The sequence below is a fragment of the Xyrauchen texanus genome, chromosome 6 (assembly GCF_025860055.1).
Source record: "Xyrauchen texanus isolate HMW12.3.18 chromosome 6, RBS_HiC_50CHRs, whole genome shotgun sequence".
Classification (NCBI taxonomy): Eukaryota; Metazoa; Chordata; class Actinopteri; order Cypriniformes; family Catostomidae; genus Xyrauchen; species Xyrauchen texanus.
The window spans coordinates 46,177,083-46,249,171 of record NC_068281.1 but is presented as its reverse complement, the minus strand read 5'-3'; the positions used below and the strand labels follow the sequence as shown (position 1 = coordinate 46,249,171).

Below are 72,089 nucleotides of genomic sequence, written 5' to 3'. Positions count from 1 at the left end.
TGCGCTGGTGAATTTGGAGATTGCCTGCCTGTGTAAAACTCTTTCCACACTGAAAACACATGAAAGGCTTCTCTCCAGTGTGAATCCTCATGTGATTCTTAAGGTGGTGTTCTTGAGCAAAACTATTCCCACACAGATGACATGTGAATGGCTTCTCTCCAGTGTGAATTCTTGCGTGCCTCTGAAGGTGCGCATTACGTGTAAAACTCTTACCACACTGAAGACATGTGAAAGGACACTCTCTACTTTGAATCGTCATGCGATTATTAAGGTGTTCTTCATTAGTACAACTCTCTCCAAACTGATGGCATGTCAAGGTCTCCATAGTGTGAGTTTTCATGTGAACGTTTAGGCCTTCTCTATAAGTAAAACTCTTCTCACATTGAAGGCATGTAAAAGGCTTCTCACCAGTGTGAATTCTCATATGAATTTTTAGGCAATTATTTTGTGTGAAACTTTTTCCACACTGAAGACATGTGAATGGCCTCTCTCCAGAGTGAGTTATTAAGTGATTGTTAAGATGTCCTTGTTGTTTGAAACTCTTTCTACACTGAAGACATGTGAATGGCCTCTCTCCAGAGTGAGTTCTTAAGTGATTGTTAAGATTTCCTTGTTGTTTGAAACTCTTTCCACACTGAGGGCAGGTTAAAGATGTCTTGGTTCTTGTTTTTTGTGTTGTTCTTTGTAATAAATGCATTTCAATCTTTGGACATTCTTTTTTTTCCGCAGTTATGAATTTTTCTGGTTTCTGATACTGATGCTTCTGCCCCATGTCATTCAGTTCTTCTTCCACTTCCATCAGGTCTAAAATGAATGTATAGAAATGTATCAAAGAGTGACATTTTTGAACAAGAAATTTAAGTGAACCACAATTTAATGAAAATGAACAACAAAGGCGAAGTACATGGACATGCAAATTAATGGTTTAACAATCAACCACAAGACAAGTAGTCTGGATTGATGCATTGATCAAAAACCCAACAATGCAATGTCATTGATGCCTCACAAAAACTTCCTTGTCTGCCTTTAAATCTCATCTAAAAAAAAACTAACTTTTTTTTGCTTTGTGGTGATGATAACCTGGGTTATTAATTGATTGTTTTTTTGTTGTTGATTGGTTATATGACTTTTTTTTTTCTAACCCTAGGCCTGCATCACATCGTCTAATGATGGACAACATAGACTATCAATAAATTGCAAACAAAAGCCTTCATCAGCAAACTAACAAATGCATCTGTATGAACTTCTGCAGTTAATCCAGGACGAACTTAATACATTAGTCATTATTAATATTAGTTCTTTTTTTCTCTCCCCAATTTGGAATTCCCAATGCACTCTTAAGTCCTCATGGTGTTGTAGGGACTCGCCTCAATCCGGGTGGCAGAGGACGAATCTCAGTTACCTCCACGTCTGAGACATTTTATCACATGGTTTTAGCACGTTACCGTGGAGACCTAGCACGTGTGGAGGCCACGAGGAGGTTAACCCAATTTGACTCTACCCACCCTAGCAACCGGGCCAATTGGTTGCTTAGGAAGCCTGACTGGAGTCACTCAGCATGCCCTGGATTTAAAAAAATCAAACTTACTTAGATTAATAATTTTAAACCAGGAGTAATATTGGCATTATATTCATGTTGTTAGTCAGCGGGGAACTGGCCCTCACAGTGAATCTGGTTTCTCCCAAGGTTATTTTTCTCCATCAACCAACATCCTATGGAGTTTTTTAGTTCCTTGCCACAGTCACCTTGCTCACTTGGTTTCTAGATACAATTATTTAATTACTTATTTTTTTTATGCACAATTCATAATCATATTTAGTCAAACTACACAATGATGACACTAAGACTTTATAGATATTACGGTTTAATTTTCTGTTAATGCATGATTTTCTGTATAGCTGCTTTGCGTGTTGTAAAAGGCGCTATACAAATAAAAATTATTAGGGATCAAGACCCAAAGGGGCGAATGACCCCTATTGTTTTCATTAGTTTTTGTATTAGGGATCAAGCCCTGAAGGAGATGCACGAAAATTGACCTGTATCATCTAGAGGCAAGCACGACAAAAAGATATTCACAGAATTTTGATAAACCATACCGCTTTCGAATGGCGCTTCAACGAATTTGACGAAGAACATGCCAAATTTAACTTGAGGCTGTATCTCTGCAACGCTTTGAGGGATTGGAATGGAACTTGGTACATATCATCATCATTAGAACCTGAGTTTACCTACAGCCTCTTGGCACACTGCCCCCTACTGGTCAGAATATAGCTAAAAAAAAAAATTGGCTTATGACATTAACACTTTTGCTGAAAAATAATGAAAATTGTCTCTTTAGATCAAGTGCTACATACAGAGTCGAACTATACCACATTTTCCTATGTCGAGCATTTTGAATTTAATCATACATTTCTGTACTTATCAACGACTTGGCATATCGTTACGAAACTTGTGTCTTTGGCACTATGCTCTGAAGGGACTGAAAAAGTTGAGACAAAAAGTATAATGCCATTTCTAAAAATGCTAATAGCTATTGACTCATTTTGCTTAATGTCATGAGACTGGTCTTTATAGATTCTGTGGTTCATGCCGAGAACAATGACACCAATTATGTCATGATCAAGTAAACTTCCTGGCCACCATTTTGAAACATTTTGAAAAATGACATTTTCAAACTCCTACTAGACTGTTTGTCTGATTTGTAAAAAAAAAATTGGCCAGAGTCATCTAGAGGCACTAACCACAATTTTTTATTTTTTTTAATAAACCATACCATTTTCGAAAGGCGCTTCAACCTATTTGACAAAGAACGGGCATAATTGAACTTGAGGCTGTATCTCTGCAAAGATCTGAGGGACTGGGACGAAACTTGGTACGTGTCATCACCATTAAGTCCTGAGGTTACCTGCAGCATTTTGGCACACAGTCCCCTACTGGTCAGGAGATAGAAAAATTGCTATTTTGGCTTATAACTCTTGAACCCTTTCTTGCATGATAACCATAATGCCCAGATAGTACCTCAGCAGTTTCAGAACAGCGCCACATACTTGACTAAAGTGAAATAGCTATTTTTTGTTATATTTAAAATAAAGGTTTTGTTTTTTTTATGATTTACTTTTTCTTACTCCTCATACACTGTTCATCGGACTCTAACCAAAAACATGTCACAAATCTTCTTTTGATGCTCATGGTGTCGATACTGGGGTCAAGTCAATTATCGCTGCTTGCAACTTCAACTCAAGTCCGAAGAGACAGTATTTAAGCGATTTAATGTTGTTGTTTTCGCTGTTGTAAATACAATACAGTTGTAGACACTTGTGACTAACAAGTGGATGCTTCCCCAGTCATCGTACTCAATCCACAAGGATATAACTTCAAGTCAACAATGATTAAACCAGTTATTTTCTGTAATCTGACTGTGATAGAAAGGTTTCTTTATGTGAACATTTTTCAAATGGATCTCATGTCATACATGGAGATTATAATAAGTACATGAAAGCCATGTGATCCTTATCACAAACGGTATAAACTTTACTCGGAATATACGTTTTTTTGTGTGAGTTATTGCATACCCCTGTCTTGCTTTAATGCCCTTTAATGTGTAAAGGTTGTAGGGGAATCTCAGATCTATATAACTCAAAGGTGATTGAATTACAGTGTATTAGAACCTAATTAATAGGTAAATGATTCAGAATGAACATTTATCACTTTAGCAACTATTCGTCCACAATAAATTGAGATTAGAATATTTGACCAATTATGGACAGAATATTATCCCATGGCCGTCAATAAAAATAAATGTTTTTAATACTCTGCGAGACACATTGTACATGAAATAGACCATAATAATTCCGAACTGTGGGCACTGTTGTTGAAACAGACGGCACCTGAAGTTAGTTTTATGCTACTAAGGAAATGCGGAAGTGTGATGAAGGCCTATAGTTTTCAGTTACTGATGTCATTGTAGAAAATCACAGTCAGACAAGATTAATTTAATCCATGAATGAAAGTGTTCAATAACAGGGCAGTTACTGAGACTACGCGAGTAATAGTAGACTGGTCATGTAATTCTAGCATGGCAGCCCCCATTAGGGGACCCTCTGTTGAATAAAAAAAGCTTTTATAAGGTTTCTGATTTGACCAAAGTCTTTTATACATACAGTTGAAGTCAGAAGTTTCCATACACTTACTGTAGGTTCAAGTCATTAAAAAAAAAAAAATTGTAACCACTCCACAGATTTAATATGAGCAAACTATAGTTTTGGCAAGTCGTTTAGGACATGTACATTGTGCATGACAAGTCATTTTTCCAACAATTGTTTACAGACAGATTGTCTGATTGGCATAAGTACAACAAAGTCAAGGTTTTGGAGTGGCCACCACAAAACCCTAACCTCAATCCGATAGAAAAGTTGTGGGCACAACTGAAAAGGAGCATGCGAGCAAGGAGGCCTTCAAACCTGACTCAGTTACACCAGGGGCACATTCCGTTTATTTAAATGGAAACGGTGGTGCGTTGAACACCCTGTTGTGTTACACAAGCATTGAAATGGCAGCTGAGAAGGCCATTCTTTGCGTTCTTTTCAAAGAATTTTCTGAGCCTGGTGAAATTGGTGTAAATAGTGTTTAATACTACAAAATAGGTTACAGTCACTGTCCTTGCCATCCAAAATGGCAGGGAACATCCCAATCGAGTGAAGGGATATTTATTTTTATTTTATTTTACCTTTATTTAACCAGGTGAGCACGTAGAGAACACATTCTCGATTGAAACTGGCCAAGATAAAGCGAAGGTGCAAGACATACAAATAGTTACATATGAAATTATACAAATTACACATTAAATACACAAGGAATAACATTTTAAGTAAAATACAAGTTTTCTGGACAATAAAATAGATAGTGTCGGTATATAAACAATTAGTGCAATATAATCTATAGCAAAGGCATCAAGATGGTCAACATGTGCAACGGACCGGCAGAAACTCTGATAGTTGTTTTTTAAAGGAAGTGAGAGAGATGGTATTCTCAAGTTTCAGAGTCTTTTGTAACTCATTCCAGTCGGATGCAGCAGCAAACTGGAAGGAGTTACAGCCGAAAGAGGTATTTGCTTTTGGGGTTACTAGGTAAATGTACCTGCTAGAGCGCAGGTTACGGATAGGTAGGGCAACAACAAGGAGAGTTCAAGTACAGAGGGGTTTTGCGTAAGATTGATTTATATATAAAGTGGTACCAGTGGGTCAGGCGTCGAGTATGTAAAGAGGGCCAGCCCACTAATGCATATAGGTCGCAATGGTGAGTATTGAAAGGGGCATTGGTGACAAAACGGATGGCAATGTTGTAGACCACATCTAACCTTTTCAAAAGGGAGGTAGAGGCAGATCTATAAATGACATCGCCAAAATCCAATATTGGTAGTAAAGTCATTTTTACCAGTGTATGTTTGGCAGCATAAGTGAAGGAGGCTTTGTTTCTGAATAAAAAGCCAATTCTAGATTTAATTCTGGCTTGAAGCTCGTTAATGTGAAACTGAAAAGAAAGTGAATTATCCAACCAGGTGCCCAAGTATTTATAGTTGTTCAAGTAATCTAGTCTAGATCCGTCCAAAGTCAAGATACTAGTCAGGTTGGCGGATACAGACAGTGTGCGGTTAAACAGCATGCATTTAGTTTTGTTTGAATTTAGAAGCAACTTAAGTCCCCAGAATGCATTTTGAGTGGCATCGAAGCTCTCTTGGAGACTGGTTAGCACAGTGTCCAATGCAGGACCCGATGTGAATAGGATGGTGTCATCTGCGTAAAGGTGGATCTGAGAGTTACCAATAGCAAGAGCAACATCATTGATATAAACAGAGAATAGTATTGGTCCTAGAATCGAACCTTGTGGCACCCCCATCGAAACATCAATAGGTCCAGACATCAGACCCTCAGATTTAACATGTTGAACCCTGCCAGAAAAGTAGTTGGTGAACCAATCGAGGCAGTTTTTCGAGAAACCAAGGCTACCAAGTCTGCCAATGAGGATGCGATGATCGACCGAATCGAAAGCCTAGGCCAGGTCAATAAATACGGCTGCACAGTAATGCCTTTTATCAATGGCGGTTGATATGTGGAAACTGTGGTACCTATAACTATGGTGATCCAACATTTGCCTCACATTTCAGGATGACAAGGCAAATATTTCTTCTAATGTCTTCAATTGTTGCATACACCAAGCTGCAGTGAACACATTGGTAAAGGACTTTATTTGGATCCATTGTGCGCACTGCCTTTTTAATATGGCAGGGTTTATATGGGTGATTATATAATTAGGGGTACATTTCAGATCAACAAAAAAGTGAAACAATCATTGTGATTTTCTGCAAAATAATCTAGTTGTTTCCATAATATACCCACATATTGTTCTAAATTCATTAGTTGGCAAGTTTAAGCTCGAATTACTTTTTAAATATTTAAATGAAAATAAATATTCGATTCATTGTTTTGTCAACTGTGTTACAGACAAAAGTGATGTCATAGAAGACATAAATTAAGTACTACACATATGATAAAACCTTTGTTTGAACGTTCTTGAGTCTATTCACCAGGGGTTTTGAGGATGTCTGTCTAACTGATTTAAAAAATATGAATTTTAAACTGAATAACGGATATTATTTGGTATTCTATCATCAAGGATGGATATTTTTTCAACATAATTCTCCATTACACTGAATTTAGAGTTATTAAACATATTTATGTAATACTGTTCACTCTAGAGATGTCCTTTTTATAATTTTTATTACATTTTAGCCTACATTTAAAGATGTATGACACAAAAATCACACGTAACACAGTTGACAGGAGTAACACGGTTGACAGGAGTAACAGTTGACCAGATGCATTAGGAGAAAAAGAGAAAACTTTCTTTAAAATAAAACCTTTTTATTTTGACAAGTGTCAGCAACAAGTAATTAAATATAGCTGCAAGCAGCAATGCGATTCCTCCTCAAAATGGCAAATCATTTAAAATTGATCAGTAGAGGGCTGTGGTTAAACCATTCCAATGGAGGAATCCAAAAAACATGTATTTCTGTCTGAATCCTAAGCGAAACATTTTCAGTGTACAGGAAAATCCATCATACCGGACCTTATGGATCCTTGAGAATTTTTTTTTTCCAATGAGAAATGAGGAATGTACATTAAGTTTCAGACAAATTTGACAAATTGGGTGAAAATGCCATCAGTTTGAAAATTGGACATTTGGGTGTGGTCTGTAGCGCCCCCTAAAGGTGAATGTGGGCCATTCTTGGTTTGTGGGTTCCTTTTGGCCTGTAGTATCAATGTACCAAATTAGAACATTTTTTAACAGAAAATGGGAATTTTGGGCAATGCCTGTAGCGCCCCCTAAGGGTGAATGTGGGCCATTCTTGGTTTGTGGGTTCCTGTTGGCATGCAGTATCAATGTACCAATTTAGAAATTTTTGACCAGTGACTTTGAGCTATTGGGGCTCAAGGAGAATAATAATAATAAAAAAAACCTGTCAATTACAATAGATTCCCTCCTATCGGAGGAATCTAATTAACTCTCTTGAAACAATGGAGAAAACAAACATCAACTTTACAAAATGCTCTTAATACTATATTAGTCTCAATCACAAAACAGACTATAAGTATGAATCTCCCTGCACAATTTTGACTCCCTTCTCTGGACTTTCTTCCTTCCAGCAATTCTCTGTCTGATATGATACACAAAGCATTACTTCATTGATCATGTGTTTTCATTTATGCTCACTGGACAGAATTAGGATGACCAGCAATTACTCTAGTCTTTTCACCATAATTTCATAATCAAATCTATTGTTAAAACTATTTTCTGCATGTTGTTCACAAAATCTCTACCTTGACATCTGAGGCTGTGGATCAACTTCAGGACTCAGAGTAACCTGGTTATCTATCACTTGCTTTCTCTCTCTGGACTGGTGTTGGACTTTTCTCCAATATGCTTGTTTCCTTCTCTTCTCCCTCTCACTGTCTTCACCTTTCCTAGCTTTTTGTCAGCATCACGCCGAGCCCTGTACTGGCACTGCTTCTCAGCTGTGTAATAACAATAGTTAATGAATTTTTTTAACAACAATACTCAATATAGGCATAATCTATGACAAGAAACCCAGCTAACATTGTCAACCGTATTAATCCCTGTCAACTGTGTTACACTTGATGGGTAACACAGTTGACATTTCTTCCATTTTAGGATCTTGTGCTAAATGTAGACCTTGATCATGTCCCCACATTACCTTGATCAACTCGTGTTTTTATACATTTTCTCTACATTTTTTTAAATATAATATCTAAAGTAAGTACACAAGACCATGTTGATAACACGGTTGATGAGCAATTCATCTACTCTATGTGTAGACAATAATAATGATTACAAATTTAAGAAGGAGTAGAAACTTAACACACTGTATTTAACATTCCTGCCACTGAAGGATGTGACATCACATGATGTTGGACATGTGACTTTGGAACAAACCACTGCTGATTTATAGGGGGTTTGTCAATGGGTAACACAGTTGACAAAGATTTCTTGGACACACACAAAGTTAATAATTTAATAGATATAAACGAGTGAATTAGTTTTTAATATACATTTGCCTTGTTTTAATGATTATTTTTAACAAATAATGATGAAAATAATACATAAAAACATGTATTGTAGTGTTAATTTGAAAGGCAAAACTTGACTTTTAGCAAATCGGACAGCACAAAATGGCAATTTCCAGTACAGTATGCATTTTCTCCTAATTAACTTATGGAACTGGTTTACTTTTCTGCATGAAATAAAGAGAAATGTGCCCAAATATAAGTGATCATTGCTTGAAGTGAATATTCAGGAAAAATTATAAATACAACCCATGGACTTGAAATGTACCCCTAATTATATAATCACGTACACGTCGCTGCTGATTGGGTAACACCTCTGACACACTCAGCAAACCAGAGAAAACGTACATCAAATCCCGTTTCGAGGAAAAACGTGGTTCAACCCGGAAAACATAGCACACCGTTTTGAGATTGAACGTGCCCCAGCTCTGTCTGGAGAAATGGGCCAAAATTCCAGCAACTTATTGGGAGAATCTTGTGGAAAGCTCCCGAAAATGTTTGACCCAATTGAAACAATTTAAAAGGCAATGCTACAAAATACTAACAAAGAGTATGTAAACTTCTGACCCACTGGGAATGTGATTGTTAGAAATAAGAAGTCTTCTAAACCACTGTGCCTGTTTCTCTCCGTCTTTTATTGAGTCGTGAATAAATCAAAGCATTTCACCAACGTTGGGGAGCGAATAAAGAAGTAGCTCCTCGTCTCCTCGATATCATACAAAATATATACAGAAATACTCAGGTGCAATTCTACGGTCAGAGCTTTAGGGGTGCTGAGCACCCAATGAGCCCCACTGCCACCACCCACCCTCTTTTCACACAAAAACAAAAAATATGTCTATTGAAAAATAACTTTATCATTTTAACATTGGTTCAACTAACTCCAAAATCCAGATTTTTTTTTTGTAGACCTTTTCAGAGCACCAGCTTAATTGTGAGAGTTCACACAGACAGCCCCCTGTAACAAACACAAAACCTTCTTCACTCAGCTGGTTTTCCTGACCGTTAACTCCATGTGCCTCCTTTTGTATCAACAGTCATCAGATTGGTTAGATTAGATTCAACTTTATTGTCATTGAACAAAGTAACAGGTACTTGGACAACAAAATGTAATTCCCTCTCATCCCTTATCCCTGTTGTTTTCCTCCTTTATTATGAAAAAATGTGGTGTAAAATAATGTTACAAAAAGTAAATGTAATATAGGCTACTTAATGCCAATAAGTTAGTATAGGACTATGAGTAGTTACTGTTTTGCTTGCCACTATTCACTATATGTCAATTTATTGTTGTTTCCTCACCTGGTTCTTCCTGCATGCTCTCCCTTTCCCTTTCTCCTTCTCCATCTCCCTCTCTTTCCCTTGGCACTGACAATCATACACAAATATATTGTAGTCAGGAGAGTTGAGGTCAGTTTGTCATGTCACAAAAATGTTATGGAGACCATTTACAGATTCTAAGGATATGATCAAAAGGCACACAGAGGCATGTCATTTTAAATGTCTTTATTATTATTATTATTATTGGGCTTAGAAACTTTTTTAAATCACAAATTCCTTTCACAAGAGAAGCTGTATTCTCCATTGTGGGTTTGAAATAAATAAAATAAATAAAAGCAGGGGACCATTGCCTAGATAAGTAATTTGATACAACAACAGATAGCTGGTTTGCATTATCTTTTACTTTAGCTTAACACTTGTCAGAAGAACAAAAAAACAAGCAGAGGTCATTATGGACTGTCTCTAGTCTCTCACCTGAATCTGCCTTTTTTGTTTTAAAGAACTGTCGTATGTCCATTGTTCACTGGCAGGCCACACACACACACAGAGAGAGAGAGAGGGTAATGCTAGGAGTTCAGGAGTTAAGCCTGGTTCAGGTTAAATCCTCTGTGTGTGAGGTATGAATAAATACAGCAAAAGAAAAACATTAAACTTTCTTGTATTGTCTAGTTTGATAGTCAGCCACAACTGAAAAATAACAGATATAAATCTAGGAATGAATAACAATTCATTTAAAAAGCCACAGTGAGTGTTTTCACACATACTGGTGGTATACAGTGATATGTTTGTTTTACTCTGGTCTAAACGCCAGGGCTTCATGTTTCCATGACGACTGACCAGAAAAGACGCACGTGATGTCATGTTTACATGACTCCCGATTGTTAAAATGAGTATCAAATTAACGATAAACTTTACCAACAGAGACACACGTACGCACTACACAGGTACTCAGTTTATTTGTCACGCTGCTGTTTTTGTTTCACGCTCTAGCAGTTAATAAACAGAACTGCACGCGTCTTGCGGAAGAACATTGTAACCGGTGCTACTTCTCTCCGTTTATGACTATCACTGATCTATATATAGATCAGTGATGACTATGGACGAGTCACCCAGGTCCTGTGCTACTCCACAGCTAAAATAGTCCGAAAATAAACACTTGTTATAGGTGTACCATGGTGATTCAGGATACTGACTCCAGTACTCACCGATATGGTTTCGGAATCGGAACAACTTTAGGTAAAAGGAAAGAAGTGTGAGACACAGCTTTGGAGCAACTTGGTTGATTCACAACACTACATAGTGGGACCGGGTTCTCCCTCTGCGTGTGTTTCGCGCTGGATGACGGTCGTGCTGAGCGGTGCAGGTACAGAGGAGTAGAAGAAGAGAAGAGGATGATACCATTTGCTAAGCGGGGTGTTTTCATTTTCATCCTTAACACATACATTTTAAACCACAAACTACGGAGTATGTTTTGGACATTATTTAACCTTGTCCAAGATGAACAAAATTTTTAGAATAACAACATTTCTTACTCCATGTTTTAGGGGTGCTGAGCTCCTTAGACTCGCCCTTGGAAATACTGAAGGGAGTTCACATCTCTAAACCAATAGAAACAGACATTACCTCATAGATCTCACAGATGACGATTCCATATGGCGAAGGCTCTCAAGAAATAAAGGAGCATAGAACATATGGAAAAGGCTGCTCTACCCATGGTATCCTAGCGGACCAATCTAGCACACACTAATGCAAGATACACGCAGAGAAAGAAAGAAATGAGGAGAGGAGGGGGCTCTCTTACAACTCCAAGTTAATATGAAACAGATGTTTGAGAATGCACACACAGCATTTTCTCTCTTGGACAGAGCTGAGCTATACCTATTTCTAACAGTGATGAAATAAAAAAAATGAAATAATTATTTTTTAAAGAATTTAAAACATCAGGCTAAGGTGTATGTAAACGTCTGACTTCAACTGTATGTTTCAAAATTACATTTAACTTCTTTAGAAGTTAACATTTTTAAATAAGGGAAAATTACGGAGTCCACCTTTACATAAATGCACAATGAACGACGGCAAACACTTTCTCTGTTGAACCGGTGAATAAACAAGTTAATAAACCTGCATCGCTTTTATATGACCTATAATTTATTAGTGCATGGTATCTAAAATGCAGAGTAATATCTGAATAATATCTCGTGCTTTAATTGATGCGCGTGCAGATGCAACATTATCTCGATTATAAAATCGTGTTCATGAATACGCTGAAGTTTGATACTCACTGTTCAACAGTCATTAATGACGAATCAGGAATGGATACGAACCTCTTTGTTCCTCGGTGTCTTCAGTTCTCTTCACTTTAGCAAACGCCATCTTGACAATAGCGTACAGTTGTTACGCCTGAATTGATTCCTCTCTCTCTTAACTTGTAGGTTAATTCTTCTTCTGATGTTCACAGAGTCTGCAGCTTCGTAATATTGGTTCAGCCCGAGACACACCACTGGTATTAAAATGAATCGGAGAAGTCCCGCCTTACAGGTAAAACAGCCAATCACCTTATAGATACAGACTTCGTCTTTCAGTCAACTCGAGAACGCACATGCGCATTAGCTGAACCAGCCTGAAAATTAGATATATTTTAGTGTTTTGAGCTGAAAAGCACAAGACAACTTTTTGGAACTATTTGGAACGCGGAAGTAAACTTCGACAGCTGTGAATGGGACATCACAGCAATATTTTCACTTACCCATTTGCTCCAAGAATGAAAGAAAAAATCCACTATTACGTTTGAATGACTTTACAGAAGAGGAAATAAATAGAGAGCGGTGGATCAGTCAGGTGGGAGAAGATGGCACATTTACTGTCACTCTCTCAGCAGCTGTAATCGAAAGCCCCTCACAGCTGTAGTAATTCGTTTTTTAAAAACGGATTCCAGAGTAATACAACACAAAGCATAATGCTATAAGCTAACACTCATATATATATATATATATATATATATATATATATATATATATATATAAATTGCACGATTTACACTGCTAAATATGGTGGAAGTGCTTCATCACAGTCTGTGAAAAAGATGATACAATTGTCATCAGATTAAAAGCATATTTTACTTTTTTTTTATTTTTTATCCCCTTTTCACCCAATTTGGAATGCCCAATTCCCACTACTTAGTAGGTCCTCGTGGTGGCGCCGTTTTTGATTTTTTGATGGAGATACATTTGTGGAGGATTTGTTGTGGCTTATTCCGCATAACAATCGCACGACAGGTGAGGATTTGTTTAATTCTGTTAAGACTTTTTTGTCTAATGAAGGTTTTGACATGAATCAGATTGTGTCAATTACAACAGGTGGCGCTCCTGCCATGATCGGTACTCACTGAGGGCTTGTGAAACGTCTGCAAGACCTGAACACCAATTTGATTTCCTATCACTGTGCAATCCACCAAACTGCACTTTGTGCAAAGCTCAGCGATGAGTATTCTAATGTAATGTCAATGGTGATAAAACATGTCAACTTCCTTCGGTCAAAGTCAGCACTGCAACACAGGTAGTTCAAAAGCTTTCTTTCAGAAGTGTCTGCCAATTACGATGACCTCTTGGTCCATAATGATATCCGATGGCTGAGCAGAGGGCAAGTACTAAAGAGGCTGTGGGAAATTCAAGTTTATGTGGAAGAATATCTGCATACAATTCCAGGGAAAAGGGCAGAAGGACTATACACAATTTTGAGAGATGCCGTGAGCATGAGCATCCTGGCATTCCTTGTTGATTTGACTGGCCACTTAAATTATTTAGACTTAAAGCTACTCGGGTGAAATCGCAATGTAGTAGATCTCCATGCAGTGTTGCTTCATTTAAAAACAAACTGAATCTATTCAAAAGTGATTTGGAAAATGGGGAGATGCTGCATTTCCCAATGCTGATAAGCTGCCGGGACACTGCAGACTTAAATAAGATGATGACTTCTCTGGACAGGCTCCTTCAAAACTTCCAGCACAGGTTCCAAGAATTTGAAAGTGTTAAAGACGTCTTCCTGTTTGTAAAGAACCCATTCATGGTGCAAGGAAACGGCACTTGGTGCAATCAAGCAAAAGCATCCTTTCCGGATGTTGAGAAGGCAAAACTACAGCTTGAGCTTATCGATTTACAATCTGATGAAGTGCTTAAGATGCGGCACAATGAAACTACATGTGAAACTTTCTGGACAACCCTTGTGCTGGACTCCAAGTATCCACACTTGAGGAAGGTGGCATTTAACATCTTGACTATGTTTGGCTCGACATACGTGTGTGAGTCTGCGTTCTCAACAATGAACAACATTAAATCGCATAATCGCTCGGTTTTATCTGAAAATCATCTGTGCAGCTGCCTCCGTCTTGCCTTGACTGAACTCACTCCAAACTTCAAGGTCCTTGTCCAATAGAGGACCTGTAATTTTCAAACAGCTTGTTCTGAGATAGTGTTTATGATTAATGGGGATTAAAAAAAAGGAGTGGTGGATTTTTATCATTATAGGGTTGTGTACACACACTGCAACACACATTTATGTTCAAACACCATGTAAAAGTGCATTTTGCATAAAAGGTCCCCTTTAAAATATGAATAGCCTACCACTTAAATTTCCCAACAAGACTAAAAACATTTGTACAAAGTGTACATTATTGTATTTATATTTATTATTGTTCTACCATCTTGACACTCACGAGAAGACATCTGCGCATAGTGCCCACATGTGACTGTAATACAGTACTAAAGTTATTAATAATAACATCCATTTGTTATAAGACGGGTCCCAAAGAAACCCAAAATCACAGGACTTAATGACTACAAACCCCTCGCCCTGATGTCTGTGGTCATGAAGTCATTTGAGAGACTGATGTTGGCCCACCTGAAGGACATAACTAGAGCCTTTCTGGATCCCCTTCAATTTGATTATCGAGCAAACAGTTCTGTGGATGATGCAATCAACATGCAACCCACTGTGGGCCCCGCTACCGGCGTGAAATGTGGGGTACGTGTAGGTCCCACACTATGGGGCCCAGGTGGGGCCCCAGTGGGACAGCCCTAAAGTGTGGGATGAGTGTGGGCTCCCCACACTAAGCAGAGTGGGCCCCCATTGCCCACAGTATGCCCACACTTTAGGCTGGGTCTGGGTTGTCCCACCAAGGGCGATTCTAGCTTAAATGGAGCTCAGCACCCCTAAAACTTGGAGTAAGAAATATTGTTATTCTAAAAAAAAAAATCGTCTTTGACAAGGTTAAATAATGTCAAAAACATACTCCGTAGTTTGTGGTTTAAAATGAATGTGTTAAGAATGAAAATGAAAACACCCCCGCTTAGCAAATGGTATCATCCTCTTCTCTTCTTCTACTCCTCTGTACCTGCACCGCTCAGCACGACCGTCATCCAGCGCGAAACACACGCAGAGGGAGAACCCGTTATGTAGTGTTGTGAATCAACTAAATTGCTCCAAAGCTGTGCCTCACACTTCTTTCCTTTTACCTAGAGTTGTTCCGATTCCAAAACCATATCAGTGAGTACTGGAGTCAGTATCCTGAATCACCATGGTACACCTATAGTAAGTGTTTATTTTCTGACTATTTTAGTCCAGCGGGTCGCCGCCGCTGTGGAGTAGCACAGGACCTGGGTGACTCGTCCATAGTCATAAACGGAGAGAAGTAGCGCCGGTTACAATGTTCTTCCGCAAGACGCGTGCAGTTCTGTTTATTAACTGCTAGAGCGTGAAACAAAAACAGCAGCGCGACAACTAAACTGAGTACCTGTGTAGTGCGTACGTGTGTCTCTGTTGGTAAAGTTTATCGTTAATTTGATACTCATTTTAACAATCAGGAGTCATGTAAACATGACATCACATGCGTCTTTTCTGCTCTTTTTTTTTCGGCATTTGGACCAGAGTAAAACAAACATATCACTGTATACCACCAGTATGTGTGAAAACACTCACTGTGGCTTTTTAAATGAATTGTTATTCATTCATAGATTTATATCTGTTATTTTTCAGTTGTGGCTGACTATCAAACTAGACAATAAAATAAAGTTTAATGTTTTTCTTTTGCTGTATTTATTCATACCTGTGACGCAGACTCAGGCTGGTTGGGATCCATATGCGTTTATTAGGCAGATCAAACAACACAAGAAGGACAGGCAGATTCGTAACTGGAACAGGCGGAGGGTCAGGGCAGGCGGCGAAATATCGAGGTAAGTAAACAGGCAGAGATAAACTAGGCTGGCGGCAAACTACGAAGGTAGGGGTAAACAGGCTAGGTAGGTACACTGAATAAACAAGACTAGAAGTAAACACGCTCAGAAATGTGGCCGGGGCTAACAAGACTTCGCGAGGAAGGAATTCACAGGCACGGTTAAAATAGACAGAGGTAATGAGAAACAGCTGGGAACAATCAGGGCATTTAGTATTCGGGCGAGTGAGATCCCCGGAGACCAGGGAGAGAGACGCCCTCGTCGGTGTTCGTGACAGAGCCCCCCCCCTGCGAGCGGCTCCTGACGTGAGGACGCGACCTGCGCCGAGGTATTCCCTGGGGTCGGGGGGCCGGTCTTCCCGGGTTGACTCGGTGGAACTCGGTGACGAGGTTGGGGTCGAGGATGTCCTCCGCGTCCACCCAAGATCTTTCCTCCGGGCCGTACCCCTCCCAGTCTACCAGGTACTGGATTCGCCCTTGGCGCCGCCTGGAGTTAAGCAGCTCTCGCACCTGGAAGGCCTCCTCGCCGCCTACGATCAAGGGAGGGGGACCGTGGGGTTCCTCCTCGTCGGCCCTCGGGGGGTTGGCCGGTTTGAGTAGGGAGACATGGAAGGTAGGAGAGATACGGTAATCAATGGGGAGTTGTAAACGAACGGTGACTGGATTTATCTTTCTGAGGATTTTAAAAGGTCCTACGTACCTTGGGCTTAGTTTTTTGCAGGGTAGGCGGAGGCGGAGGTCCCGGGTGGATAGCCAAACCCACTGGCCCGGAGCGTAGTCGGGGCCGGGTCGACGGTGACAGTCTGCCTGGACCTTGGAGCGGTTCATGGCCCGTTGTAGGTGAACGTGGGCCTGGTCCCATACTGCCTCACTGCGTTGGGCCCAGTCGTTGACCGCGGGGACCTCCGTGGGCTCGCCGGACCAGGGGAAGAGTGGGGGCTGATACCCCAGGACGCATTGGAAGGGGGTTAGGTTGGTGGAGGGCTTGAGCAGGGAATTCTGGGCATACTCCGCCCATGGGAGGAACCGGCTCCAGTCCGATTGGTTTTGATGACAGTAGGTGCGCAGAAACCTGGTGATTTCCTGGTTAAGGTGCTCGGCCTGGCCATTGGATTGGGGATGGTACCCTGACGAAAGACTGAGGTTCACGTTTAGGAGGCGGAAGAAGGCCTTCCAAACCCTGGAGGTGAACTGGGGCCCCCGATCCGAGACGATGTCTTCCGGTAGTCCGAAGAGACGGAACACATACTGAAAGAGGTGCTCGGCGGTTTCCAGGGCGGTGGGCAGCTTGGACAGAGGGATGAGGCGACATGCCTTAGAGAAATGGTCCACGACCGTGAGTATGGTTGTGTTACCTCGGAGTTGGGTAAGTCGGTAACGAAGTCCACCGCTATGTGTGACCAGGGGCGCCGGGGTGTCAGTAGGGGTAGAAGGAGCCGGCCAGTGGCTGTTTCGGGACTTTTGCCAAGTTGCACGGGCGACACCTCTTGATGAAGTCAGCGGTGTCCGTGGGAAGTGTCCCCCACCAAAAGTGGTTACTCAGAAGGCGCGTGGTGGCCGTGATGCCAGGGTGACCGGAGTGCGGAGCGTCATGTACCCAGTGGAGTATTCTTTCACGGAGGCTAAGGGGCACGAATGTCCGGTCCGGTGGGCACTCGGGAGGTGGCGGAGCGGTGGCATTGGCCTGGGCGATGTCGGCCTTGATGTCCCACTGGACGGGGGCTAGGATGAGCGTGGGGGGCACGATGGGCTCGGCCATGGGTTTCAGGGGTTTGACTTCGTACTGTCGGGAGAGCAAGTCGGCCTTGGTGTTCTTGGACCCGGGGAGGTAGGTAATGGTGAACTCGAACCGGGTGAAGAATAGGGCCCATCTGGCTTGCCTGGGGTTCAGGCGCTTGGCTGAGCGGAGGTACTCGAGGTTGCGGTGGTCAGTAAGAACCTGGAACGGGTGCCTGGCCCCCTCCAGCCAGTGTCGCCACTCCTCCAGAGCGGCCTTGATGGCCAAGAGCTCGCGGTTGCCGACATCATAATTCTGTTCGGCGGCGGTGAGTTTACGGGAGTAGTAGGCACAGGGAAACAGTTTAGGGGGGTCGCCCTGGCGCTGGGAGAGCACGGCTCCTATGCCGGTGTTGGAGGCATCCACTTCAACTACGAAGGGGAGGTTCGGGTTGGGGTGATGCAGGATGGGTGCGGTGGTGAATCGTTCCTTGAGGTGGGCTAGGGCCTGGAGGGCTTCGGCGGTCCAGTGGAGTTTAATTCTCCCTCCTTTTATCATGGCGGTGAGCGGAGAGGCGACAACGCTGAAGTTCCTAATGAACTTACGATAAAAGTTGGCAAGCGTTGGAGCTCCTTTACCGTGGCGGGTTGAGGCCACTCCCGGACGGCCCGTACCTTCTCATCGTCCATGGCCACCCCCTCGGGGCTAATCACATACCCCAGGAAGGCTACCGACCTCAGGTGAAACTCGCACTTCTCAGCCTTGGCGTAGAGCTGGTGCTGGATTAGGCGCTTGAGTACTCGCACTGAATGATGAGTTTCTGAGCTTAACGGGCACTTCAAGACAGTCCCTGGACAGAGTAGAAGAGAGCAGTAAACTCACCCCGGGAGCCTGAGGTTCGGGTGGTCGTGTTGGGCACGTGGCGCGAATGTGTCCGGCTAGACCGCAATACAGGCAGAGCCAGTTGGAAAGGCGGCGCGCTCTTTCCTCCTGAGTCAGGTGGGCTCGGTCGACTTGCATGGGTTCTGAGGTTAAGGGCTGCTGGGGCGCCGAGGCGGGCTGCAAGGTGAACCTGCCCGGTCGTCTGGAGCGGATGAGGTTATCCACACGGATGGCCAGAGAGACAAACTGATCGAGGGAAACCCCCTCATCGCGGCAGGCCAGCTCCGACTGGAGATCCGTATTTAGCCCCTGCCGGAAGAGGAGTTTCAGGGGGGATTCGGGCCAGCCAGTTTGAGTGGCGAGAGTACGGAAAGCAAGGGCGTAATCCGCGTCCGTGCGTGTTCCCTGACGAAGCGCCAACAGCTGCTCTCCGGCGCTCTTACCGCTCTCGGGGTGGTCGAACACATCAATCAGGCTCTGCATGAATGAGTCAAACGTAAACTGTGCGTACCCCTGGTTGGTCCAGACCGCTGTTGCCCAGTCGAGCGCTCGGCCAGTAAGCACTGAGTTGACAAACAAGATCTTACTTTCATCGGTTGGGTACAGCGCCGGTTGTTGCGTAAGGAAAATCGAGCACTGCATAATGAAGCCCCTGCATTTTGAGGGCGTGCCGTCGAATTTCTCTGGGAGCGCCAGGCGCGGGCTGGCGGACGCTGGGCTGGGCGGAGGTGCGTCGACTGCGGGCGGTGCAGCGGCTGCGGGCGCGGGAGCAGGTACCGGTGGGGGTGCGCGCGCCGCCTGGAAGGTGCGCACGATCTCCTCTACAGCCGCTGTGAGCCGCCCGAGCTGGTGTTGTTGGGCGGCCAATTGGTTAGCTTGGGTTGAGAGTTCCTCCGACATGCGGGTAATTATCGCTGGATCGATAAGCGTTGAAGTCTTCTGTGATGCAGACTCAGGCTGGTTGGGATCCATATGCGTTTATTAGGCAGATCAAACAACACAAGAAGGACAGGCAGACTCGTAACTGGAACAGGCGGAGAGTCAGGGCAGGCGGCGAAATATCGAGGTAAGTAAACAGGCAGAGATAAACTAGGCTGGCGGCAAACTACGAAGGTAGGGGTAAACAGGCTAGGTAGGTACACTGAATAAACAAGACTAGAAGTAAACACGCTCAGAAATGTGGCCGGGGCTAACAAGACTTCGCGAGGAAGGAATTCACAGGCACGGTTAAAATAGACAGAGATAATGAGAAACAGCTGGGAACAATCAGGGCATCTAGTATTCGGGCGAGTGCGTTCTCCGGAGACCAGGGAGAGAGACGCCCTCGTCGGTGTTCGTGACAATACCTCACACACAGAGGATTTAACCTGAACCAGGCTTAACTCCTGAACTCCTAGCATTACACACTCTCTCTCTCTCTCTCTCTCTCTCTCTCTGTGCATGTGTGTGTGTGTGTGTGTGTGTGTGTGTGTGTGTGTGTGTGTGGCCTGCCAGTGAGCAATGGACATACGACAGAAAAAAGACAGATTCAGATGAGAGACTAGGGACAGTCCATAATGACCTCTGTCTTGTTTTTTGTTTTTTTTTGTTCTTCTGAAAAGTGTTAAGCTAAAGTAACAGATAATGCAAACCAGCTATCTGTTGTTGTATCAAATTACTTATCTATGCAATGGTCCCCTGCTTTTATTTATTTTATTTATTTCAAACCCACAATGGAGAATACAGCTTCTCTTGTGAAAGGAATTTGTGATTTAAAAAAGTTTCTAAGCCCAATAATAATAATAATAATAAAGACATTTAAAATTACACGCCTCTGTGTGCCTTTTGATCATATCATTCGAATCTGTAAATGGTCTCCATAACATTTTTGTGACATGACAAACTGACCTCAACTCTCCTGACTACAATATATTTGTGTATGATTGTCAGTGCCAAGAGAAAGAGAGGGAGATGGAGAAGGAGAAAGGGAAAGGGAGAGCATGCAGGAAGAACCAGGTGAGGAAACAACAACAATAAATTGACATGTAGTGAATAGTGGCAAGCAAAACAGTAACTACTCATACTCCTATACTAACTTATTGGCATTAAGTAGCCTATATTACATTTACTTTTTGTTACATTATTTTACACCACATTTTTTCATAATAAAGGAGGAGGAAAACAACAGGGAGAGTCCATAAGGGATGAGAGGGAATTGACTAGTGAAAGAAATGAAGAGACAGAGGGAGTGCAACATAGAGACCACCAAGCCAAAGCAGCAGAGACAGAAGAGAGCTGTTCAGACTTAACAGTTAAAGCTGTCTCAATACCCTGAAAAGTGTTAAAAAATCTGGATTTTGGAGTGTGGCAGTAGGCGGACCGCCCACTGCTCGGGAGGCCACCTCCATACCTCCGCCGTTTTCTCGAACAGGTCGAGGAAGGCTTCCGGATCATCGCTTGGCCCCATTTTCGCGAGGGCAAGCGGTGGGGTGGGCACCGAGGAGGACGCAGCACCAGCCCCCTCTCCGGTGATCAGGCTCCGCAGCGCTTGCCGGTCTTCGGCTTGTGCCTGGAGCAAGACTTGGAAGCGTTGCTCTTGCTCCTGGTGAACTTCCAAGAGGGCATGGTGTTGTGTCTGCTGGATGCTGGTGAGGGCGTTGATGACTTCGGCCAGTGGTGAAGGCTCCATAGCGGCGCTCTCCTCCAAACCCGGGTTCTCGGCACCACTGTAAACTCGTTTGGTTGAGTGATGGAGGAGACAGGAGACAGTGAGGCAGGTTCAAGGTTAGTTTTCTTTAATTTCTCTACAGATACGACGGTAACCGTCGTTGTGATTGCACACAAACAGGGGAAGCGTTCTCCACTCTCGGGCTGTCGTGTCTCATGTATCCACTCTCTCCCTCTCTCGACATTTTGGCGTTCCTTAAATGTCTCTCTCCGCATCACTATAACAAGACACAGGTGTTAGAGGTAATTAAAACCCAGGTGACAAGCCTTACCGCTCTCTCTCTCGCCCGCAGACCGACACATGACCACGCCCCCCCATGCCACATGGAGTTAGTTGAACCAATGTTAAAATGATAAAGTTATTTTTCAATAGACATATTTTTTGTTTTTGTGTGAAAAGAGGGTGGGTGGTGGCAGTGGGGCTCATTGGGTGCTCAGCACCCCTAAAGCTCTGACCCTAGAATCGCACCTGTTGAGAGGTAAGCATTTATTTTATTATTACAGTTTAGTGTTTATTGTATTATTAGATGGATGATAGTTATGTAACCCTATATCGTGACTGGTGGGTGTAGGTGTTGAGGTTCAACTAAAAATGATAAACGGTGTATAAATGCTGCATGACTCTCGGACACTTAAGACGGTTACCTTACGATGAGAACCGAAGTGTTGAGTGAAACTAGTGATGGTCAGTTTTATTTCATCAACCATTTAGAGTATGACTTGTATAATACAAACATTAGACATACGTAGCCTACCTTGAATTTTTCCACAGGTAATGGTCAATGACCGATGGTCAGTTTATATTTTCCTAATTTACAAAACTTATATAGGCCTACAAATACAACCCTAACACTTAACAATTAACTAACACATTAACGTTAATTACTCAACTACTAAAGCGAACTACACACTAATAATTAAAAACGTATAACTAAAAACTAACAAATTATTATCGGACAGCACAATGGATTTCCAGTCAGCTGTTTAACGGAATTAACAGTAGGTCGCGAGACAATCACTTTGAAATTCGCGCCACAAGCTCATTGAGTGACAGTTTGACTCGTGGCCAGTTCTGTTTATTTTGTAATGGACCTTTTTCACTGGCTGTGACGCATTTAAGCAATTAACATAAATCTGGCAAAGTTGTATATTTTTATTGTTAAAGAAAATGTACATTTATAATTGTACAAAACACTGCTGTTGCTGAGGGATTTACTTTAAATTTGACATCTTTCTCTTCTGACTGCCTTAATCCATCTCTTTATATGTTGAGATTATTATTTCTGTTTTATTCTGAAATCAGTAGATTAATCACTATTAATTTATTGTATTGTATGGACATCCATAGTAAGAAATAAAAACAGAAAAATAAATATATTGCCATACAATTTAATACATTTGGAGTAAATTGTAGCACAAAATTAATATTTGCTGTGGTCTTATGTACCTCTATGGAATAATTTTCTATACTTGTGTGTTCCAAACCCGGACATTTTAAAAGGGTCTGTGGTCTCCAACAGCAAAAAACCTAATCCACTATTGTGTTTCCATGACTTTCCAAAAGAGGGAAAAAATATAGAGAGATTGATTACATCAATCAGAAGAGAGAAAGATGTCAAATTTACAATCACTCCCTCTGCAGCTCTATTAGAAACCTCTTTGCAGCAGTGTTGACTTATATATATTTATATACACAAGTGTGTGTGTGTGTTGACTAGAATAGTAATATAACTTTACATTCATTAAAACATTACTAAATCAAGTATAAAATCAAATGAAAAAAATAGTAAAATATAAATTAAGTATAAAAAACTTTTACAAACTTTACTAGATTTGTTAATTGTTTACAATCTCTGGACTGCCCGATTATGGTAATATTTTTTCAGGCTTGTGGAACTAACTGATCACAATTTGTGTATTGTGTGTTCCACTATAATTCTAAAATTAATACATTTTAAAATGAAATTAAAAATTATATGTTTGCAAATATTCTGCAAAATCAGAAAAAATGGCAGAGAAACATAAAAGCAGTAATATTGCACTTTAAACTAAATGAAAAAAGCAAATAAAATAACGTAGTGATTAAAAAATCTTAAATATAACCACCTCCCCAAATCCAATGGCTCCATTTGCCATCACGCAAGTAGGCTATCCGTCAAGGACAACAGGTAGAAAAATTACCAACACAAACTAAGAACTAGACGATTATAAATGTAAAAATTATTATAATAATCATCATAATAAATAAGCCTAATAAATTCCCTTGTGTTCCCAAATTCCCCAAATAATGCTGCCAAATGTTCTTATCGAATTTGTTTATGTATTGCATTTTGGTAATAGTTTATCCTGCCAAAAAAAAGAAAATGGAACAAGATTTTTGGTTCAAGGTGAATATGTCTTGTATTACTTTATGATTTAATCACTTTGGTTTTTCATATTTTCAAAATGTTTTTTCCTTCAGTCTATCCATCTCATTAACAGATAAAACTGCCCCATTGAGCAATAATTATGTGCAATTCTCAGTTTAGTCTTTTTATATATGTGTATATCTATCTATCTATATCTATCTATCTATCTATCTATCTATCTATCTATCTATCTATCTATCTATCTATCTATCTATCTATCTATCTATCTTCAAATTCCTTGTATGTGTAAGCATACCTGGCAATAAAGCTGATTCTGAAGTTTGCAGATGACACTACTGTCATCGGCCTCATCCAAGATGACAACGAGTCTTCATACAGAATGGAGGTTGAAAGGCTGGCTGTGATGTAGTCAAAACAACCTGTAGCTGAACACACTCTGGTGGACATGATTGTGGACTTTAGGAGGAACACCCCAACACTGACCCCCTCACCATTCCAGCACCGTGGCAGCTGTGGAGTCATTCAGGTTCCTGGGCACTACCATCTCACAGGACCTGAAGTGTGAGACCCACATTGACTCCACTGTGAAAAAGGCCCAGAAGAGGTTGTACTCTTTGCCACAAGTTCAACCTGCCACAAGCGCTGTTGATACAGCTCGACTCAACAGTCATTGAGTCTGTCCTCTGAACTTCAGTAAATGTCTGGTTTGGTTCAGCAGTGAAATCGAACATGAAGAGGATTATTGGTTGAAACTTGCCTCCCTTCAAGAACTATACACTTCCAGAGTGAGGAAAAGGGCTGTTCAAATCAATCTGGACCCCACTTAACTTTTGCATTCTGGTCATCGTTACAGAGCACTGAGCACCAGACCATCAGGCACAGGAACAGTTTTTCCCTCAGACTATCCATCTCATGAACAGTTAAAACTGACCCATTAAGCAATAATTATGTGCAACACACAGCTTAATCTATTTCTATTTATCTATTTATATATATCATACCAATGCATTCTGCCATGCATTTCTCTCCAGATTGTATGTATACACACACACACACACACACACATACACACACATTGTCTTATTGTGTATTTCTTTATATACTTTATACTACTTGTATTTATATAATTTTTGTTCTAGTTTTTATATTATCTCTGTCTTGTTGTTGTATTTTTTGTGTGCACTGGAAGCTTCTGTCACAAACACAAATTCCTTGTGTGTATAAGCATACTTGGCAATAAAGCTCATTCTGATTCTGATGAATAATTATAATTAAATAAATGATCATTTGTATAATTTCTGTGTGCTGTCTCCTGATTTAACAACAATATCACCTCACCTGAATTATTTAAAAAAAGAAATCACTTAGCGTTTCAATGGTAAAAAATAAATACATATCAAATATTTAATCAATACAAATAAATAATAAATTCGGACACTACTACAAAATGTCCGACACCCATAGGAGGCGATTTCGCGCACACCCTTTCTGTGACGTCATAAGGCTGCGCCGCGACTCATCATTCTTCTGTTTGCAGGTTTGTGTTTGAGCGCTTCCGCATTTTAGGCGAATAAAATGATTCAAACCTGATTTAAAACTTTACATATAAATCCTGACCAAACGGTTATGTTTTTCAAATAATTGTTTAGTAGTTTATGAGGTACTGGCAGTTGGTTTTTCATAAAAGTTTTGTGTTTGTGTGAAGCGCAGATTTACAGAGTTAGCATTTCTTTTATATTCCGTTCAATTGTGTTGAGATTACTTAAATTAATTTGTTCAGAGATCTGGTCACACAGACAGAGTTTCATATTGGTAATTTATTTAATTTGTAATTTATTAAACACAGACATATTGGTAATTTATTTAATTTAAATTTATTTATTTTATTTACATTTTTACATTTATCTTTTTGCAGTTTGTAAGTTATTCAACATAGAATAATAAGCAGCTGTCAAAATATGTTCTTAAATTTAAAGAAATTTATACAAATTAAATTCTGACATTTATTTTTAATTTTGGCAGGTCTGGTCATCACTACCACACAGTTATTGTGAATCCACTCCTAAATTAATTCAGCAATAAATGCTCTGAATATTCCTGTCATCTTTGAATTGAAGAAGAGTTTCCAGAAGAGCAGGACAAACTTCAAGTGTGTCAACAATTTCTGACATATTACTGCAAAGATGGATTTTATTAAAGAGGAGAGAGAGGACATGGGTTATCCAGAAACACACAGAATGAAAAATGAAGAAACTGAGGAGCAAATAGGTTTGTGTTCATTCTTGATTCTTCATTAATGACTGCTGATGTGTGATTTGAGGATCTCAGGAAAATCTGGGATTTTCACTCATAAGAATTAAGCAGCATCTTAAATTAACAGTCCTTCTATTGTAGAGGTCTGCACAGGCCTTAAAATGAAACCCATACCTGAGACTGTGTGGCCCGACCATACCCGGCCTGAAACAATACCGTCAGATTTGAAGGCAGAACCCGAAAATATAATTTCTTCGCCAAGCAAGTACTGTTGCAATAGGCTATATTCATAACACTACTGAAACTGTAAACATACACAGTTTTAACAAGGCACGACAGACCCTCAATACACTAGAGCATAAGGAGAAAAAGCATTAACTGGCCATTTATTTGCTGAAAATTCTTTGTGCAGAACAGTCTGGAATAATATGAAACACTGAAACAGTCCCCTCTATGGTAGCCTGGGTAGCGAGTATTGACGTCGTCTAACACCCCTGGATTCTTCTCTAGCTAGGTCTCCTAAGCAACCAAATTTCTTTGGAGATCTAGCAAACCGGTTGCTAGGGAGGGTAAAGTCACATGCGGTAACCTCTGTGTGGGTGAATTAGGGGTTCTCGCTCTCAATGGGGTGTGTGGTAAGTTGTGCGTGGATTGCGGAGAGTAGCATGAGCCTCCACATGCTGTGAGTCTCCGCAGTGTCATGCACAACAAGCCACGTGATAAGATGCACGGATTGACTGTCTCAGAAGCGGAGACAACTGAGACTTGTCCTCCGCCACCCGGATTTAGGTGAGTAACTGCGCCACCACGAGGACCTACTAAGTAGTGGGAATTGGGCATTCCAAATTTCCACTGCTCCAAAACTGCCATAAAAAAGCCAGACTACAGTTTGCAAGTGCACATGATGATGATCTTACTTTTTGGGAAAACCTCTGGTCTGATAAAACAAAAATGTGAACTTTTTGGCAATAATGGCCATCGTTATGTTTGGAGGATAAAGGGTGAGGCTTGCAAGCCGAAGAACACCATCCCAACCATGAAGCAGGAGGGACTGGTGCATTTCACAAAATAGATGGCATCATGAGAAAGGAAAATTATGTGGATATATTGAAGCAACATCTCAAGACATCAACCATGAAATTAAAGCTTGGTCACATATTGGTCAAATGGCAACAATGACCCCAAACATACCTCCAAAGTTGTGGCAAAATGGCTTAAGGACATCAAATGGGGCTTTTCCACTGCAAGGTACGACTCGACTCTGCACACTTTTTTAGGTTTTTCCTCTGTGGATGGTACTTGGTACCTGATACTGTTTTTAGTACCACCTCGGTCAAGGTTCCAGCCGAGCCGATACTAAATGTGACGTCAAAATCCTGCAGATCACTGATTGTCAGGGAGAATTGTCACTACCAGTGTCTCTGGATTTCCGACACGCTATGAACTATGACGATCAGCCTATAATCCCACCCATGTTGAGGTGGCACCAAACTGTAGTGGAAACGCAAGCTCAGAAAAGTTAAATGAGCAGAGTTGAGTCGAGTCGAGTCGAACCGTAACGTGCAGTGGAAAAGTACCAAAAGTCAAGGTATTGGAGTGACCATCACAAAGCCCTGAACTGACAATTTGTGGGTCGAACAGAAAAAGCGCGTGCGAGCAAGGATGCCTACAAACATGACACCATAACCAGTTACACCAGTTCTGTCTGGAGGAATGGGCCAAAATTCCAGAAACTTATTGTGAGAAGCTTGTGGAAGACTACCCAAAACCAAGTGTAACCCAAGTTAAACAATTTAAAGGCAATGCTACCAAATACTTACAAAGTGTATGTAAACTTCTGACACACTGGGAATGTGAAGGAAATAAAAGCTGAAATAATTCATACTCTAATATTATTCTGACATTTCTCATTCTTAAAATCAAGTAGTGATCCTAACTGACTTAAGACAGGGAATGTTTTCTACAATTAAAGGTCAGGAATTGTGGAAAAACTGAGTTTAAATGTATTTGCTAAGTTGTATGTAAACTACAGACTTCAACTGTATTACATGCAGTATTATCTCCAAAACAGCTCCATGTGAGTCATAAAAGGCATATAGATCCATGTTTTATATAAATAATAATAAAAACAACATCCCCAAAGCTACACCTCGGCCTACCCCAGGTTGCTGTTGCAAGGATCATTTTGATTTAGCCATTGTTCAATAATGCAGATTAATTTACAAAACATAATTGACTGAAAAAATAAATAAATAGAAATCTCTCACTTTCTGAATGTTTGGCAAGTTCAATTAGTGATAGCTAAATGATTAGTAGTTAAATACTAATTGTTAAATCATTAGTTCAATTAAAGAAAAAATGGTTCGATGCCTCTAAAGAATTGCCGAAGCTCTTTACGCCAATTCACTTGCCCATGTAAATTAGACGTCTTTCATAATAAATGACATCACGTGATTTAGCTCTTTTAGTGACATTTCAGCGAGCCTTTGGTGACTTCCCATGTGAAGTAGTTGGTAACACCTGCCGAATGAGAGATGAAGATATAACATGGCGTCTGTACTTCTAAAGCAAAGTCAAGTTGGATTACAAGGCAATTTCTGCTCTCTTTGTATTCAGTTCTTATTTATGGATCCGCTTTTATGGTGGAAAAAATACTCTAAAGGCTTAACAGACAGGTATGCTTGAAATCTCTTAACACAGAATAAAAACATGTGAAATGAGAGTCTTTATGTAGACTCAAGTGTTTATATATGTGCATTACCCACTTGCCATCAGTATTGGTTTCTATGTAAGCTCCGGGTGAGAGCTAATGTTTTTTTTTACTGTACATTTAAAAAAAAATAAAAATTTTAACGTACTCTTTAACACACACACACGCAAAAAAAAGAGTACCCGATTACTCCTAAATTAGAGTACTCGACTACAAAATTACTCAAATGCCTGCCCCTAATCATTTTCTGTTCATTTCACATTTGTTGCTATTTAATTGATTTTTGACTATTTATTGTGTTTGTTTTAGACCTGATGGAAGTGAAAAAGGAAAAAGAAGAACTGAATGAAGTGGAGGAGAAGCATCAGCATCAGAAATCTCCTAATGTCACACCTGGAGAGAAATCATTTAGTTGCTCACAGACTGAACAGAATTCCTCACAACAAACAAAGGCTCATATAAGAATTAACAACGCTAAGAACGTTTACACATGCCCTCAGTGTGGAGAGAACTTCACTCGTAAAGATCATCTTAAGAATCACGCAACAATTCACGCTAAAGATAAGCCTCTCGCATGCCTCCAGTGTGGAATGAGATTCAAATATCAAGTAAACCTTGATAGGCACGTGACTGTTCACACTGGAGAGAGGCCCTTTGTGTGCCCTCACTGCAGAAAGGGTTTCTCGTATTTAAAATGTCTTGAAAATCATCTATACTATCAGCACCCTGAAGCAAACTGTGATGAATGTGATAAAAGTGTTATTGCGGTTTCAAATGAAAAGTCCTATTTGTGTTCTGTTTGCGGAAAAAGCTTTTCATGCTTGCACCGTTTTAAAGAGCACCAGGAAATTCATAGTGGGAAAGCTTTTGTGTGCCCTGAGTGTGGCGATGCCTTTACAGGATCCGGCAACTTGAAGATGCACCAAAGAATCCACATTAAAGATAAACCCTACAAGTGCTCGCGGTGTGGAAAGTGTTTCACTCATTTAGCAGCCTTGAAATCACATGAGAAAGAGCATACTGAAGAGAAGCCTTCAAGTGGGATGACTTACACCCGATCAACTCATTTCAAAAAGCATTCTGGAAAGATGTGAGTGAAGTTCATCTTTAGGTCCAATGTTTGAAACCGTGTGAATTTCAGAAAAATCCAAAGTGACATTTTTCTCTTAAAAGAGATAGTTCACCCAAAAAAAGAAAATGAATGAAATGAATCATTTAGTCACCCTAGTCTCAGACTCGTATGACTTTCTTCTGCGGAACACAAAGATAATTTGTTGGAGAAACAATGTAAATATATATCCATACAATCTAAATCAATGTGGTCCAAAACTTTTCAAGCTTCAAAAAGTACATAAAGATAATCCATGTCTTTTGAAGTGAAGTTTTGGTTGAGAAATGTAGCTCCTTTTTCACTATAAATCCTGCTATCTGCTGTCTCCTTGACACAGTCATTACACTTCTTCATGCTTGGCACATACATCAAGCTTGGAAGTTTGGACCCCTTTGACTTGCTTTGTATGGATATATTTGCATCATATGTCCATCAAAATATTGTTGTTTGTGCTCCACTAAAGAAAGTAGGGTTTGATGACTGAAGGTCCCGGGTCCTGGCTCAACTGGACCTTTCTGTTTGGAGTTTGCATGTTCTCCACGTGTTCACATGGGTTTCCTCTGGGTACTCTGGTTTCCCTAACAGTTGAAAAAAATAAATCCTGGTTAAGTTATTTGGAGACCCTAACACTGGCTGTAGGCAATTGCATGACCTGCAACCCTACATAGGACAAGCAACTATAAGATGTAAAAATGATTCAGTTGAATGGATACATAACTATAATAGACATTTCAATTAATGTGCTTGTATAACAGTTACTCTCCATCATGTTTCAGAAGATCTGGATGTTCTGAAATGTGATGGAGAGTAATTGTTATACATATTAATTGAAATGTCTATTATAGTTATGCATCCATTCACTTGAATCTTTTTTTTTTTTTTACATTTTGTTAGCTGTTGAAAAGTGATGAAGCATTGAGAATTTGAGAATCAACTAAACAGCCTTTCTTGCTGCAAAATCAATAACAGATTATTCTACATTGTTCGAGGCTTAAAAAGTCAACTATATTTACTGTGCGGATGAAAATATTTCTAAGGAAATGCTTTTTGGTTATTTCAGTATTTTAATGATTTACTTGCTTTGTAGAATCAAGTATAGCTTTTGCATATTTATAGGTAAATAATTATCAATTATTTTATCCAGGGTTCCAACAATCATGGAAAATCTGAAAATAGGTCATATAAAAACATGTGAGTTCCAGGCCTGCACAGTCACGGAAGTACAACAAATAGTTAGTCATATCAATTTCTATTGTAAATTTAATTTTGCTCTACCTGGAGACTCCTGTGAGCCACATTCAGATCTGAGGTCATTTGTGTGTGTGTGACTTTTTTTGTTTAAATGAATGGTCCAGGATCAGAACAAGTTAAGCTCAATCAACAGCATTTCTGGTTTAATGTGGATTACCACAAAAATTAATAGAGACTCGTCCCTCATTTTCTTTAAAAAAAAAAAAAACTCTTTAAAGTGTGGCACTTAAAATGGAAGTGAATGGGGCAATTCTTGCTAACCTTGGATTTTTTAAATCAAAATAAATTTTTGTGGTTATCAACATTATGCCACAAATGCTGGTGATTGAGCTTAACTTGTATTGAACCCGGAATATTCCTTTTTAAATAGGTGTTTAAATCTCTTTGTTCCAAGGATCGGTAGACTACCTGATGTACACTTGGAAGTACCACCTTACAATCTCTATAAAATGAGTTTCAAAACAATTATGCCATAATCATTCAGGACTAAAGACATAGAAGAAGAACCCTGTATATCTTATTTCCAAGTCTTGTACATTGTGCATATTTTCTGGTCAATTCATATTACTGTACAGTTTTTCTGAGCTGATTAAAGGAGATGCATCGATAAATAAAAAGACTGTTGGACTGAAATCACTCCGAGACTACTGTCTATGACTCCATTAACCAGTCAAATGTCTTGCAGTTTGAAGAAAAAAAAAAAAAATGTCTATATTTGCCAGATCAGTATAGCTTGGACATGGGTTAGTATGTTCGGAGTTATAGGAGACGTTAATAATTTATTGTATCATTTAACCAAGGTTGCTAATGTGTAGCGTTAGTGTGTAGTGTGCTGATTGGATGTGAAATTACCAGAAATGAAAAGGAGCAATATATTGTCCAGAGTGGCCTATTTAATAGTTCTGTTATTTTTGCAACTACATTTTACTCCCATATCTTTACTAAGGAATGGAATAGGGATACGCAAGATACATTGCTTAGGAGCCTCTTTAACTTAAGATAGATACATATATAGTCAGAGAGATACCGTTGAAGTTAGAAGTTTACATACACTTAGGTTGAAGTCATTACTTGTTCTTCACATATTTAATATTAGCAAACTATAGTTTTGGCAAGTCATTTAGGACAGCTACTTTGTGCATGACATGAGTAATTTTTTCCAACAATTGGGTCAGAAGTTTACATACACTAAGTTGGAGAATTCCAGAACATTATTTCAAGATTTTAAACAATTAGCCTCTGGTGTACCTTTGGATTTATGTTATGGCCTACCTTCAAACTCAGTGCCTCTTTGCTTGACATCATGGGAAAATCTAAAGAAATCAGCCAAGACCTAAAAAAAAAAATATTGTGGACCTCCACAACTCCAAAACGCTTGAAGGTATCACGATCATCTGTACAAACAACCATGTGACCATGCGACCACCATACAGCTCAGGAAGGAGATGCATTCTGTCTCTTAGAGATTAATGTAGTTTGGTGTGAAAAGTGCAAATCAATCTCAGAACAATAGCAAAGGACCTTATGAAGATGCTGGAGGAAACAGGTAGACAAGAATCTATATCCACAGTACAACGAGTCCTATATCAAAATAACCTGAAAGGCTGCTCAGCAAGGAAGAAGCCAATGCCCCAAAACCACCATAAAAAAGCCAGACTACAGTTTGCAAGTGCACATGGGGACAAAGATCTTTTTGGAGAAATTTCCTCTGGTCTGATTAAACAAAAAACTGACCATTTGGCCATAATGACCATTGTTTTGTTTGGAGGAAAAAGGGTCAGGATTGTAAGTTGAAGTACACCATCCCAACCATGAAGCATGGGGGTGGCAGCATAATGTTGTAGGGGTGCTTTGCTGCTGGAGGGCTGGTGCACTTCTCAAAATAGATGGCATCACGAGGAAGGAAAATTATGTGGATAAATTGAAGCAACATCTCAAGACATCAACAACCATGAAGTTAAAGCTTGGTCGTAAATGGGTCTTTCAAATGGACAATGACCCCAAGCATACCTCCAAAGTTGTGGCAAAATGACATCAAAGTCATGGTATTGGAGTGGCCATTACAAAGCCCTGACCTCAATCCAACAGAAAATTTGTGGGCAGAAATGAAAAAGTGTGTGCGAGCAAGGAGGCCCACAAACCTGACTTAGTTACACCAGTTATGTCTGGAGGAATGGGCCAAAATTCCAGTAACTTATTGTGAGCAGCTTGTGAAAGGATACACAAAATGTTTGACATTTCACATTCTTAAAATAAAGTAATGATCCTAACTGACCTAAGACAGGGAATGTTTTCTACAATTAAATGTCAGGAATTGTGAAAAACTGAGTTTTAATGTATTTGGCTATGGTGTATGTAAACTTCTGTCTTCAACTGTAGATAGATAAATGGTCATCGGATATGTGATTACAGTCCGTCAGAAAAGAAAAAGCAACCCAATCCAAACAGCCTGAAGGTCTTTGCCAAGTTTAGTGAATGTAGCTTGAAAGCTCTAATAGTAGTTAGTGTAAAGAAATCTGGTCTGGGAAGAAGAAAAAAAAATATAATCTTATTATTACAGTATGTGTTTTGTCAGTTACAAATTTAATTTCTATAACATTTTCCTCCTTACTTTTCAAGACATGAGTCAATGGCAAAACGTCTTCACCCACCATGTGTAGTATTATACATGCAGAAGAATCGCAGCAACATTATTTGATTCTAGGAAAAACCCACTCTTAATCCTGGAATTCTTTGCTGGAATCCTAAAAAATATATACAAGACCAGGGGTGTCCAATACGTCGATCGCGATCTACCAGTTGATCGCAAAGGCAATGCTGGTAGATCGCACAAAATGTAAATGTACTTTCGTTAAATTTTAATAAAAATAAATATAATGTCTTTCCTTCTTTTAGTTTCTGTCTGACTTGCACTTGATACTACTTTTGTGATACTACTGCCCGGATTAGGCAAAACTGAATGGAATCAGACAATCCGGGCAGTAGTATTGCAATTTTGCGCTCTGTTCTCAGAAGTCCTTGGAAGGCGCGCATGCGCAAACCTAGCTGTCATGGCAACTGAATAAACAAAACCTCACCTGGTCAATATTTACTCATCATCAGAATAAGGTAAATGCCCTGGCTATTGTAATCTATTGTGCTGTAGGTGTTTTGGGTTTAGTTTTAAAACTGAATGATATCAACATTGAACATTATTATATATTTTTTTATTAATTAGAAGATGAATTCCATTTAGGGATACATGCAGTAGTCCCAACAAGCATTTTCTTTTTTTAAATGAAACTGTTTTTTAGTTGGTAGATCTTATTGAGTTAGTCATTTAAAAGTAGATCATCACACAAAAAAGTGTGGGCACCCCTGTACAAGACCGCCTGGAACCACAGGATATCTAGCCTTGCTAGATAATTCTGACAATTGCTTTGAACCGTGGTAACTTGTATAACTGACAAATTAATGATTATATCCTGATGTACCTCTTTAAAAGGTGTGTAATATTTTATCCATGTTGTATAAACAAGGAATTAACCTGTATGATTTGTAATCAGGGACTTTCATGTTTTGTTACCTACACGTATAATATTCAATAAATCAAATTTGGTATGCAACGGTTTGCTTGGTTACATAGAGAAAGCTGATGACAACGAATGTCATGCCTCTTGTACAATTTGCAAGATATAAAAGTTAATGGTTAAAACATGCACTGTTTTTGAGCAGGAGATTTGTAAGACTCCGAAACAAAGGACCATAAAATCAACTGTCGGAAAGGACAGCCCAGTCGACCATGTGACTATGAAAAGTCACTACTGATTGGCACAGGACACCTTTGGGGATGCGGGCAATTTCAGTTCAAATGTTTCCAAACAGGAAGAACACGCTCTTCTTCTTCTGCTCTTCTGAATGCTCAGTCTTCGCTTTGACACTTCCCTCGTGGTCTCCTCTGGATCTCTTCGGAACCAGATCCATGCCATGTGAGGTCCAAGGAAGCTCAGGCCTCGAAGTCCCGAGGAAGCCTCTCATTCTCTATGGTTCACACACCCAAAGGGAGTCGCGGATCCTCCATGAGAAGGCCTCACTTCAAAGCCAACCTCATCATTCATCAGATCATCTGATCTTACAGAGGTCCAAAACATTGACGGAACGAACTTTCGATGAAGTGCCAAGAACCAAGCAACACAAATAATGCAAGGAAACAAAAAGACAAGCAAGTACATCTCTACACTTTGCTCAAAGTGCTGGTGTATTAATTAAATCAAAATCAAATCGATGTAGACTCAAAGAAGGATAAATGGTTCTTAAGCCTTTGTCAACAGACCCATAAAGTAAATTTTCACTGTATTGATCATTTATTTCACATTCACATTATTTCACACACTCTTCTCACCAACCTGTCTCATGTATATATGTGTTAGATTAGATTTATGTTTAGAATGGCAATGAAGTTTCTCTGTATTCAAAGATGATTTGACTATGGTATATTTTGATAAATAATCTCATCCCTGTTTCTAAAAGATTTCACTTCTAAGCTGTACCTAAATATGTGTGATATTATTTTCAATAAGCCATGAGAATAATATCACTCCAATAAGAGAATTAATCATAATTCCCTTATTAAAACGAATTCCTTACAGTAGAAATTGTGAGCGGATACGAGACGTATTACGATTTAATGGTGGAGAATTTTATTCAGACAAATCATATATTTAATTTAGGGCCTTACAGGCTCCATTTGGTTTTGGATAGGGTGGTGGTGGTGGTGTTAGGGCATCTGCTACCTGCCAGGAATAAACCCAGGCACCTTTGTACAATGGGCTTCACTAAAGTTTTTCCCCACTTTGTTGTGGTTTAAGTTAACATGTATACATTTTGGTTCACACTTGACTCAGCTGCACATCCTAGTACAGAAACGTATTGTGTGAAGCAATGCATGCTTATTCATTACATGCGACGCATGTCCTGGGCATAATAAGGCCGGGCAGTTTTTTATTACTGCCACCGCTCCTGTAAACTTAGAAACTGCTGCTGTCACACCATTTTTTAAAGATTTGGTTTAGATACTTCAGAACTCACCAACTACAGGCCATATCAAATCTTCCTTTTGTAGCTAAACTTATGGAAAGAGTAGTTGCCACACAAATACAGTCCCACCTACTTTCTAATAAGCTTTACGATACCTTTCAGTCTGGTTTCCTTTCTTTTCACAGTTCAGAAACAGCTCTCGTTGGAGTCTTCAGTGACCTTCCTCTTGCTGGTGACTATGGGCCCCTAAGTATCTTGGTTCTCTTGGACCTCACATCTGCCTTTGATACAGTTTGTCAGTCTTTATTCTTATCTACACTTTCTACTATTGGTATCACTGACACTGCTCTCTCTTGGTTAGCATTTTACTTATCAGGCAGACAGTACTTTATTTCCATACAAACCACAAGCCCTCTACTGCTTCCCTCACACAAGGTGTCCCTAAGGGATCTGTCCATGGCCCTCTGCTGTTCATAATTTACATGCTTCCTCTTGATCATATTATTCGGGCCCCATGGTCTCTATTATCATTGTTATGCTGACGACACACTGATTTACATCACTTCAAGTTTTGACTCATCACCTCCTTCGGTAAGAGCATGTATATCTGACATAAAACACTGGATGACTAAAAATCAAATACAATACTTATGTACATGTGATTTTTTTGTTTTGTTTTTTACTTGTAATAAATTTGCAAAGATTTCAAACAAACTTCTTTCACATTGTCATGTTGGGGTATTGTTTGTAGAATTTTTAGGAAAGTAATGAATTGAATCCATTTTGGAATAAGGCTGAAACGTAACAAAATGTGGAAAAAGTGAAGCGCTGGGAATACTTTACAGATGCGCTGTAAAATAAATGCGGACTAACTAATTTCTTGCTAGTTTTATGAACGAGTAAGTCTAAAGTAAATATTTTTATGATGATTTTTTAATGTTTGTTGTAAAGTATCATGTACCGTAATTGAATCACAATCTGGATTAATCACAGAAACCATTTTATTGATTCACAGCCCTAATTTAATTGATATTTTTTTTTTAAAGTAAACGAATTTCAATAAATTCATGATATTAAACGTTTAATTTCTTATTTTCATTTTTTTTCTTACTGTTTATTTGACAGGGACAGTGCACAATTTAAACAATTGCACCAAAGTTAGCTAACAGCTAATTTGCATCTGTTGTCCCTGATTTCCAATTTCATCTGGAATTTGATGGTATTTGGATTTAATTAATATATATATATATATATATATATATATATATATATATATATATATATATATATATATATATATATATATATATATCTACAGTATATATATATATATATCTGTAAGGAATAATTGACGACGGGCCGTTGAATTATTAGAAAAATAATGCACACCCGGGGTGGTAATGCGGTCACGACGCGAAGCGGAGTGGCCGTTACACCTCGGGTGTGCATTATTTTTCAATAATTCAACGGCCCGGAGTCAATTATTCCTCTTATACTACAGTTACCACACCTCGAAACATTGTTCAGATGATGTGATTCTAGACGTTTGTCAAGTTTTTGTCATTAAAACGCTCTTGTATGTAGGACTAATTTCTTACGCATCTAATCCCATGCCTCCGTTGCTAATTCCAAAACGTCATTTTAGAGTTAGTAACGGAGGTTTGAGCCACTGACAGCAGACTAATGCAGTTATTAGTGTAGTTATTAGAGAGACAGAGGTTGCAATAATGAGACAGAAAATCATGTGCGTCATATTATTTAATTTATTTATTAATTCATACGTTATAATTCGAATTTATTTATTAAAATTAAACTGCACGTTTCCATTGATGGTGAAGTCAGACATCGAAAATGGCAGATCAAGCGCATTGGGCTGCATGTTAGCAGAGGTTTTTTTCCCTGGTGATCCTTGGCTTGATTTTCGTTTTGTTTCCTGAGAGGATCAAGCTCCATGTCTTTCTTTCTTTAGCGGAAGGTGCCCAGTAGGTTCTCAGGCTTGTTTCACACTTGTGCCCTGTGACAGACATGATCTGTCTGCTCTCCAGCACTGCCTCTGACAGCATTTGAACTGCAGTGCTTCTTAATGAATGGTTGGTGTATCTTTTGGATAAGCCGACTGCCCCACTGATACGCAGAAGCATGTTTCCAAGATAGTTTACACCCATCGGTTCGTGGGAATACCAGCAATCTCTCCCATCAAGCTCCTCCTGTGGGACTTTCAGTGGATGAAGGTAGAACGATGTGGCATTAGGTGGGCATTTGGCGATGTACTTTCTGAAACTTTTAACAGGGCAAAGGGGGTCCCCTGTATTGGCAAACATGAATCCTCGGTAGCAGTCTTTGTTGGTATCGGTGGGCTTTTTGTGGTTTTTTGTTTCTGCATTATAAGATAAGAAAATATATTCATCATCATTTTCGTCTTTTTTAATGACGAACGAATGCTTTCTTAATTCCCGATATCCTTCACGCCCCCTCCTTGCCAGGTTCAGCTGAATATCAAACCAGACTTTGCGAACCAGCCCGGCTGCTGTGTCTGGTGACAGATACATTGCGAATGCGCTCTATTTCAGCGGTCAAAATGGGAGGATGATGAGAACTGGAGTCTTTCCCAGCCTTGCGAAACTTTTTCAGGACGGCCTTGAATACGTCGTTGGATGATTTGAATTCTGTCTGTCCTATGATATTGTATTTGGATATATAGCGGTTCAGTCCAGCTCGTAGGGAGAGAAAACTTGACACTGAATACTCTGCGCCAGATGCGTTTCGGACAGTGGCATAGAAAGCCCGCAGCTGGGTATTTAAAGAGTCTGCCCCGTCTCTCTCTAGTTTGTCCACAGTATTTTTTGGCTTAAGCCAGTCGTTAAACACATTGACAGCCCAAGCTGTTGTTTCTTTGGTGTTTTCTTCATGTTTTTCGCCCTCGAGTCGGTCTAGCTGTTCTTCGCTGATTGTTTTATGTCTTTTGTTGTTGCCGGCTGCCTGTCCTCTTCCGTTTATTTGTTTTTTCATCTGAGCTATCCAATACTGCGGTCGCCCAGTTGTTAAAATGTTTATGTTCACCATAAATATTAAAATTTACTTCCGGAAAATCAAAATAGTCTGTCATTTTTTTTCTCTTGAAGTTGAAGTGGATTTGTCGCTGTCACTTCTTGTTATGAATTGTATCCTATTTTCCGTTATTACAGTTGACTACGCGAAGTGATATGGAACTGTAATGCGGTCAAGACCTGCCTGGAACTACTTTAGCCGTGCGTTTCCCTGAAAATAATTGCACACCTTAGAATGTTCTCAACCAATCAGAATCAAGCATTCAACACCCCTGTAGTATAAATATATATATATATAAATTATTAAAAAAAATAATAATAAACACATTTTATATTAATTTCACTTTTGTAAAATCAAATTAAGTAAATTTCAGATTTTGCCAGGCTTTTGGAGCATTTGCTGCCATCTGGTGAAAAAAAAGAAAGAAATGACATAAGACTTAAAGCAGCAGGCGGCTACAGTGATCCTTTGATTTAGATCATGGGCCTAGTCTTTGTAAACCAATGCTGAAACAAACTTATTTTAGAGATGCATTTATTAAGTTATGAATTTGGATATACGGTATATTTGACATCATCAAAGACTATTGCTTGTCAAAGTTTTTCTTTTCTTTTAAGCCATCCATCCATCCATCCATCCATCCATCCATCCATCTTCAACCGCTTATCCGAAGTCGGGTCGCGGGGGCAGCTGCTCCAGCAGGGGGCCCCAAACTTCCCTATCCCAAGCCACATTAACCAACTCTGACTGGGGGACCCCGAGGCATTCCCAGGCCAGTGTGGAGATGTAATCTCTCCACCTAATCATGCATCTTCCCCAAGGCCTCCTCCCAGCTGGACGTGCCTGAAACACCTCCCTAGGGAGGCGGCCAGGGGGCATCCTTACCAGATGCACAAACCACCTCAACTGACTCCTTTCAACGCAAAGGAGCAGCGGCTCTACTCCGAGCTCAGTTCTCGCAAAAATGCTACATTATTCTTATAGTAGAACCTGAGGTATTATAAAGAGAAGTCATAAAGCATTTTATTACCTATTATTTATTTTAGACATCAAAATGTATTAACTCGAATAAATGAATAAAAATATCAATATAACAAACAGCAATAAACCGATATGAACAGCAATGAACAGTGATACAATTTGTGTACAAACAGAAGACTCTGCAATTTCTGTCTGTGCGTGCGTTTGTGTGTTTTTTGCATTGTGCAAGTGCTAGAGTTTCTCTCCATCATTTATGTGTGAGTCTGTTCCATATTGTGACTGATTGATTGATTTTATTTGATAAATAAAAAATAAAATGCTCCAATTTACAGTCTCACCCATTCATTTCCTATGGCGGGTCAAAATTGACCCGGAAATGTAAGAGTGTCACACTATATTTGCAAAGGCTACTTAAATTATTTCTTTGCAGCTGCAATCACTTATGCTCACATAAAGCATTTAACTTGTGTGAGGCAGACTGAGGCAAAATGGTTGATATCTTAATAACTTGAAATTAGAAAACTGGTAAGTTTGAAAACAGCTAAAAAAAAAAAATAGTGACATGACGAGTTAAACGTTTAAGTTAAATGTTAAAGTTTGATTCATTGTTTAACCCTTGTGCAACCTTTGGGAAATTTTTTATCTTTTTCCTTTTTCAATCACTTTGGCTGTGTTCATGGCAACGGTATGTATTTTGACAAAGTTGTGTATTTTTTTGTGTATGACCTTCAGGACAAGAATGTCCCCATCGAAACCCATTAAAACTGCAATATTTGATCCCAGTGCCATTAAATCATAAAATCATGAATTCTATGATATTATGCTTTCATTTCGGAGCCCTGGCTTCAAATGTTTTTAAAAATATATATTTTCCACCAGGTGGCGCCACTTTCCTCATGTTTAGCCTATGGAGCAAATACAAGCTTTTTTCCAATTTTCTGTTTGCTGTATTATAGAGCACTGCAGGCCTATTGATTAAATGATGCAGCTAAAATTGTGTGTGTGTTGATATGGATGTCAGAGTGTGTTTTGTGTGTGTCTGTAAACAGCAGTGGCACTATGTAAAGAAACAGCCATTTAAAGGGTTAAAATCATGAAAATGACTGACTATTTGGTAGTTATGATCAGGACTGAAAGTGAAAGTGGAAAATAATATTAATATATAATATTTTTATTGCATTTTTTGACAGAAATTTTTATCCTCTAAGGACCTCTTAGTAACTTTTTAAATTGACGCACAAGGGTTAAAAACTTGAAAAGTGGAAATTAGAGAAGTGGTATGGTTGAAAACAGCTAAAAAATAAAAATAAAAATTGCAACATGACAAGTTAAACTATTAAGTTAAATGTTAAAGTTTGATTAACTGTTTAAAGTAGCAGAATGTTAAAATTTGGGTGGATCAAATAAGTAGAACATTAGAATGTCTGGAACAGATGGCCATACTAGTATTCATAGATTTGTTAGATTTATTTTTTAAAATGATGTCAAGATAAAAATAAAAAATTAAAACCTTTGCATTACCTAAGCATAAGGAACATACATAGGCCTACAACCATACACATGATTCTTAAAATCTAAAAATATTCTTTCTTTCTTTCTTTGTAAAGTTTTATTTGCTATTATTTTTATTATTGTATACATGAAAAAGTTATGTTTATCATTTATGATAATTTATTTATGAAGTATAATTTGGTAAATTCACGTTTGCGTGAGGGACTTCTATTATGACATGTAAGCAGCGTGACATTACTGCGCATGCCTCAGAAACAGAGCAGTTGAGAAGATCGAGTCTGGCTCCTCTTGCTTTTCTTTCCTGGCTTACAGGTATGCATCTCACAAATAATTTGCAAAACACATCAGTATTGTCTGATTCGTTAACTAAATTATTTGATTTATTGAAGTTTTATTTGTGACCCAAAGTGGAAATATGTATTGAAGACTCCAGTTGTCAGAAGACATGATGTTAGTATGATAATCGTTGTATTGTCATTGTTGACGTGTAACAAGTTTTAAGAGTTGCAGCTTTATTTGATGTTCTCAGTTTGGCGCTCTTCAGGTGACGTGATGCTGTTTACAAAAGTGAATGTAGAATTTACAGAAATGTTCTGTCATGTGAATTGTGAAAGTGTTTCAGACACATTTACGTATTCTGACAACATATTGTATTTTTAATTCAATTAAGCTACTACTGGGTTTAAGTCATGTCAATATAAGAAAATAAATGCTGAATATGTTTTAAGATGAGTAAATGTCGTGACGCCTTATTTTATCTGTCTGCTTTTTTTTTTACTTTAAAAATGATAAATAATGTTTTTAAAAGTACTATGTAAATGTATTTCCTATCACTAAAATACATGCAACAACCTTTTACTTTTCTAGGCTTTTTAGATATAGCTAATGTTTTCACATTATAAGTAATAAATCATCATGCTGTGCATAAATTCTCCTTAAACATTTTATATATATTTCAACTTGTTTTCAGATTTGGTATGATTCCCTTACTGTTATGTATGACTAAACAAAAATCCAATGTTTTTGCATTATTATTTCCATCATAATACACAAAATAATGTTGCTTAATGGTTTTATTTCATGTGGTGTGACCAACAAGAAAAGGTAATTTTGAAATTTTGCTTTATTTTTGAAAAGCACTCCAGATGTGTCTGACTATCCTTCAGCAGAACACAAACAAATATTTTTAGAAGAATTATCTCAGCTCTGTAGGTCCATACAATGCAAGTGAATGGTGACCAGGACTTTTATAGCAAAAATCATGAAGGATAAATAAAAGTAATTAATTAGACACTAGTGTTTAAATCCATTTCTTCAGAAGCAATATAATAGGTGTGGGTGAGAAACAGATCAATAGTTATGTCATTTCTTTACTATAAATCTCCACTTTCACTTTCACTTGAACATCTGAAAGGCACATGTGGTGTATGTGTAGTTTCACTTTCACATCTGAAATTTGATTATAAATTTAATTATTAACTTGTTTTTTGGACCAATAAAGAAACTGTTTCAATTTACTTGTGTTTTTATTCCAACTTAGGACCACACATGACAAATGAAAACAACTCCTCTTCAGCTGTCTAGACTAGTGTCTCCCTATTATTGAGCTCCTTGGTACCTCCAGCTTATAGTTGAGTATGCTGCCACTGACATCTAGTGCTCAGACTAGAAAAATATCATGACATCTTCTTTTCTTTAATTGTGAACAAACAAGTTAATCCAACTACAACCTCAATGCCAAAAAAGTTGGGACAGTGTGGAGCATGCTAATAAATACAGAAAGGATGGATTTGTAAGTTCTATTCACCCTGTGCCATATTAAAAGCCATGTGAATTTTATTGTTTATATTTATACCGATCAGCCACAACATTAATACCACCTGCCTAATATTGTGTAGGTCCCCCTCGTGCCGCCAAAACAGCATTCTGAGATTATATTCCTCTCACCACAGTTCTACAGAGCGATTATCTGAGTTACTGTAGACTTTGTCCGTTCAAACCAGTCTGGCCATTCTCTGTTGACCTCTCTCATCAACAAAGCGTTTCCATTCGCAGAACTGCTGCTCACTGGATGTTTTGTTTTTTTGCCACCATAACAAGAGAATGGCCAGACTGGTTTGAACTGTTCGCCAAATTTTAAGTGTAAATATATTTATCTGTCCGGTGACCATTACAGTGCAAGTGGCATCAGGAGGTAGAAAGTTATATGCGAAGAAATGTGCAAGGAAATGTGCTGAAAAAAAAAAAAAAATATATATATATATATATATATACAGTGAGGAAAATAAGTATTTGAACACCCTGCTATTTTGCAAGTTCTCCCACTTAGAAATCATGGAGGGGTCTGAAATTGTCATCATAGGTGCATGTCCACTGTGAGAGACATAATCTAAAAAAAAATCCAGAAATCACAATATATGATTTTTTAACTATTTATTTGTATGATACAGCTGCAAATAAGTATTTGAACACCTGTCTATCATCTAGAATTCTGATCCTCAAAGACCTGTTAGTCTGCCTTTAAAATGTCCACCTCCACTCCATTTATTATCCTAAATTAGATGCACCTGTTTGAGGTCGATAGCTGCATAAAGACACCTGTCCACCCCATACAATCAGTAAGAATCCAACTACTAACATGGCCAAGACCAAAGAGCTGTCCAAAGACACTAGAGACAAAATTGTACACCTCCACAAGGCTGGAAAGGGCTACGGGAAATTGCCAAGCAGCTTGGTGAAAAAAGGTCCACTGTTGGAGCAATAATTAGAAAATGGAAGAAGCTAAACATGACTGTCAATCTCCCTCGGACTGGGGCTCCATGCAAGATCTCACCTCGTGGGGTCTCAATGATCCTAAGAAAGGTGAGAAATCAGCCCAGAACTACAGGGGAGGAGGTGGTCAATGACCTGAAAAGAGCTGGGACCACCGTTTCCAAGGTTACTGTTGGTAATACACTAAGACGTCATGGTTTGAAATCATGCATGGCACGGAAGGTTCCCCTGCTTAAACCAGCACATGTCAAGGCCCATCTTAAGTTTGCCAATGACCATTTGGATGATCCAGAGGAGTCATGAGAGAAAGTCATGTGGTCAGATGAGACCAAAATAGAACTTTTTGGTCATAATTCCACTAACCGTGTTTGGAGGAAGAAGAATGATGAGTACCATCCCAAGAACACCATCCCTACTGTGAAGCATGGGGGTGGTAGCATCATGCTTTGGGGGTGTTTTTCTGCACATGGGACAGGGCTGACTGCACTGTATTAAGGAGAGGATGACCGGGGCCATGTATTGCGAGATTTTGGGGAACAACCTCCTTCCCTCAGTTAGAGCATTGAAGATGGGTCGAGGCTGGGTCTTCCAACATGACAAATACCCGAAGCACACAGCCAGGATAACCAAGGAGTGGCTCTGTAAGAAGCATATCAAGGTTCTGGTGGCCTAGCCAGTCTCCAGACCTAAACCCAATAGAGAATCTTTGGAGGAGCTCAAACTCTGTGTTTCTCAGCGACAGCCCAGAAACCTGACTGATCTAGAGAAGATCTGTGTGGAGGAGTGGGCCAAAATCCCTCCTGCAGTGTGTGCAAACCTGGTGAAAAACTACAGGAAACGTTTGACCTCTGTAATTGCAAACAAAGGCTACTGTACCAAATATTAACATTGATTTTCTCAGGTGTTCAAATACTTATTTGCAGCTGTATCATACAAATAAATAGTTAAAAAATCATATATTGTGATTTCTGGATTTTTTTTAGATTATGTCTCTCACAGTGGACATGCACCTACGGTGACAATTTCAGACCCCTCCATGATTTCTAAGTGGGAGAACTTGCAAAATAGCAGGGTGTTCAAATACTTATTTTCCTCACTGTATATATATATATATATATATATATATATATATATATAAATTAGTAAAAAAATACAAATATGTAGTCCGAGTGGGATGTAGTGTTCAGCACCAGAGTTTAGGGTTCAGTAAGCTGAGAGCTGAGGGAAAGAAACGGTTCCTGAGTCTGCTGGTGCGACAGTGAAGACTCCTATAGCGTCTCCCAGATGGGAGAGGAGTAAACAGACCGTGGTTGGGGTGAGAGGTGTCTTTGATAATGTTTCTCACCCTCCTTAGGCAGCGTTTGTCGTGAATGTCTTTGATGGAGTGTTGCTGAACACCAGTGATGTATCGGGCAGTGCAGTTGCCATATCACACTGTGATGAGGTTTGTTAAGACACTTTCAATAGTGCAGCGGTAAAAGTTCAGCAGGATGTGGAGGGACAGTTGAGCTTTCCTTAGCTTCTTAAGGAAGTAATGGCGCTGTTGCGCCTTTTTGATCAGAGTGGAGGTGTTGTAGGTCCAGGAAAGATCCTCAGAGATATGGATTCCCAGGAACTTGAAGCTTGTCACACTCTCCACTTCATCCCCATCAATGTAGATGGGAGTGTGTGTGTGTCCCTTCCTAGTCCGCCGGTAGTCCACAATCAGTTCCAAATCAAGCCAATCAAGGTACAAATATTCATTGATGCTCAAGAAGACAACACACTACTATATGCATACTATATATAATTATCTGTAATGTAGATTCTGAAGGGTAATACTAAATATATAAAAAATTATCTCTTATATTTGTATAAATTATGAAAGGGGTGTGAACATTCATGAGACAAAAGGGAATTCAAACTTATCTTCTCCACTATGTGTACTGTTTATTAAACCTCAGATTAATGGGTTATCAACTTTTTCTTACTTTTCTTCTGCTTTCTATCTTGTTTCTGAACAGCAATCTAAATCGAGCAATTCTTTGATTTGGAGACTAAAAACAGCCATTAGGCTCCTTGATGTTTCAGTTTAGGATCCAGTGTCTCCAAAGGCATTTTTTTTTGTCTGGAGCCCTGCTTTATATACTGAGATTTGACTGGATTCCTTGAATGTTTTAATTAAATTGTGCACTGTAGAGGGTGAAATGCTCAAAAACTATACAATTTGTCTTTAGGGAACATTGTTCTCAAAGCGCTGGACGCTTGGCCATGCCCCCGCTGCCACAGTGAGCCTCGACCCATCCTTGCTCTTGATGAAAAAGGCTGTTTTGGAGGCTTGTTAAACACTACAACACGATTGCATCACCTTTTAATAGAAAATCAATTGACAAGGTAAAACAACAAATAATGTGGTGTTGTAGTGCTTTCAATATAGCACTGGATGAATAGAATTTACGAATCCCTCCTAGTTGTTTCCATACTGTCCCAACTTTCTCAGAATTTCGGTTGTAATTATGAAAAATTTGCAACACAATTAAATGAAATACTGTAAAAACTAGAGATGTTTCTACTGGCACTGTCTCTTGTGTGGTCTTCCTGTTTCAGGTGTTGTACAGTACAATTGATGATTCAAGTCTAACCGTGTCATTTCTAGAAAGAGTTTTCAGGCTTCTGTATATTTTGTCACAGTTTGCTTTTTGTCTACTTTTCTGATGCTTTTGTTTTTATTTCAGGTCTCTGTTGTTGTTTGGTTTTGTTGAGTAGGGAAGGGTAGTGTGTAATATACATCAAATCAATATCTTTCCAGGAGACAAGCCATGCTCGAGTGGAGAAGCTTGGTTATTCAGCAATGCTAAATAGAGGTCTGATGCACTGCCGGCTGCTTTCTTGAGTTGTTGTTTGACAATGTGTACTCCCTTCTCTGCTTTCCCATTTGACTGGGGATACATTGGGTTGGAGGACACATGTTGGAAATCATAATCCTCTGCAAAGTTCTGGAATTCTTTGCAACTGTAGCACAATCCATTGTCAAAGCATATAATCTGTGGGATTCTATGTCTCTCAAAGATTGATTTAATATGTTTATTCACACAGTAAGCAAGTGCATTGGGGAGCAGTGCCATCTCTGGATAGTTTGATGAGTAATCTGTCATGAGCAGATCATTCTTTCTATCCAGGAGGAACAGATCATTCCCAACTTTGTCATGGTTCATCTGGTGGGTCTGTGATAATCTTGGGTTTCTTTGGCTGCCAAAGAAGTCATTAATTACAAGTCATTAATTCCTTAGCAGGCAATATACTGCCAATCCAGTTTCTCAATGGTTAGGACCTTTGTTTACAAAAAGTGCAAAGTAACAACATATTAGCTACAAGTTAGATAGGAACAACAAGTAGAGCAGGATGGGATGGTTATGTTTTTAGACGAGCTTTTAGGTTAGATGGATTCCCACTTTTCGTTGCCGATGTTTTAAAAAAAAGTAGAATTACTGGCTTATTCACATTAATAGGCTCTCGTCTCTCATTCGGCTGAAAACCAAAATGTTCCCACACCAGAGCTGTGGAATGCGCCTTTGAAACCAAGCCCATTTGGACTTATTCTTCAAAATTTCTGGTCGGATTTATGCAGTCGTCTGGAAAAACTCTTATTTAAATACGTATTAGCCTCGAGTAACATGTTATCTTCAGCTGTTGCTGTTCGCTCTGTGTGTGTGGAGAAGCTGCTTGAGCCCCGCCTATGACACAGATTGCAGACGAGAGGACAGAAACAGTGTGACTGGCTAAAATGTTGGTGACTTTCATTCTTTCTTTTTTTTTTCTCCCCAATTTGGAATGACCAATTCCCAATGTGCTCTATGTCCTCATGGTGGCATAGTGACTCACCTCAATCTGGGTGGCAGAGGACGAATCTCAGTTGCCTCCGCATCTGAGATGCCAATCCGCGCATCTTTTCACATGGCTTGTTGATCGCGTTACTCCTGAGTCATAGCACATGTGGAGGCTTCACACTATTCTCTGCGGCATCTTTTCACATGGCTTGTTGATCGCGTTACTCCGGAGTCATAGCGCGTGTGGAGGCTTCACGCTATTCTCCGCTACATGCAAATCTCACCACGCGTCCCACCGAGAGTGAGAACCACATTATAGTGACCTCGAAGAGGTTACCCCATGTGACTCTACCCTTCCTAGGGACCAAGCCAATTTGGTTGCTTAGGAAACCTGGCTGGAGTCACTCAGCATGCCCTGGATTCAAACTCGTGACTCCAGGGCTGGTAGTCAGTGTCTTTACTCGCTGAGCTACCCAGGCCCCCGGTCACATTCATTGTTATGTAAACACAATATCAAGGTCAGCAAAAATTATCGTGATCATGTCCATCATACGATAAGTCAATAATGTAATTATTGTGAAAGGCCTCCCAAGGTGCCCCTTGCCCAAGGTGGCTCAGGTGGTAGAGCGGTTTGGCCACTAATCGCAGGGTTCAATTCCCGGCCCACATGACTCCACATGCTGAAGTGTCCTTGGGCAAGACACCCCCCAAGTTGCTCCCAATGGCAGGCTCTGCAGTCATTGGTGTTTGAGTGTGTGTGTGAATGGGTGAATGGGACAATGTAAAGCGCTTTGGTAACCGCTAAGGTTAAAAAAGGCGCTATATAAGTGCAGACCATTTAACATTTTACTATTTACTCCTCATGCAGTTTTTTTAGCGTATCCTTTTGCAGTGATTGAGGGATATTAATTCTGTTCTGCCTCAGTAGAAGTCCATTGACAACACTTAATTCTGTTCTTATGTTGTAGTACTGCCGACATAGCCCTCTAGGCCAGTCCTCATTCAGATGTGTGATGACCATTTATAGACTTTTGTCCTGAGCTGTTTCAGCTGCAATCTGCTTGAACTTCATGTTTGTTACTGGAAGAGCTGCAGCGACCATGTTCACATGGGGATTCATGTCAGCCTCAGTGGAGCTATCTTTGTGTGCTTCACTCTGTTTTGTAGCCCTGGATAGGGCATCTGCCAGCACTTGTACTTGTGTAATGTACTTTCCTGGTGTATAAATAATTTTGCAATCACATCGATGAAACTTCATCATCAGCTGTTGAATTCTTGGTGGAGTCATCATTCTCGAGGCGTATGCAACTGGCCTCCAATTCTCTCCCTCCCTGTGTAGTAGTACCTCACCCAATCACTCTTTGGGCATGTCTGTGGATATTTTAGTCTTTCTGGATAAGTCAAAGAATGTCAGTACAAGCTTTATAGTCAGAAGAGTCTTCAGTCATCCCCATTCTTTTTCATGGTTGTCAGTCCACTTGCACTCGCATTGGCCACGCAACACCTCTCACAACATTTCTCCCCCTCTCAGATGGAGTGATCATTCTTGAGGTGTATGTGACTGGCCTCCAGTTCTCTCCCTCTCAGATGGAGTGATCATTCTTGAGGCGTGTGCGACTGACCTCTGATTATCCCCCTTTCAGATGGAGTCATAGTTCTTCAGTTGTATGCGACTGGCCTCCAATTCTCCCCCTCCACCTGTAGTAGTACCACACCCAATCACTCTTTTGACACGTATGTGGATATCTTAGTATTTCTGGATGGGTCAAAGAATGTCAGAACAAGCTCTGTAGTCAGAGTGTAGTCTTCAGTTTTCCCCATTCTTTTTCATGGTTGTCAGTCCACTTAAAACTCACATTGGTCACGCAAAACCTCTCGCAGTCATTCCGTTGTTGAAGTTTAGTATGAATTTTCCGATTAAATTTATCATTCCCTTCAATCTTAGTACAGCCTTTTTGTCCGTGGGTCTGGACATTTTGAGGATTGCTTGTATCTTACTCTTGTCTGGTTCCACACCTCCTTCAGACCTATTTCCTATTTCCAAGGAATGCAATTTCCTTCACTCCGAACTGACTCCTTATTAATCTTCAGTCCATATTTTGGAACCCTCTGTAACACTTTAGTGAACCTTTTATTGCACTGATATATTGTGCATTGCCATAGAACAATATCGTTCACATTTACATTTACATTTATGCATTTGGCAGACGCTTTTATCCAAAGCGACTTACAGTGCAGTTATTACAGGGACAATCCCCCCGGAACAACCTGGAGTTAAGTGCCTTGCTCAAGGGCCCAACAGTGGCATCTTGATGGTTCTGGGGCTTGAACCCCCAACCTTCTGGTTAATAACCCTGAGCCTCAACCACTGAGCCACCACTGCCCCCATAAACATGTGGAACACTTTAGGAAATGAAGAAACTTCGAAGGGCATCCTCAAGAAGGAATATCGGCCTAAAGTTGTGTTACATAGTGCTTGATGAGCTATCCTCATGTAGTTTCAGCTGAATTTCTTCTCTTGTTGGAATCTGATAATGTTCCCTCTAGAAATTAGCATTTAATTATTTTGGGTCCACACACAAAAGAATACTCTCGGAGGCTTGATTAGCCTGATAAGGGACCGGGTGTGTATGATCACGACCCGGCCCCGCCCTCCTCTTGCCCCGTCTGCCGGCAGGTCATCCCCATCTACCTGGACGAGGGATGGGACAAGGGGAGTGAAACAGAAATAATTAAATGGGGGGTACTACACTGTTACAGGAAGTACCCCCCCCCCCCATTTTTATTATTTCTGTTCCCCTCCCCTTGTCCCCTCCTTCATCCAGGTGGACGGGGATGACCTGCCGGCAGACGGGGCTATGGGCACGCCTTCCCCCAGGGAAAGAGGGTGGGGGGGTGTACGTCATGCCGGGGGCTCCCCTGCCTGAGAGAACGAGGGAGGAATGTGGCAGAGCGGAGGGCGGGCCGGGTCGTGACTATACACACCCGGTCCCTTATAAGGCTAATCAAGCCTCCGAGAGGGATAAAGGCCGACTGCGGAGGATTGTGCGGGGGAGAGAGATAGTTTACGGGCATGTCCGTCATGCGTGTTTGTGTCTTCTGTTTAAGTTTTATATTAAACTATTATTTATATTGAAAAGCCGGTTCTCGCCTCCTCCTTTCCATTGACTCTTTACAAATACCATTTGGTTTTTCACGCTCACCATGGAATTCACCCACTCTGTAGGCTTTTCCACTTTCTCTATGACTCCCAATGATGTAATTCTTTCTAGCTCTTATTCAGTTTGTCATGAAGTGGTGCTGGAACCCACCTGGGAGTGTGGACTACTGGCTGTGTGTCTTCCTTCATCTGTATCTTGTAGGTGAACACCAAACCCTTTAAAGATGCCATGGAACTGCTTAAGTATATCATCTACACTGCTCTATGCCTTGGGTGGTATTAATTATATAAACCCTTTTAACAAGACCTAGGTTTTCACAAGCCTTTTAACCCACCACTGAGTAATGGCCACCAGGAACTACTTCAAGTAGAAGGCAAAGTTCTCTGTTTTTAATTTTTACTTTGTGATGACATTTATTTTTTATTTTATTGTTCTGCCCGTTGTATGCTTTGAGCTGGACAGCTCTCTGATTAATATGTGGCTTTATTTTCATTGTTCAAGCTCACAGATCAAATTGGCTTGAGTGAGATTATTGCTGCATTCATTTGTAGAGCTGACATCTACTTCTGTGCAACACTATTTACATTAAACCATTCAGTCTTACCTTGATTGAACTCCTTTTGATATTTGTGCTCTCACTGAATGTCTTTGCATGCTGAAGAGCCTACTCACTGGAATGGCATATCCTTACCTCTTTAGATAAGGTAAGGTCGGTTTCTCGCAGTAACCTCTCTTTCTATGTCATAGATACCAAAAACGCAACAGTGAGTTGCAATTCTATCTTCTGTGCTTCTGACTGCCTGTCAAGTCCAACTGCTCTCAGATACATCGTGAATCACTGTTTAAATGTTCGCCACTCACAGTCAATATTACTAGTCCTATTCACACTGTCAGGCGGTTTTACACTTTATGATGGCAATTAGCGATCATTACCATCGCACATAATGATAGCACATAATTTTTCTTGGAATTATAAAGAAAACAGTTTTAATTCAATTGTTTTTTTATTCCAACTTAGGTCTCCACATGACAACTGACAACCATTCTTCTGCGTCTGTCTAGAGTACCTCCAGCTTATTGGTGAGTATGCTGCCATTGACATCTAGGCAGCGTTTACACTGCAAGGCTTAATGCACAGGTCCAGTCTTTTGACTGTATCTGATTTTTTTGTTCCGACTGTTAACATTCACTAAAGACACAACTCATATGATATCTGTGTTTACCATTACCAAAGTGCTTTGCAGACAAGATTAGTTTTCCTGAATACCGTATGTCCGTAAAATAATTATTACTGCAGACATCTGTAATATTTAGTCAGTTTCCATTAACAGGATAAGTGATGTCTTTAAAAATCACATACAGTAGATGGATGTGTCTACAGCATTTACACACTGCTGTAACATGTAGCTGACCTATACTGTGCTAATTAATTATGCAGGATATATTAAGCAAGATCATATACTGTGTCTGTGATGAAAACTTTATTGGAATATCTGGCTAAATACAACAGAACTGGTGACATTAACAAGCCTGTAATCTTGTATTACACTCTTCAAATAAAAATATGGACAATCCCTTCACATTATGAAATTTTATGTTCTGAAACTCTGTGCTTAACACAATTTCCTGCACACTATCTGCTCAAATCACATTATCTGCAAAAAAGCTTGTTTCTCTTTTACATGGGTAACTGGATTAATATAGGGGTTATTTTTACAGGGTGTTTTATTGTAAGGAATCACGCTGTAATTTTTACTGGCACGGAACGCACAGTCTGGAAAAAGTCTGGTAAAATTACTGACATGAACGATTAACACTCGATTAATATTACTGAGAAGCTCTGGTAATTATTACCTTACCCCATGACCAGTGCTTAATTTGCAAATTGCGAGGTCCCAGAACATAGCAGGGTGACCAAACCGGCAAGTGATTAGGGGAGGGAGAAGTAACGGAACATTTGAGCAATCACATTAGCAGACCAACTCAAGTGATTAACAGCTTGCATCAGTTTCTTTTATTACTGCGTGCACATGAAAAACAAACCAAAAATTAATAAACAATGTAATAAACAAGCAATGCCACAGTAAATTAAGATTATGTTGCCGCTCTTACCTTTCCTTTTATTAGTTTAAAATAGACCATAAAACAGACATTGCTTTTTCCTCTGTCTCTCTATTTCGTGGTTTGCTTCTGTTGTATTTTGCTGTGCTGTGTCCTTTTGAAATCCATTACTTCATGTATGGAATTGGCTTAAACTGAGATAGTGGGGGTCCAACAAGGCAGAGAAATAGAAGCGATGAAATTGTGTGGAGAGATGCTTGGTTGGCATTGCAAGTTAAGTTCATTTGAGAAAAACTCCTCTCACACTCTGCACTTGAAATCAGAACAGTGTTGACCGCAATCAGAAGGTCTTTTAATCCCACTGGGATGACCTCACTGCCATTCTCTCGATATTCCCTCAAAGCCGAATGGCAGATCGAGAGCTGTCAATGCCAATCTGTTGACAAAGTGACTTGGCTTCTTTATCATCATAAGTTGCTCCGGCATCCTGAGGCCAGTATTCAGGAAAAAGTACTTTTAGCTCTTCGATGAGTTTGCTGTAACCCATCCGGTCCCCTTCTCCCCCTCAGTACGATAGCATGCGATTCTCCAGGCTTCTCACCAGACTCCCAAAAAACCTTTTGATCCATACGTTCGTCTTCTCTTCGTCCTGAATGCAGAGGAACACCTTGGAAGATTCTGTCATTAACTGCATTTTGACTGATTTGGCTATGAAGACCTGGTCTCTCAGACATTGCCTCAAACACTCTTGCCTTGCAACAAATAGCTCTATGTGCCGCGGTAATGTTACAGTCTTGTTTTTGGAGCTCCAATGATAGCTCAGACAATTCTTGAAGTGCATCATACACAAGGCCAAGATTTTGGACAAAACAGTACAAGGACAAGTGCTTAGCGCCTAGTGTATGATGCAGTTCAAGAATTGTCTGGGCTATCATTGGAGCTCCAAAAACAAGACTGTAGCTCGCACGAGTAACGCCATCACGGAAAGAATCTTCCGCTGCCTGACTGAAATGATTGTAGAGGGCAGGATAATTTTTCCATACAGCTTCGACAGATCTAAAACTCGACGCAACCCATCTGTTGTCCAAGACCTGGACAATTTTGCACAACTGAATGTCTAATTCATCAGCACATTGTTTAAGCTCAATTCTGTTCTTGTTTGATTATCCATGAAAATCCTGAAATTATTTATTGCCCCCAATAATTTCATCGTATTACCAACTGCGAGCACCAGTCGATGCGCTGAACAGTGCCACACTTTCATATTAGGAAAGAGTGTTTTAAGTCTTGCTGCCACTCCAGATTTGCAGCCGAGCATAACTGATGCGTCATCTCATGAAAGTCCTATTAGTGTTTTAGACAGAAAATCCTGGGTAAAATTAACACCATCTAAGGCACTATCCATGGGCACTATCTTCTAGTTCAACAAGTTCAACAAAAATGTTTTCAGGTGACTCCATGCCGGACAGCTGAAATCTGATGTAAATGATTAAAGCACTCTTTCTGCTTAAGCGAGTTGCTTCATTAAGCATGAGACCAAATAATTTCTTCAAGTGAAATATGGCTTTGTATGTTGGCACATGCCACATTAGATTTGTAGCGAATCAGCTCTGTGAAATATTAATTATCAATCATAACTTGTTATAATCGATCATGAATATTTGGATCAGTTAATCGGGTTAACTTGATGTAGCTACATTAACATTACAACCAAATACTCGGTTCATCCCGTGAACACTCAATATTGGTTATTAATTAATTAATTAATTAATAGAAATGCACATTTCCAGGGCAAGGGAAATGTCTTTCTTACTAAGTATTAAGAGCAAGTAGTCAAAATGTATGATCAGTGACTTTAGATATGAGCTTGAGACACAGACAACTTTACATGTGACATGAACAAGACTTTATTAACTAGACTAAACATTTAAACTACTCTAACATACATATACATACATGCATACAGTTTACCAAGGGAAAGAGGGTTGAAGCAGAATACAGGAAGGCAAGAAGTTATAGCATTGTTTGAAATTCAGCAGATCAACAGCCTGAGCAAACCATCATATTAGTTCTGACACGCCCTTTTTAGAAAGGGGTGAGGATACTTAATGTATCAAATAATGAGACTAAGTTTAATACTTGCATGTCCCATTTGAATTAAACTGTCCTGATGCAATTGTTGAGGCTCCAGTTGATCTTTGATGATGTTGTCTTGATGAGAGAGAGAACCAGTGGAAGTCAGATTGATCTTTGGTGAATGGAAAAACAAGGCCGTAGCCTGGCACATGCTTGGGAGTCCTTGGGGCCTTCTAGTTCAGCATCATTCAGCAAGAGAGTGAGAGAGCACAAGGCTCAGAGGACCAGAAAGCAGAAGAGGCAGGAAGCAAGAGCGAGAGAGCTAAGAGAGGGCTAAGAGAGGGGGCTAAGAGAGGGCTAAGAGATAAGAGCGCGAAGGTCCGTTGTTGGTGCAATTTATGCCCTTAGAAAACGTGTCCCACCTCTCATTGGCTCGACCAATAAGAAGAGTGGAAGTTTCAGGCGGGAATTTGGTTTATGGCCCTTTGTTCTGAGAGGGGTGGTAGCCGATGAAGAAACTAGAAAATCTTCTTGTAATACTAATATGTTGTTGTTATCGACATATCATGTACACAGTCATTTCAATCTTCAAAATACCAAGTTATAGAGACCAAATATGCCACACATATGATTTCGGTTAACCATGGTATGCAAAGTCTGAAACATTAACCCATTAGATTTTGCAAGAAAACATAGATCAACAACATTTAGGAAAATCCTGAGATGGAACATTAGATACATGTTAATACCTTTATCACAGGGATATATATAGGATATATAGGATTAAAAAGGGTTCATTTCTCCTTCTCAGTAAGTATTGAGTGAGAGTTGGCCATCTCTGTACATTCCTTTGGAGGTCGTAAAATTCTCCTTCCATTGGGACAGGAGAATGATTCCTTTGTCAAGGCTCATTTGCATGTTTATGACCGGGTTTATGACAGTAAGAGATTTTGGGCTGAATGACTCAAAAGATAGTAAAACATAGCGTAATATCATTCTACGGAGATCTTATATGCGAATTCAGCTAGGACAAATCGTAAGGTTTAATTTGATACCAAGAAACGTGTATTTGGTACACACAAGAAGGAATATACACTCTTCGGCTATTAAATATCAAGCCTCAGAGCTTTCTACACAAATGAAAACAATTCTACTAGTTTTGATCTAACACCAGACACACAAAACATACGGGGATTAAAACATATTTCTTTAAAAATATGCATTTCTAGGTTTAACTGAAAAACACACACATTCTCTGTTGCCAACTTTTCACGTGCCCTTTTCTCACATGGTGAAACACAGAGTATCACATGTGCGGGGGATTTTAGAAAACACCACGAGGATCCTCTGTCAATAGTTCCTTGTCTCTTTGTCAATACATTTATTGTGCTTGTGGAGACTGGTTGGCGCTATTTCAGTGATTAGAGGGGTTTTTTAAAAGTGGGTTTTCTTATTCATGGATCTGCTGAGGCCACTGATCCTCCGCCATACCTTACAGATTGCAGAATTCTTCCCATGTCGAGACCATTTAACTCCTGGCAATCAATTTCACTCTCGAAGCCATACGCTGCTTGTAGCAGCGTATGTAGCATTTGCTTCCTTGTAGGCTGTTCGCAAAATTCTTGCAGTAGTGTTCACTTCATCGGATAGGTTATTTATTATTGTTTTTTGAAACAAGTCTTCTTTTGCCTTTTCGAGAATTCTAAGTGCTGCAGTGTGTGCCTTCGTCTGAGAATGTTCAAAAACATTTTTCCTAAGTGCCCTCTGTTGTTTTTTAAGATCTGTGGCAGAAGACATTACAGAGCATGTCACCCACTCTTTGGCCAATTTCATCCCTGTCGATTTTTCGGGACCCAGGCTTCCAACCTTTTGGCAAACAGCGCAGCCCAGATGCGACCCCTCCATGAAAAGTATTTTTTGTTTTAAACTCCGCTTCGGTCCATATTGCCCCATTCTTTGACCTTCTCCAGTGTTTCTGCTCACCTCCACATGCTTCTTACCCCATCCCGCCAGAGCTCTCTGCAGTTGTCGACTTGCTCTGTTCCTCGCAGGTTGTTTCTTGCTCTGTGTTAACATCATTAGCCGATGAACTTGAACCATTGCTATCAGTGGGATCTATAATTACTCTTGTTTGTTTGGTTTTAGACATTGGGCCCTGTCTAAAATAATCCAGTAATTTAAGGTGTCTTTTCGCCATCGTTCCGCATCTCCAATTAAAAAATGTGACATATATAGGCTACAGGTCAGCATGAATTTCTTTCAGTGAGGCATGAGATGGGGGATCCCACAAAACAGGTGCTGGATCTAAATTCGGAGGTACCGGATCCGGCTTGTTCCGGCACAAATTAAGCCCTGCCCATGACCCCATGTTAAACGAATCCCATCCAAATAGGGCTAGAAGTCAGGAGTGGTGGGACCAAGTCCACACATTTGATGATAGGTAGTGAAACGGTTTGAGTTTTTGTGCGAGTGCCTACAGGCACGTCCGCTTCATAAGGACACACTTTTTTAAGAAAAGCCAAGGGTAGTCGGATATGCCTGTTTAGACTTAGTTCAGATGTCCAGATATCAGACATGTATCTGATTTAAAACCACATTGAAAAAAAAAATCAGATCTCGTGCAACAATATCTGATCTGTGACAGATGTGAGTAAAAAAATCTGATTTTTTTGTGACATGTAAACATAGCCATAGTAGTCAGACTATAAATTGGCTGTATCTCATTTGGAAAGCTGAGTCCTTCGGAGGTTGCATTTGTCAGCCGCATACGTCATCGAGTCTATCTCGTTTCAGAAAAGAGAGGAGGACATTTCAAATGCAGCCTTCGAATGCGACCCACTGCAAATGCCTGATCGCCCCTAGACTTTAACTTTGATTTTGGAACCACCAAAAGGCTTTGATCGGCGGACCTGAGAGCTCTCACTGGGTGGTGATCTATCAACAGGTCAGAGAGATATGAGGGTGTTAAACCGTTTCTAGACTTAAAAACCAATATGAGCACTTTAAAATCAATTCTATAGTGAACAGGTAACCAATGCAAAGACCGTAAAATAGGTATAATATGTTCCTGCTTTCGAGCAGGAGAAACTCGTTTTTAACCATCTGAATGCGACCTAAAAAAGAATGGCTAATTCCCAGGTATAGAGAGTTGCAGTAATCAAGCCTAGTGGAAATGAAATCACCCTTTCAAAATTCTCAAATGAGAGAAAATATTAAATTTTTGCTAAGGCTCGCAATTGATAAAAACTAGCTTTAACAACCTGGTTAACTTGTCTATCAAGTTTTAGAACACTGTCCAAAAGGACTTCTAGATTTTTTACGTAGGGCTTAACATAGGGTGTTAGGACATCAAAATTTAAATTGCCATTACTCTTGATGTTAAATGAAGCAAATACTTCAATCTCTGTTTTTGACTCGTTTAAACATAATTTTTTTTTAAAGACATCCATGCTTTAACATCCACAAAGCAAGCTACCAAGGTGTCTAAACTGCTAATTTTAGTCAACGGAAGATACATTTGTGTGTCGTCAGCATAACAGCGGTATAACATGCCCTGTTTATTAAAAATAGAACCAAGTGGTAGCATATAGAGTGAGAACAGTATTGGAGCTAGAGTAGAACCTTGGGGGATCCCGCAAGTCAAAGGAACAGACTCAGAGTAGAATTGGCCTATATTGACTGAAAAACTCCTGTTTGTAAGGAATGATTGGAACCAACTTAAGGCAGAACCATTTATGCCCACAACCTGTTCAAGGCGAGATAAAAGAACATTATGATCCACAGTATCAAAAGCTGCAGTCAGATATAACAGCACTAGCGCTACAGAATCTCCGGAGTCGGTGGCTAATAAAACATTATTTAAAACTTTTAAGAGAGCTGACTCAGTAGAATGACATTTCTTAAATCCTGATTGAAATGTATCAAAGACCTTGTTTTCAACCAAGAAACTCTGAAGTTGGTGGAGAACTACTTTTGATATAAAAGAGAGGTTGGAAATGGGTCTAAAATTTGATAGAACTGTGGAAGCAAGATTAGGCCTTTTAAGTCTGTGTTGCGCCAAGGCAGGTATAATGTGTATAATCATATTAATATATAATATTTTATTTTCTGTTTACATCATTATAACTCCTAAAATGCACCTCATACATTCCCTTCCAGAGGGACTTTGTTCCCTTCTCACTCAAAGCAGTATACTGCAGCCTTCAAAGGATGCGTCCTATCCAGCACGCAGCCTTCGAAACGAGACACAGCCATAGACTCTATCATGGCAGACCTTGTGTTTTGCTGAGGTGGCCAATTAATTTGCCTGTAAATTTGACTAAATTCTAAAAACATCATGTGGTGTGACCAAATGTCAGGTGGTGCGACATTGTCGATGAAAATGAAATATGGTCTGGTTTTTACTAGCTTCTTGGTTGGGCATTGTTGTTCTCAGTTACAGGGTGTCTTAAGTGTGCTCTGATAGTGGGGTTAATGGGCTGACTGTAAATGGCTTACTAACTTATCAATTCACATCCTTGCAGCAATCACAAACCACACCTTCATTGAAACCCCTCCCACAGCAGTTCACCAGTTACACACCTGTTCAAATGCTGGCACTATTCCGGCAGAGCTCTGAAGAGGAGAGCGAGCACATGAGTGATCCAGAACCATGTGGAATGACAAATGAAGATATTGAGGAACAAAAGGGTAGGTAAAATACACTCATGGGTGACTTTTATTATTTACACCTGCTCAAAAATTTGAATATCCAAGTAGCCAGGGCTGCAAGATTTGTTAATAAATAATAACTGTGATATAAAAAACATTGAGCATTTCATCTTGCTGCTGTTATCAGCCAATTAAATGGAAGCAATGCGATCAAAAGTCTTGACATCTGTTTATTTCTACCATTTAAACTGGGGTTCGTTTTAACTTGCTTTCCATTTCACATCTGTTGCCCTTTAATTGATTTAGACAATTTATGTTTATTTTAGAGTTGATGGAAGTGAAAGAGGAAAGTCAAGGATTGAATGAAGTGGAGGAGAAAGATCAGGATCAGAAGCCTCATACTAGTTCACAGACTGAAAAGAATCAATTGCGAAAAAGAACTGGAGCAAAAAAAACATTTTCCTGCCATGAGTGTGGAAAGAGTTTTACAAATAAATCACATTTTAATAATCATGTGAGAATTCACTCTGGAGAGAAGCCTTTCACATGCACTCAGTGTGGAATGAGTTTCACCGATAAAGGAAACCTTAACTGCCACATGAGAATTCACACAGGAGAGAGGCCTTTCACATGCACTCAGTGTGGAAAGAGTTTCAGACATTCAAGCAATCTCACAATTCATCTGCGCTCTCACTCTGGATTTAAGCCCTTTAACTGTGATAAGTGTGGCAAAAATTTTACATTGGCAACAAATCTAAAGATGCACCTGAAATCTCACGCAAACGAAAAGCCTTACCTGTGTTCTATTTGTGGAAAGTGTTTTTCACAGTTGAACAATTTAAAAGATCACCAGGTATCACATACTGGTGTGAAAGCTCATGTTTGCTCAGAGTGTGGGAAAGCCTTTACCAGAGTCGGTGAATTAAAAAGGCACCAAAGAACCCATGATGGAGAAAAACCTTACAATTGTTCACACTGTGGAAAGAGTTTTGCTCAGTCAGGGCAACTGAAATCACATGAAAGAATCCATACTGGAGAAAAACCTTACAAGTGTTCATATTGTGAAAAGAGTTTTGCTCGCTCAGGAATCCTGAAAGCACATGAGCGAGTGCATACTGGAGAGAAACCATTCCACTGCACTTCATGTGGGAAGAGTTTTGCCCAATCCATTAATCTACAAACTCATGTTAAAAAGCATTGTAAAATGATAACACAGTGCAACACACTCTCATAATGATTTGTCCCTATAGCAACTTTTTGTCTGCACCACAAATACCTCCCTCTGATGCTGGACTCAATTCTTTTTCAATTTCAATACTATTTCAATTGAAAATGTTGTAATAATTTACATTGCAATATTATTATATTATGATTATTGCACCATAAATATAATCCATGGTATTCATGCACTGTATTCTGGATCTTCTGATGCTTTATGATGGTTTTGTGTGAGGAACAGTTGTCAAATGTCATTGGCTCTCGCATGTCTTGTGACTGATTGTGACAGTCCACTGTTTGGATGTATCTTTTCGAATGAGATGTGACTGCTTTCAGAGAGAGGAAGATTTTCAGCAATTAAATCACTGACACAAAGCTACCATATACAGTGAGGGAAAAAAGTATATTTGCCCACTGACAAAGAAATGATGAGTCTATAATTTTAATGGTAGGTTAATTTGAACAGTGAGAGACAGAATAACAACAAAAAAAATCCAGAAAAACACATGTCAAAAATTTTATAAATTGAATTGCATTTTAATGAGGGAAATAAGTATTCGACCCCCTCTCAATCAGAGATTTCTGGCTCCCGGGTGTCTTTTATACAGGTAAAAAGACCATCGCCAAGCAGCTTGGTGAGAAGGTGACAACAGTTAGTCCGATAATGATCATGAGAACGGTGAGGAGTCAGCCCAGAGCTACACGGGAGGATCTCATGGCAGCTGGGACCATAGTCACCAAGAAAACAATTGGTAACACTCTACGCCGTGAAGGACTGAAATCCTGCAGCTCCCGCAAGGTCCCCCTGCTCAAGAAAGCACATGTGCAGGCCCGTCTGAAGTTTGCCAATGTACATCGGAATGATTCAGAGGAGAACTAGGTGAAAGTGTTGTGGTCAGAGGAGACCAAAATCGAGCTCTTTGGCATCAACTCAACTCTACGTGTTTGGAGGAGGAGGAATGCTGCCTATGACCTCAAGAACACCATCTCCACCGTCAAACATGGAGGTGGAAACATTATCCTTTGGGGGTGTTTTTCTGCTAAGGGTACAGGACAACTTCACCGCATCAAAGGGACGATGGACGGGGCCATGTACCGTCAAATCTTGGGTGAGAACCTCCTTCCCTCAGACAGGGCATTGAAAATGAGTCGTGGATGGGTATTCCAGCATGGCAATGACCCAAAACACATGGCCAAGGCAACAAAGGAGTGGCTCAAGAAGAAGCACATTAAGGTCCTGGAGTGGGCTAGCCAGTCTCCAGACCTTAATCCCATAGAAAATCTGTGGAGGGAGCTGAAGGTTCGAGTTGCCAAACGTCAGCCTCGAAACCTTAATGACTTGGAGAAGATCTGCAAAGAGTAGTGGGACAAAATCCCTCCTGAGATGTGTGCAAACCTGGTGGCCAACTACAAGAATCGTCTAACCTCTGTGATTGCCAACAAGGGTTTTGCCACCAAGTACTAAGTCATGTTTTGCAGAGGGGTCGAATACTTATTTCCCTCATTAAAATGCAATTCAATTTATAAAATTTTTGACATGTGTTTTTCTGGATTTTTTTGTTGTTATTCTGTCTCTCACTGTTCAGATTAACCTACCATTAAAATTATAGACTGATCATTTCTTTGTCAGTGGGCATTTCTTTGTTTCAAAGAGTCCTTTGAAATACTCTTAAGGCTGTTTTTTCACAAGTAAATAATTGTGACTGTACTTTTATCTGCCTGTTACATCTTTTATATTTTTGAAAGGTCATAAGTTTTAGTTTTAGCGGTGAATTTAGGTGCTCAAAAATATCTAGGGGCTCCAGGAACAGGGTTGGAAGCCACTGGATTAGAGGATCTAAAATATCTATGATCATGTAATGAATGTATAATAACACATATTGCGGTTAAACACAAATGAAAATATCTGAAGATTGCCAAGCATATGACATCGTCCACCGAAACTCTCTGTAAGCTCTATGGTTTGATTATTTGTTTCAATTAAGTCCTAAACGTAAATTCGGGAGGAGCTAGGTCATCTAATCCTGTCAAGCATCATTTCATAGAGTACATAATCTGCTGCCTACCTTGCTCCTGCGACAATCCTTCCAGCATTTTGTCCCACCTAGGTGTGGGCAATATGACTGATAATGATATCTATCATGATATAGTTACATTTAAAAAATAAAAAAAAGGTTTATATATTAAATAATCATATTGTAAAGCCTATTTTTGAAAAAATCCAGTCATTCCGTTAAATACTTTATAAATGAAAATGACTTCCTCTCATATAATATTCTCTTTATTTGGAACTTGACATAGTCAGAGGGAGAAAAAAATATGGTGGTATTCAAAAAGTGGTAATCAACCTTACCACAATGCTGTTGTCTGCCCTGTGTTTCTCCCCTGTCATCTGTTCCCGGACTACACTTCCCATAATTCTCTGCTCTCATCACTGCCAGCTGTCCCTCATTGTTCCTCACCTGTGTTTAATGTTCTCATTAGTCTTTGTGTATTTAATGCCTTGATTTCTGTTCAAATTTCAAATTTGTGAATAGGTTTGAGAGATAAGTCTTCAAGATACAAACTATGAGGGAAACAATCTTTGTGGAGAGCCCTTGTACAGAACAGAATGCTATGAATTCAACAGTGTAATAATAGCAGCATGTGGTACACCAAAAACCTTCTGAACAACTTAAACAACCACTTCTGAGGAGGAGGAGCAGCTCATCAGCAAGCATTTCCTCAGTCAGAGGCACATCAACATCACTCACTCCTTCAGAAGGAGTGAGTGATGTTGAGGTACTTTCCGTATTTAGTACTGCTGACGAATGTCTTGTTTTAGGACCTATCCTTGGGGACCAGTAGTAACCAAGTAACTTGGTTAAATGGTAAAGTGGTTTTCTTTGCCATCTTAAGAATACAAAAAAACACGAGGAGCCTGGGTTGCTCAGTGAGTAAATATGCTGACGATTACCCCCTTGAGTTAGCGAGTTTGAATCCCAGGGCATGTTGAGTGACTCCAGCCAAGTCTCCAAAGCAACCAAATTTGCCCAGTTGCTAGGGAGGGTAGAGTCACTTGGGGTAACCTCCTCGTGATCGCTATGTGGTTCGCTCTCAGTGTGGTGAGTTGTGCATGCATGAAGCATCCACGGTAATGCGCTCAACAAGCCATGTGATAAGATGCACAGGTTGAGAGTCTCAGACGCAGGGGCAACTGAGATTCATCCTCCACCACCCTGATTGAGGCGAGTCACTAAACCACCATGAGGACAATTCCAAATTGGGAGAAAAGGGGGGTGTAATACAAAAACATAGCCATTTAACTCAACACTAAAATATAACATTTAAGACAGAAATTTGTATTAAACTTTGTAAAAACCTCTGCTTATCATGTCCATCGACACTTCATCCCACAATTTCTCTATGTCGACATGATGATCATAAGACTCCAGGTGGAGACTGGATTTCACTCACTGTTGATATAAAGTAACTAACTTCAAAGTAATAAACTCTGTAAATTATTACATCATTAAAGAATTATAAAATTAACTTCAACTATACTTACCTGGGATGCTGAATACCCCCTTTTCATGAAGATCATGGTGCTTGGATTGTATCCACAGGACACACAGGAGTAAATGTAATCCAAATCACACAAAGCCTCAAAATGCATGAACGATCAGATCACTTTTGTGCAAGGACACTCCCGCAGTTACTGCAATTATCTGCAAAACCCTACTTACTGATGTTTCATTCTAGAAGCACAACACAAAAGCAAAAATTATAAATAAAAAAAAAGAAATTGACTTAAAATTATACTACTAATAATAATACAAATGAGATCTCTCCAACAAAATCAGTTTCTAGTCATTTGAAGACCAACCCAAGCTCATATTATCTAATAGTCTCAGTCAAAAAATTGAGATCAATTGAATTAAATTAAACTGTCTAGTTGCAAATAAAACAGAAGAGGTCCCTCCCTTTGATATTGTACCTGTAAAGAATTTCGCAAAACCATACACAAATGTGGATTATGTTTTAGTCATAAATACAAAATATACCTATCAAAGCAATTGCATTATGAGATAAACATTGTCCTACCCTGAATCACTCCCCTAATGTAACTATCATGGGCTCACTCAAAATTGAATTGCAGTTTCTGCATTCAACCTCATCTGGCACAAGTTGCCTCGGTAAAGCATTGCATGCCTTTCCATTTTTAACTTCTGTAGGGCTGGCTGTGAAAAGTCCACAGGAATTTTTATGTTCCAGGATATATTTAATCATCCTTCAAACAGTATGAAAACTTGGGGGATATGAATGGTCTTGGCTGTTGGCATTAACATCACATGCTCGACTAGTGTTGAAAACCTCCTCTAAACTCTTCACCTGGTATCTTTTGGAAAAGATGCCATTTTGCTGTGGCTTTGTGAATGCAAGGTTGGCGAGGTCTGGAGCAATGTCATCAATGACAATGCCATCAATAGGTCACCATGACCCTTCCCATCCTGCTGTAATAGCACATAACTGGTTCCAAAACTGAAATGTATTTTGATGATGGGCCATCAACAGTCACTTGAAAAGACAAATATAGTTCAGCATTATTTTCTTGTTGCTGTAGCTGTAATAGCTGGGCTTTTCTTGCCTCACCAAACCACTTCTGCTGTACCAGGGATTGTCAACTCGAAGACAAAAAGAATGCGATTTGACATGGCTACACTAAAAAGGCTGTATCCCACTGCGATGGGCAAATTCTTTCAAATCACACTGGTCAAGCTCAAATGCTGAGCGATAGCTTGGACCTCAAGTGTTTTTAATTACATGAATAGGTGTTGCTTGACCATGAAAAGCCTTCTGAACTACAAAAATACCTATTTTATCATCAATGCACTGATGATGAAGGTGTTTTGCTGGAGTAATTGCTTCATCTTTGTTAGTGTGGCGCTTTCTAATGTGATTTCTTACATTTTTGGCCAGCAAAGTCACATTGAATTAGCTGCAAGTTGCAGTCTTTTTAACAGATTGTTTTGGCAGTGTCTTAGGCTGCTGGGCAGCGGTCGTGGTGGCAACAGCTGGCAACTCAGGCTGCAGTAGTAGTGACTTTGAAGTATGGCTGCCAGTAACACACAACAATAGCAGCAGTGAAAGTGTGACTTTGCCCGACACTTTAGTTGGCATTTTACAATGGTGAAATCTGAAAGCAAACAAGAATTTGATTAGTTGGTCATTATTTTACATGGTAATTAAATGCAAACGCAAAACACTCATATATACCATCAAAGTGAATGTCAATGTCTATTGTTAATGGTGTGCTGGTCACATGGAACATTTTGCTTTGTTTTTATTTTAATAAATTGACTGATGTGACAACACTAAAGACTGTATAAAACTCACCACTGTGTATCACTGCCAACTTAGGTGATTTTTTATGCGGTAGTTCACAAGCTGTGGCATGCTGAAGTACGGGCAGGATAGGCATTCACATGTGCATTCTTTTAAATGCTGCTCACACTAACTCCCATATATTTTGTGCACTTTTGTAGATAAGAAAGGGAACACAGTATTAGTAAAAAATATTTAATTACTCTAGTATATGAACTCACATGAGCAAGCTTATTTTTAAACTACTCCTTGACGGATTACCGACCGGGCCAATGGGGCCAGTTCCCAGGGGCCCTTGACTGCCCAGGGGTGCCCTGAGCTTTAAGACTGTGTGATCTAGTTTGGTGACCCCCCCCCGCTTGAAAACCTTTTTGGGCATGAACAACGAACCCTCCTGGATACTGGTGCAGCCATCCTGTGCAGATTTTGCAGTAATTTACATTTGGGTCCTGTCGGGTTCGAAATATAATCGTCGTCGGGTCTGGTTGGACTCAGGTAGAATTTTACCAGATCTGTCTCGGCTGGTTTTTTTTATTTTTATTAATTTATGCACGTCGGGTTCGGGTAAGAAGTGATTCGGATCAATCTGGGTCACAGATCTTAGGACCCGAGAATACCTTGAGTTTGAAGAAAGGTGCTATATAAAATAAACGTATTATTATTATTAGAGTATATAGTATCAGTTTGTGATCATTTAATGTTCCTGAGATTGCAAAAGTTGTGTATCAGATCAGATGTCTAGCAAATAATCTTTTGAGATATTTGTTTCATTTTTTACCTTATTAAATTAATAGAGAAACAGCTATTTATCTTTCATAAGATAATATACTTTGCCATTGCTACATCCAATTCCACCACCTGCATCTCTCCATCCTATACACTTTTATTTACATTATTCTTTAACATCTTAGTTCCATTTTGTAGTTTTTGTTAGTAATTCTTGTTTATCTTTTTGTAACTAAAATTACAACTGTGTGTTCCTTGTGTTGATGATACAGAAGTGCTCTAAAGAAGCTGTGTTATTGTAGCAGATGGTCTTTTCTGCGTCCTAGTGGTTGGTTTAGGGCATTAGTCCCAAAAGAGCTTGAGCCCACGGTGACTTGAAATGAATGAAAGCGTTTATGAAAAAAAATTCGTTAATTTAGTGTTTTCATATATTTGAGGTGTCAGAGACTTTCAGTATTTATCTTCCTCCACCATTATACAGACTCTTTTTATCTGCCTCATTGGTCATATTTAAAGAAAATCTTAAGCAACTAAATACCTTAGAATTCAACGAAGTTGCTTTTTAATACTATATAACAGAGGCGATTCTAGGGTCAGAGCTTTAGGGGTGCTGAGCACCCAATGAGCCCCACTGCCACCACCCACCCTCTTTTCACACAAAAATAAAAAATATGTCTATTGAAAAATAACTTTATCATTTGGACAACTCCAAAATCCAGATTTTTTTTTTCGAGACCTTTTCAGAGCACCAGCTTAATTGTGAGAGTTCACACAGACAGCCCCCTGTAACAAACACAAAACCTTCTTCACTCAGCTGGTTTTCCTGACCGTTAACACAATGTGCCTCCTTTTGTATCAACAGTCATCAGATTGGTTAGATTAGATTAAACTTTATTGTCATTGAACAAAGTAACAGGTACTTGGACAACAAAATGTAATTCATCTTCTGTAAATTATTTACAAAAAATGGTTCTTGAAAGGCTCTTTTTTGTGTGCCAAACTGAGTATGAGGGTATTGAGACAGCTTTAACTGTTAAGTCTGAACAGCTCTCTTCTGTCTCTGCTGCTTTGGCTTGGTGGTCTCTATGTTGCACTCCCTCTGTCTCTTCATTTCTTTCACTAGTCAATTCCCTCTCATCCATTATGGGCTCTCCCTGTTGTTTTCATCCTCCTTTATTATGAAAAAATGTGGTGTAAAATAATGTTACAAAAAGTAAATGTAATATAGGCTACTTAATGCCAATAAGTTAGTATAGGAGTATGAGTAGTTACTGTTTTGCTTGCCACTATTCACTATATGTCAATTTATTGTTGTCGTTTCCTCACCTGGTTCTTCCTGCATGCTCTCCCTTTCCCTTTCCCCTTCTCCATCTCCCTCTCTTTCCCTTGGCACTGACAATCATACACAAATATATTGTAGTCAGGAGAGTTGAGGTCAGTTTGTCATGACACAAAAATGTTATGGAGACCATTTACAGATTCTAAGGATATGATCAAAAGGCACACAGAGGCATGTCATTTTAAATGTCTTTATTATTATTATTATTGGGCTTAGAAACTTTTTTAAATCACAAATTCCTTTCACAAGAGAAGCTGTATTCTCCATTGTGGGTTTGAAATAAATAAAATAAATAAGAGCAGGGGACCATTGCCTAGATAAGTAATTTGATACAACAACAGATAGCTGGTTTGCATTATCTGTTACTTTAGCTTAACACTTTTCAGAAGAACAAAAAAAACAAAAACAAGACAGAGGTCATTATGGACTGTCCCTAGTCTCTCACCTGAATCTGTCTTTTTTCTTTTAAAGAACTGTCGTATGTCCATTGCTCACTGGCAGGCCACACACACACACACACACACACACACACACACGAGAGAGAGAGAGAGAGAGAGAGAGAGAGAGAGAGAGAGAGAGAGAGAGAGAGAGAGAGAGAGAGAGAGAGAGAGAGAGAGAGAGAGTAATGCTAGGAGTTCAGGAGTTAAGCCTGGTTCAGGTTAAATCCTCTGTGTGTGAGGAATGAATAAATACAGCAAAAGAAAAACATTAAACTTGCTTTTATTGTCTAGTTTGATAGTCAGCCACAACTGAAAAATAACAGATATAAATCTAGGAATGAATAACAATTCATTTAAAAAGCCACAGTGAGTGTTTTCACACATACTGGTGGTATACAGTGATATGTTTGTTTTACTCTGGTCCAAACGCCAGGGCTTCATGTTTCCATGACGACTGACCAGAAAAGACGCACGTGATGTCATGTTTACATGACTCCTGATTGTTAAAATTAGTATCAAATTAACGATAAACTTTACCAACAGAGACACACGTACGCACTACACAGGTACGCAGTTTATTTGTCACGCTGCTGTTTTTGTTTCACGCTCTAGCAGTTAATAAACAGAACTGCATGCGTCTTGCGGAAGAACATTGTAACCGGCGCTACGTCTCTCCGTTTATGACTATGGACGAGTCACCCAGGTCCTGTGCTACTCCACAGCGGCGGCGACCCGCTGGACTAAAATAGTCCGGAAATAAACACTTATTATAGGTGTACCATGGTGATTCAAGATACTGACTCCAGTACTCACCGATATGGTTTCGGAATCGGAACAACTCTAGGTAAAAGGAAAGAAGTGTGAGACACAGCTTTGGAGCAACTTAGTTGATTCACAACACTACATAACGGGTTCTCCCTCTGCGTGTGTTTCGAGCTGGATGACGGTTGTGCTGAGCGGTGCAGGTACAGAGGAGAAGTAGAAGAAGAGAAGAGGATGATACCATTTGCTAAGCGGGGTGTTTTCATTTTCATCCTTAACACATACATTTTAAACCACAAACTACGGAGTATGTTTTGGACATTATTTAACCTTGTCAAAGACGAACAAAAATATTAGAATAACAACATTTCTTACTCCAAGTTTTAGGGGTGCTGAGCTCCTTTTTAGGGGTGCTGAAGCACCCCTAAAATGGGGCTAGACTCGCCCTTGCTATATAAAAAAAAAATTGTTTTCAAATAAATTGCTCGGGTGAATTAAAATATTTAGCTTTAACTCTTGATGGAACCGTGATCTAGAGTACCGAATTCTCTCCGGACCAGGGGCGGTGTGTTAATTAGGGCGATATGGGCGACGCACTGCCAAACGTGAAAAGGAGGGATTTTTTTTCTAACCAATTCTATCACTATCGTTATCAGTGTTCTAATCTAGATGTCTGATCTGCCAATCAGGCTAAAGTCGTGCTTAAAATGACCCCGCCCCTTTTTGGGCTATTTCAGTCAGGTTGAAAATCGCCCCAGAAGTCTCCCATAGACTCTCATGTAAAAAATTTTTTTTTCAAATATCACAGCTTTCAATACAATCTCTATGGGTTCCGGGAGGGCTTGCACTTACGCGCTTTTGTCATACGTAACATAACCATGAACAAGAAAAGAGCGGGTAGCAGCGTCAATCAATTCACATACTACTGTCAAGATGGATAGTGTTCAGTGCAACTCGATTGTCTCTTTGAACGAAGTTCCTTTTAGTCTGCGAACGAATCAAGATAAATTGTCAACGAAACAATTAGGACCTCCCAGACCAAATTTAATCATTCAACAGGTTTCTACTAAAGGGGGAAAGTGCTACACTCGAGGATTTTCCATGAATTGGTACGAACGAAAAACCTGGCTAGCATTCTGCGACGTAGCTAATGCAGTCTTCTGCTACCCCTGCCTCTTTCACCCTGAAGGCGGCATGGCAGACAGCACCGCTTTGACAGCTACAGGTGTAACAGACATGCACCATCTTTCAGAAAAGATAAAGAAACATGAGCTGTCAAAGACCCACATGGAAAGCTGTTTGAGATTGTCTGCTTTGGGGAGAGTGAACATTGCCACTCAACTGGATGAGGGATGCAGGCTAGCTGTCCGTCGCCACAACCACGAGGTTAGCAAGAACCGCCACATTCTCAACCGACTAATCCAGTGTGTGAAGTTTTGCGGAGTGTTTGAGTTAGCTTTGCAAGGCAAAGATGAAACCGAGGGCTCCACCAACCCAGGTATTTTTCTTGGACTGGTCAACTTTGTGACACAGTTAGATGAGGTGTTTGATGAGCATCTTAAAAATGTAAATGTTTTAAAGGGCACATCGAAGACAATTCAAAATGAGCTACTGGAGTGTATGCTAGCGGTCGTGAGGGAACATATTGTTGAGGAGGTGAAGTCGGCGAACTTCGTAGCCATCCAAGCTGATGAGACCATGGACGTTTCCACACAGACACAGCTGGTGCTTGTGCTGAGGTACATCGATCCCAACAATAAAGTGCAGGAATGCTTTTTTGAGTTTCTTCCCATCTCGGAATCAACCTCAATCTCAATTGCCAGTGTGCTTTTGGAGAGACTGAACGGTCCTTTTGCCGACGACGAGAAAGTCAAACTTATTGCGCAAGCTTACGATGGAGCCAGTGTGATGAGGGGAGAGAAGGCTGGTGTGCAGCAAAAGGTGCGTGAGCATTTCAAGAATGCCCATTATGTGCATTGCTATGCGCATCAGCTGAATTTGATCATGCAGC

At 39.8% G+C, this 72,089-nt stretch overlaps 4 protein-coding genes across 12 annotated transcripts in view; 3 read left to right on the top strand and 1 right to left on the bottom strand.

Annotated features, from left to right (window-relative positions):
- LOC127644554 (gastrula zinc finger protein XlCGF57.1-like) overlaps window positions 1-12,386 on the bottom strand; it is a 15,379-nt gene extending 2,993 nt beyond the window's left edge. The window contains exons 1-4 of one of the 3 annotated variants that reach the window (XM_052127766.1): window positions 12,246-12,379; window positions 10,396-10,527; window positions 9,943-10,008; window positions 1-804 (exon numbers count right to left, since the gene is read on the bottom strand). The exon at window positions 1-804 is cut by the window's left edge and continues 2,993 nt beyond it. In XM_052127766.1, coding sequence (XP_051983726.1) covers window positions 1-804; window positions 9,943-10,008; window positions 10,396-10,438 — 913 coding nt within the window. In that variant the 5' untranslated portion in view covers window positions 10,439-10,527; window positions 12,246-12,379. Of the gene's footprint in view, window positions 805-9,942; window positions 10,009-10,395; window positions 10,528-12,245 lie in introns of all 3 variants that reach the window. The other 2 variants (XM_052127767.1, XM_052127769.1) reach the window with 2 other exon arrangements.
- Window positions 1-31,884, top strand: part of LOC127644569 (oocyte zinc finger protein XlCOF2-like) — a 45,563-nt gene extending 13,679 nt beyond the window's left edge. Inside the window, exons 1-3 of one of the 3 annotated variants that reach the window (XM_052127798.1) lie at window positions 25,334-25,358; window positions 25,844-26,089; window positions 29,094-31,884. In XM_052127798.1, the coding sequence (XP_051983758.1) occupies window positions 26,005-26,089; window positions 29,094-29,878 (870 nt within the window). In that variant the 5' untranslated portion in view covers window positions 25,334-25,358; window positions 25,844-26,004 and the 3' untranslated portion in view covers window positions 29,879-31,884. Of the gene's footprint in view, window positions 1-25,333; window positions 25,359-25,486; window positions 25,634-25,843; window positions 26,090-29,093 lie in introns of those variants that run through there. The other 2 variants (XM_052127796.1, XM_052127799.1) reach the window with 2 other exon arrangements.
- A 10,066-nt stretch (window positions 31,885-41,950) lies between these two features.
- LOC127644558 (oocyte zinc finger protein XlCOF26-like) lies at window positions 41,951-61,871 on the top strand. Of its 5 annotated transcripts, XM_052127774.1 has the most exons (5): window positions 41,953-42,015; window positions 43,244-43,333; window positions 52,461-52,522; window positions 60,103-60,268; window positions 60,556-61,871. In XM_052127774.1, the coding sequence occupies exons 4-5, from the start codon at window positions 60,169-60,171 to the stop codon at window positions 61,461-61,463; spliced, it is 1,008 nt and encodes a 335-aa protein (XP_051983734.1). In that variant the 5' UTR covers window positions 41,953-42,015; window positions 43,244-43,333; window positions 52,461-52,522; window positions 60,103-60,168; the 3' UTR covers window positions 61,464-61,871. The 5 variants fall into 5 exon arrangements, with proteins under 5 accessions (XP_051983733.1, XP_051983734.1, XP_051983736.1 ...); XM_052127773.1 differs by lacking the exon at window positions 43,244-43,333 and having other exon boundaries at window positions 41,951-42,015; XM_052127776.1 differs by lacking the exons at window positions 41,953-42,015; window positions 43,244-43,333 and adding an exon at window positions 46,805-46,848.
- A 9,481-nt stretch (window positions 61,872-71,352) lies between these two features.
- The window catches only part of LOC127644571 (uncharacterized), a 2,252-nt gene continuing 1,515 nt past the window's right edge, over window positions 71,353-72,089 (top strand). The window contains exon 1 of the mRNA XM_052127803.1: window positions 71,353-72,089. This exon is cut by the window's right edge and continues 441 nt beyond it. The gene's annotated coding sequence lies outside the window, so the exon portion shown is untranslated.

Coding starts and splice junctions, on each gene's coding strand:
- LOC127644558 (XM_052127773.1), top strand. CDS start 60,169: ATGCTGGCACTATTCCGGCAGAGCTCTGAAGAGGAGAGCGAGCACATG. Junction 60,269..60,555: donor AGATATTGAGGAACAAAAGG/GTAGGTAAAATA, acceptor TGTTTATTTTAG/AGTTGATGGAAGTGAAAGAG.